At 37.4% G+C, this 72,089-nt stretch overlaps 1 protein-coding gene across 1 annotated transcript; it reads right to left on the minus strand.

The window, feature by feature from the left end:
• Positions 1–14,311: 14,311 nt before the first annotated feature.
• Positions 14,312–55,382, minus strand: COBLL1 (cordon-bleu WH2 repeat protein like 1). The gene is made up of 14 exons (XM_026091315.1): positions 55,305–55,382; positions 53,472–53,651; positions 46,379–46,580; positions 45,208–45,436; positions 43,355–43,393; positions 42,365–42,462; positions 42,007–42,246; positions 32,401–32,551; positions 31,721–31,795; positions 25,075–25,333; positions 22,454–22,539; positions 19,523–21,138; positions 17,995–18,177; positions 14,312–14,926 (listed from the first exon to the last, which is right to left on the minus strand). Exons 2-14 carry the CDS (start codon positions 53,561–53,563, stop codon positions 14,840–14,842), a joined length of 3,357 nt encoding a protein of 1,118 aa, XP_025947100.1. The 5' UTR covers positions 53,564–53,651; positions 55,305–55,382; the 3' UTR covers positions 14,312–14,839.
• Positions 55,383–72,089: the final 16,707 nt, after the last annotated feature.

The raw sequence follows: 72,089 nt of genomic DNA on the forward strand, positions 1-72,089 counted from the left end.
TCTTTGCAGACACCTTGGAACATCTCCAAGCCAGCTCAAGCATAGACCCACTGAACCAATGTGTCAGGAGCTTATCTGCTGGAAGTACCTGACAAATGTGAAAGCCAGCCAGACATGTGCTGTTGCTAGGGGATTTGAATTATATTTGTTTTATTTCTAATTTTCCTATACAAAGTGGATTTATTTGTATTATTTTTACTGTGATCAGATACTTGCATGTCTCCAGTCGTGATGTAGAGCCAGTCTGGAAAGATGCAGTCTCCCCTAACTTCCTTTGATAAGTCTATGCCCTGTTTCAGTCCAAATTCTGTTGCTGCAGCAATTACTGTGGAAGACTTCAGTGGCAGGCTTCAGCTAGAGATACTCCTCTTGCCACTGTTAGCCTTTCACAGAGCCTTCATCTCAGGGCGTAGGCAGACAACTGGCCATTTTCAGAGTATTCCAAGGCAGACCAGGAAATGAAGAGAGATAGCGGGCCCTCACACTTTCGTAGTGCTTTGGAAACAAGTGCCGGATGATCACCCCAAGGGGATAGTTGTTGGCTTCCTTGTCCAAAATGGGACATCAGATATAAGCTCAGACAGGTATCGGGAGAACAGTTTGAAGACCGAATGAAAAGATAGTTTTGCATTTGGGGTGTATTCCCTCCCCACCCTTTCAGCTACCCCTGTCAGACCAGTGGCGTGGTAAACCAGTGGCATGGTCACACTTCTGGAGCCCTTGGTCCACTTTACTGTGCTATATATGTGCTGCAGGTGAGTCACAGATGGGCTAAAACAGTCCCCCAAATATACGAGAGGTGGTGTGGCACCACGGTGAGGCAGGTGCTCTGGAGAGCTCTTCCGAGCCTGCTGTGTGTATATGGGCAAGGTGTTCTGACCTGAGGTGCTCTCACTGGAAGACTGCTTGGCAGCAATCATACAGAGCAGTTGAGGTATTGCCATTGTTTCCAGAGTTCAGGGAATTAATGCTTTTCCAATGTCCGGCTGCTGCATAACTAAGGGAACAGAAATAATTTAACAGGTCCTGTAATTTGTTTTCATACTAGGATTCYATTATTCAGGGAGTAATAGTGAAAATATATCAAATTGTTGACCCTTTGCAAACGGGTTTCAACATAAATTAATTGTTGTGTAAAAAAAATGAATTTAATGTTTACAGTGCAATTTGTCACAGAAATGGAGGCTCAATTAGAGTCTCAATGATTTACTAAAGACATTTTAAACATAATGTCCAAACAATGCTACATAAATTAAACATGATGTAATTGAGTGTAACACTAAGTGGCTCATCACTGTTGATTCATGTGGAAATCACAGAAATTTTACTGATCATTATGCATTCATTCAGTATTAATGTAGATACCATATGTGCTTCCATAGGGATTCTACTCTTACTCAGCGTTCATTAAGTTTTAATGTACCATTAAAAAGGCATCAAAAGATCCATCTAAAAATACCACCACAAAGGTAGTTCATTTAAAGACAGTTAAACATGTTTCACTTTAACATTGAAATACAAAGTAAGTTAATAATCAGCAGAAATAATTCAGGAGAAAACACCATTTAATTGCAAGTCAGACTACAAAGAATATTTGAACAAAAGGCAAATGGATTCTGCCTGTTCTAGATTTCTGGATAGTTGTATTTATAGGTAAAAGTGTTTGTCATGCAAATATATAGTTTTAATTTAAGCGATGCTTTACAGTAATCTTCAGTATAGTGATTCAGTGCAGTGAAAATATTATTACAGTCAGATTGCCTAATGCACTCTTTTCATTGAAGAGGGTTGAGAGAACCATAGCAGTATTAATAACTTGCCCACAGCTCCCTATTTTTCACTTTTTCTCTGCTAGGCCTCATGTGCAATGGCTAGCAACAGAGTTGTCCATCGATGAACTCTGACTTGTGTATCTCAATAACCACATTGCTCTGGCTAGTCATCTTCCACTTACAGGCATGCTTTCCATCAGAGYCTAGTGTCAGGGCCCTGAGCACTTCCCCCCTCCTCTGTGGATTTGGCTGCCTGGACTCAGGGCCAGGTTATTACAGTTGGTGGCCTTGGGACAAGCACTTCCAGACAGCTCTGCAGGGATGCCACAGCCCGGGCTGAGCCCCTGCTTCCCGGGCAGCTGCTGAGGAGCTGAGGCTCCAGTGCTTGGCCCTCGCCTGAGGTACAGCTCACGCTGAGTCGCAGCCATACCTGTGCCTGGCCAGGGACCCCACTGGTCCAGACCCAGAGCCGCAGACAGACTTCCCAGCTTGACCTCGGACCTGCCTCATCCCTATGGTGATCCAGATTCCTGGCTGAATGTGGCTGCTGTCTCCAGGCCTGCCCTGCTCCTCTCGCTCCAGTACTGTGGGACAGGGCCCTGCCTTGCTGGCCACATTAGCACACTGGGTCCTGGCTCACCATCCCCTAGGCAGCAGCCGGCCCTTGCTGCTCAGGTGGGAGGTAGCATGAATGTTTGCTTGGCACACTGTTTTTCGTTATTGTTAAGCTGCTTCATTTCTCATCTTGCACTGTTAGAAAACTTATATATTTATGCCTTGATGATTTCCTGGGAAAATTGCTAATGGATGAATAAGATTAGATGAGCTATTCTAATCAAACATTGTATGTTGGTAGTGGATTTCAAAAGGTAATTGCTGTCACTGAATGAAATAAGGTCCATAGAAATTTCCATCAGAAAAGTGGATTGAARTTTCACATGTAGAGTAAAGCTTGTGCATTTTAGCTGCCAAAGTATTATTATAAATTGAAACTAATGAACAACTATCACAGTAAATTGAGCAGCCTATGTAGCACAGCCTCAAGTTTTTAGACTCTGTTGCCTGACCAGTTCAAAAGATCAGCTGTGAATCAGATGTGATCATCTGATGAATAAATCGTCACATGATCATCTGTGAATAAATACAACTTAGCAAGGTTCTGTTTAGCTGGATATATGGCACTTTAGAACCATGACACACAAACTCCTCTCATAAACTGTTGATCTTGTACAGAAGATAGGTGTATCCTGCAGGTGGCTGACCATGACAAAAAGCCTTCTTTCATTATTTGCCCTGGAAAATGGGTTATCAGCCCTCATCAAACAAAGAAGAGCCTCATGTGAAGGCTGCGCTGCATGGGCTGACACCCATGCCAAAGTAGAAAACTTACAGAACATCCCAAAAGGAGAAACAATCTGGAGAGAAGCAAACAAATGAGGCAAATTTGAAAAAAAAATCTGGCTAAGAGAAAATACCCTCTTCCCAAGATGCTGAGAGAAACAAAGCATGGGACATGGTCAGACCTACATCTTTGTATTGATGAACCCTGATGACATCTAACAGATATAATGGCAAAAGCATACACATCTCAAATGCCTATGGTACAGCCACTCACTTTACACAAAGACATGAGTGGCACAAAGAGCATGAATGAGGATTGATAAGTTAATGTCTCTTTCTGTAAGAGAACTGGAGAGGATAAAATTAAGCTAGCAAGTAGAAGCTCACAACAAACAAAAAAGAGGCAGTTCTTCACACTGTGTGTCATTAAGCCAAGGAACTCCTTGCCACGCAGTACTATCACTGCTCAAAGTTTACAGAAGTTGAAAGAATCAGTAGACAAGTTCTTGAAAGACAGAAGCATTTAGGAGTATTAAATGCATAGACATCATCTTGGCTCAGAAATTTTCTGAGCTAAAATTTGTTGAAAATTGATCATGCCTGTGTTTCCCCAGGTATCAACTTTTGATCATTGACAGAAGTCAGATAATAGGCTAAATGGACCTTTAGTTTGACCCAGTACAGCCATTATTCCATTATGCTCTAAAGCTAGAACAAACATATGGACTATTGCTTCAAGATAGAACAATTAATCACTTTCCTTGGTGTRGCAACTTTTATGTGTTGAAAGATGGTTATGTTGTCCCAATCAGTCTTCTGTTTTTTTATACTAACCAAATCCCATTCCTTTAGGTCTTTCCTGACATGTCTTTAAAGGTCTTTTAATTCTTGTTTTATTCTCTCTCTCACCCAAATTGCCTTCCACGTTTAGATTATCAATCTAAAGAGTCATAACACAATCTAAGAAATAGCTGCTGCTTTTAACAGCTTTCTTCACTTTCTGAGATTAAGTTTTTCCTGCTAGGTTCCAGCTTGGTTTCTGCTATATTATTTTTGCCCAGTGATAATCAGGCAACTTATATTTCCCATTACCACCAGATTATGTTTTTGAATGAATGTAGTAGTTACATGAGAAAAGCTTCTCCTACTTCCTTTCCCTGAGAAGATGGTCTTGCAGACATTTAATTCTTTCCACCCTTTTTGAAATTTTCATTTTTCAAAGAAATGAGTAGCAGACAAAGTTAAAAAAAAAAAAATTAAACCCACCATTCTCAGGGATAGCCCTGAAGCCAACTTTCCCCAAACTTTCCTTTCTCAGGGTCTCTCACAAATTCTGATGGGACGGCACCAGGTGAACTCTGTGAATGCAGCTTGTGCTCGTCTCATGCTAGCTTCAGGTAGAGCTCTCTTAGACAGCCTGAATTAGCCATACAGTTACCAGCAGTTGCAGGAACTGTAATGCTCTCCTCTTCCCACCCTCTCGCTAGTCTTGGTATGGAGAGTCTCAGGCAAACGCTTTCTCTGTCAGATCTTTCCGTCCTCAGCGCTCCAGAGATGGTTGAAATGTGCCAACTGCAAGAGCTGGGGCCACCAGGGACTTGACAGACTGTTGGCTGTCTTCCTCCAGAACGCCTGACAATTCAAGTGCCATTATACTGCGGTTTTTAATGAGGATTAACAGTACATTAGTCCTTGGAAGTAAGGCACCTAATTATGCAGCTGCCTGTATTCTTGTGTTTCTCCCAGTCCTCTGCAATTTAAAAAAGAAATCATATGCGATCCACTTCTTTAGTCTTTGCCTCACCTCTTCATGTTACTGAGGTGCTTGAGTTCAGAACTGCAGCAGCTCGGCATACCATAGGGCCTTGCTTGGTACATGCACTTTGTAACTGCAGGCGTCCACTGATGTGATGCACGCTTGTGTGGCCAAATACACTTCATCTTGCAGAACACAAGTGTTTAATTGACGTTTAGCATTTGAAGAATGCAATAATTCTGTTGATGGGATCCATCATGCTCTTTAACCAAGGTGACCAATTGCAGCCCCCTCTGTTTCCATCCCCATTTCCCTGTTAGCTTCATTTAGAAAACTGCAATCAGCTTAACTATTTTAAGGAAGATCATTCATTGTGTTTATGTTAAATCAGAAATATTTAAACACTTAAGCAACTGCGAAATAAATTTGTTTGTGCTCATCTTGTCCATGCTTTACCAGTTCATATAAGTGTGACTATAACCAACCATCTCATCCTAGTTCTCGCTCAGGATCACAGAGAAAAAAAATGAGAGTAAACACACACAGGGAGAGACACACATATAACTGGGGGTATTATGAAATTCTAAGTCCTACAGTAGTTTATTTACTATAATAGATTTTGCAAATAGAAATACATTAACCACTAGTAAGTACATTAGTGGTTAAAGTACACTAGTACGAATATACTCAGTATGCTAGTACTTGCAAATAGCCACTGATTGGCCAGCTTTATTCCTCAACAACTGCTGCATCTGCAGGTTCTGTTGCACTGTGGACTTAGCTCTCCCTCTCCCTGAGCTGATTGTATTCATCTTGGCACATTTTTATGCCTAGGGATGTTCCCTATCAAGATTCCCGTTTTGTAACTATTTTGTCACTTGTGAAAACTATTTACTTGTATCTACCATACTTTAGTGTACTTACTATTTACTTTTATCCCATTTCCAGTAGTTTATATAAACACAAAGACAGTGGCATCAAAAGTCACATACTGAAAAACTGGAGAGGCATATGCACTTGTAGAGCTGTACACAGAATCACTCCCTAAGCACTTTTATAAGCAAGGACTAATAAAATGGCCTAGAAATAGTATACAATTCTGAAAAGATTCATCAATGTGAGATCATTATAGATGCTTTGATTATAAATACAAAATAAAAGGAGGCTATTGCCTGACTAAAAATTGACTTATTTTCAAATATATCTACAAATAGCAAGATGAGGAACACTGAAAGAACCCATAAAATAAGGTACATATCCATACTATGCCGATCTTTCTTTTTGTGTGTGTGTGTATGTATATATATATAAACTTATATATATACACATACACACACACACACATACATATACATAAAAACTTATAAATTTCTTTTTCTCTTCCCTAATACTATCTGTCTGCTAGAATTTCTCCCTATCATTGCTTTGGCTATTTGCTTCTCCCATTACTTTGGCTTAAAACTTGTGTTTGTTTTCTATGTTTATGTTAGGTTGTCTACTTTCTGAATTACTGATGTGTACTGCTCGCCTATTGCACGTACCTCAGGTACTTTACTGAGTGACCTGGGACAATAAGCACAGATGCTGAGCTATCAAAAATGTTTATGAAATTCTCACTCTTGACAATAGCTTTAAGTCTGTTAAGCGATTGGTTGCATTCATTGAGTTCCCCCTAGCTAGAGTTGTTCTGGCTATGATCCTATCAAATATAATAGGCTAAACAAGGTCAGTCCTGCTTAGTACTCCAAGGGAAGACTTGAAACTAAACAAGTATCACTACCTTCCCAGTGGTACAGGAGAGGGTGCTGGGTTATTTGTAGCTGGCATTTTGCTTTCTGACTTATTGTATACAGATTGGTAACAGTACTAGATAATCCAGCTGCATTAAAGGCTGACTTTTTTCTTTTTTTTTTTCCCCTTCCCTCTCTCTCCCCCCAGCCTCAGACAAAAAAGGAGGACTAAGAGCTCTGTTCAGTCACTAGACATGACAAATTATTCCTGTAGAGGAGAAAGTATCAGCTCTCCAGTCATACTGTATTCTAAGTGATTATATTCTCCAYTCCCAACTTTCCTTTGGCATTTGTAAAAGACTATTCTACAACACTTTTATGCATCTGAGTGAAATGTGCAAAGCAATTATGCACGAACACACTTCAGTTTCAGTACTTCAGATGATTTGAACCCTACTTGAACAAAAATTTGTCAGCCAGTAGACTTCTTCAAAGTATTCACATAAACTAAAAAGATGAAACATCAAGTTAAGTTCACTATTTATGATATATCACTAAGTTCTGTCCCCCCCTCCCCCCTGCTGCTTCTGTATCAGCTTACTTCAGAATTAACAAGTTTTCTGATGTAGGGAGTACACTATTTTTTTCTATTCTTTCTTGTAAAAATTTAGGTATCTGGTTCCCACATGAAAATAAAGTAACATTGTGACGATCCTGCACTATGCAATGGTAATAATATAAATACATACAGTTAGCTCTGTGTCAAACCTGTAATTTGTAATCAAGTTAAATCTCATTTCACATACAGAATTTAAATAATGACTAATGCTATGTCTTTATGCGGAGTTGCTTCAGTGGTTAAATTATCCTGTTTCATATTAGTAGTGTTGACTTCCACATGCAAGTTACAGAGTAGCACCAACTCTCCCATTAGTGTCCACAGCACACAATGTTCTCATTCATAAATCGGAGCTGGCTTAAATTTACATCTTAGAAATGACCAGAGACAGTTGTGAAGGAGCCATGACACTACTGATCAGAAACAGCTTAATATTTCAAGAATCACTGACACATTAGACGTCCTCAGGTGCTGGTTCTAGTCCATTTGGCAAGGGAATGTGTCTAATCAAAGCCACTGTATACCTTAAATGACAGTATTTTATTAATGAATAAAAGTGATTAGGTTCACCTAATTATGTGCTGTTAAACATCTGGGGATCTTTCACACTTAAACATGTTAAAACACCTTAACAATTACACATTTGTTCAATATTTAAGTTCAATATGAAATTCAGATATGAAAAAAAATCCAGATAGAGACTTAAATTATAAAAAGGGACAGYGCCCCATTGGTTTGACATTCTCTGATCATGGCAAAAGCAGCAGCAGAACCCTACACTGACAACTGCTCTCTGTTTTTCAAGTTTAATTCAAAACTTTTCTTTTTTTGAAGACTGAGGGAATATTTAATCAGCATTTCTGGGTATGCTACAGATTTTCTTTTCCACAGTAAATTGAGATTTAGGAGACTTACAGACTTATAGTTTGCATAACCTGATGCAACTAGTTACCACAGCTGCATAAAAATGCAGAAAAATTATAAGACTAAATGAGGGAGAGTTTAATACCTATGTAAATACTTCTGAATATTCCACATGGTGACTATCTCCATCTTTTGTCACCAAATAACTAAGGGAGTATGATCCTTAATTCATACGTAGCACCTTATTAGGTACAATATGAAGAATCCTGCCATTCCAGTCAATCAAAATAAAGATTAAGGCTCTCAATTTTAGACATTTAAGATTATTCTCTCAAAGGGAAGGAACGAGGAAATGGTCCATCAGCAAGCTGTTGTTTTTCCTGGAGGAGTTTAACTATATTGATCTTAAAAGCTTCCCCCCCACTCTGGCCTGCTGCTCTTGATACACATCTACCTTTTACTGAGAAAGTCAGTTGGGTCACTATTAGTAACAAAACAACCCCTTCTTACATTCCATAAGACTAGACTATATTCTTCAGAAACACCTAGTCTTCACTCTGACTAAATTTATTTCCGCTTCCTAGAAAGTGTATTTTATCAGTAGCGCTGGGGAGTGTTCTAAAAACTAAGGAGGAAACCAAAAATTATTTTACCACTGCAGCCCTAACCTCCTGTTTTAAGCACTGTTTGGGAATGCCCCTGCACTGAGCAGGAGACTAATGCATAGGAAATCACCAAACATCATTTGTTGAAAGGGAAGACGGTTGTTCTTCTCATGCAGCAGGTGGTATCAACAAAAGGGGTCCTAAAAATACATTCATTATACAATCACTAACTGGTAACTAGTAAATGTCACGGGTGTACATGTATAATCACACTGGCTGTTGTCTTGTGTTACTGGCACAAGACAGTTCACAGAATCTGGGAAGCTGACAAAGGAACTAGCAACTTGCATCCAAATCCAACTTTGATACAAGGAAGGGCGATTCCTTTGTCATTGGAGTTGTATCTACTTCTGTTAGAGATGACACAGTCCTTGTTATTTCCTGGCCCCAAGTTACACATACACAGTCACTCTGAAATAAGTTACCAAATAGATGCAGTTAAAATTTCCTCAGAGTTCCAGTGACCTCCTTCTTTTCAGGTATATTTTCTTCACCCTTTCCCAACAGATTCTCTTTCATTGCTCTAACATTAGCAAACAGAAAAATGCCTGTCCTGCACATGACTGTATTTTCATCATTGCACTGTTAACATGAATGGGGATCACAAGATACCAGGCTTTCAGAGTTAGGCTGTTAGCTTCTGGCTCATACCCGCACCTTCACAAACAGGACAGTATTTGTGTAACTCTGGAGTCAGAACAGAAAACATAAGATACAAAAGGGGGAAGGAGAGGGGAGCAGCACTGCCTGTCATAAGCAGCTGATAAAGAATGCCGAACTCATTATGAATCTTCCACGGGGAAGGAAATATTCCTCAACTGAGGCTTTTACTGTAGAAGATTCTTCCTTAATGCATTAAAATGGGGAGGAGAAGAACTATCCCTGCTTATCCCCACAGAAGCTGCGATTCCCCAGAAGATCAAAAAGACAGACTTCCTCTTTTTTTCTCCTCTACCTCACCCTCCACCCTTCCCCCTCCCCCTTAATTTCATTCTCTTAAATAGCCTGAATAACTTATGAATAACTCCATTAACAGTTCTAATGGTGTTTCCTGGGTGGTGGGAAGGAAGCGTTCATCTGCTCCAGTTGCGCTTGAACACTCTCTTGGCTCAACTCTACATCAATTAGTTCAGCCTGGTTCTCAATCTACTTTTCCCARTTCAGTGCAATATCACAGTTCTCCTGAGTGTTGAACACCGAATTCAATCTAGCATATCCAAAATTAGAGATTAAAATTGGACAACTGATCAATGGATCATCAAAGCCTGATTATTTTCAGTAACTTTGTATGGTGTATTACAGAGGTTCAAAAGCTGCTTTTAAATTCCAAATTTAGAGGTCATGTGAGAGTATTACTAGAATCAAAGTGACATTTCTGAAATTATATTTATATAATTAAAAAAAAAAAAAAAAAAGAGTATGGAAATCTACCTTAGCTGTTAAAACTGAAAGGGCCACTCTTGGGATGGCTCGACAAAAAGAAAAATCTCAGGGATTAGAACAAATCAGAACACAACAAAAAAGCAGATCAAAACTAAATAGCAAGGATGTTCAGCCTTGAGAAAGTAAGAACATGGTGATACTAGAAACAGACAGAAAAAAGATACTTCCAAAAAGACTGGATATAAAATACAAGGGAGCAAAAATAAAGCAAATTTATGTACAACACATTGTGGTAGATTCGTGACACACAGTTCACGCATTACATACAATGGCACATAGCTCTTGCAGGGAAGACAAAACAAAAAATAGTATTAAAAAAAAAAAAGTGTAGCATCTCCCATTACTTGCAAGTCTCATGTCATTTAACAGGGATACCTTCCCTCTCGCAAAACTACCTTATCACAGAATTTTAAAGAAAAAAAAAACTTACCTGCCATTTGCAATCAGATCATATAAAATAATTACATAAAATGCATTATTTTCTATTAAATGCTCAGAAAATTTCCACTGTTATTGTAACAGCTTTGTTTTGTCCTCAAAATAGATTTCATAAAAGAGATTCCATCTATAACAAGCAATCTTTCAACTCAGCTGCTGACAGTATGGATGACCCTGAACAGAAGAACATTGTAGCTTCAGAACTTCAGACCACTCACAGCACTCAAACAGTTACCATGTGCTGTGAAGATGGCAGCTCCAGTCCAAACACAATTTTGAGTTCAGCTTCACATTACATTAACACTGGCATAGACGATTAAGACACATTTTCCCTTCTGGAAAAAAAAAATTTTTTTTTTTGCTTTGCTACCATCCCATCAACTTAGTCATTTACAACCACTCTTCAATCTAGCTGTAGTTGTCCAACATCTGATAGATGCACTCTGACCAAGCAACATGTTCAAGGATGTCCACCCTACTGCTCAAAAGCATCCTTCCTTTATTTCTACATAACAGAACTCCTTTAACCTTCTCTGCAACTGTGCTTTGGCAGCACTGTGTGTTAAATATGAGTCTAAGCAGCTCCCACTGAAAACGTTTGCCTTGGCTGGTAACAAGTGCCTATACGAACTTAAAAGCAAGAGCACTAGCTGGTCTCGTTACATTCTCATTCTTTACCTATTACTTGTGATCCCATACCTCTTGGTCCATATCCCTCCTTTTCATGTCTGGTGATCTTCTTTGCTCTAACAGAGCTTGAACTATAGGGCACAAATCACAAGTAGCTGAGAAATTAAACTGAACATGACAGTGAAGAGACATGAGCAAACTCTGCAAGACTACAGACACCTGCAATCCAAAGTGCAGAAATATGAAGAAAAGGAGAAAACTGGCCCTGTTACTACAGGCCTGTGAAGAGGACTACTGAGGCCAGAGAGGGAGGACTTCAAAGCTAAAAAAAAGCAGCTCCTGGAGAAAATGCCCAAGTTCTATAACTACATTGTATCCCACATTGATTGGGAGCAATTGGGAAATTAAACTAGGGCACAGATTACTATATATATTTCTTAAAATTGAGACATCCAGTGGTTTAATATCTTTTAGCTTCAGGTATGAGAGTTCTTGCCTTGGCCTCAAAACCTATGATCATAACTGATTTTTCTGATATTCTCTGGTGATGAACAAAGTTCTCCCAGCAAAACTGCTTCCCTTCTCCAGATATATCTGTAATCCTTATTTTATTCTTCTACAGAATATGAATTAAAGGGATATCATCTGTAATTACTAAAGAGTTCATTTTTACATTTTTAGCATCCCAGATGTTTTCCCAACCATCCCTTACTTACAGGAGTCAGAAGTGGACCAAGATCCCACTGCACTACACAAGTATCTGCTGCTTCTTCAAAGAACTCATAATGRTCTGAGTCATAGTGCACCTATATTAGTGTCTGCTCAACGTCCTGACTTTCCTTCCCCAAACGTTTTGACTGTTGCTCCGAAGCAGCAAGAAGATTATATGTGGTGCAGCATAACTAGTGGCTTTCTGTTGGCATCTGTAGCACAGGTTGCCCAAACTGCAAGTATTCTTGGGCAAGAAAAGTCTATTTCCCCTGCACATAAGGCATCCACAACAAAAATTTACTGCTGTCTAGCTGGGGCTTGCAGGTACTAGAACAACTGATATATTTTACTTGAGCAAAAATGTTTTCTTGCTTAATGAATAAACATGCCAAGTTCATCACCAAGAGTTTTGCTGGTAGAATTTAATACAAGAATATAAGGAGAAATGAGTCATTAGATATATAATAGGAAGATATTTTAAAATGTCTTACACACACACATTGGAAGAGGGGGGAAAGTTTCACTAAACAATATTGCCAGCTAGTAACAAAAAATCCCAGTTAACAATTTCACAGTACAATTGTGTGTAGACATTTCAGTTAAGTATCAGCAAGTTCGATTACAAAGACAAGAGACCCTAAAATTAAAGCAAAATGTTTGTAGTTTGAATCTCTCTTATATAACATGCTATTTTGCCTTCAAGAGTTCACATAAAAGGGCAATGTACTTTTAACATATGGGACTAAGGAATATACAGTAGTTTACTTTTGTAGTCAAAGCCAAAGAAAACAACCACTAAGCAAGGTTATTTGATCTTTCCCCCAACCCAGAATAATCTGATTCCACAGGTCCAATTGAAATAGAAAATGTCATGTAATCTTGTATCACCATGAATGGAGATTAAATTACAGTCGTGTGAAATAACTTTAGTCATCTCTGGCAGAAAATAGAGGTCTGAAAATAAGCACGTAACCCCCTCCCACCCAAAGTACAAACGAGGAGATTCCTTCAGCAGTGCAACCTCTCTGTGACAGTCATAGATCAGTGTATTGTACAGTAATGTTTGAAATGTGGAATTCCAATATCACAATGATCACTGACATTTTTATTCATTAAATTCCTGGGAGAGAGTTATAATTTTCAAGTGTGTTCCTCAAGACACAGTGAAATCTAGAAAAACTAAGCCCCAGTGGGGGGGGGGGGGAAGTATCTACCTCTTCTACCTCACCATTTTCAAGTGATGGATGAAGCATTCTTTTGCAATCAGACCCTGAAACAGACCTTTTGAAATACCACGCGGGTTTTTTTATTCTTTTTTGGAATTAGCCCTTGATTGGAGGAAAGAACTGGGAGGAGAAGGAAGCAGTAATATACATTTATAGGGGACTAAGCTATAGAAGACAAAATGTGAGAGAACAGCAATGTGTGAACAAATGTTCATCAGCTGTATTTATGAATTTTTATTTTCTAGGACATTCTTGGAAGGGTTTCATCATTACGTTAACACTGTTTTACTTGTAATCAATAATCCACTCTGTATTAGAAAAGTAATATAGGCTTTTTCAGATTATTGCACAAAAAACAGGCAGCAAACCATTAATAACCCTTTGAAATGCACAATTATAAATCAGTTTCTGAAACTGAGTTACAGAATGTCTCTATAGTACAAAATAAATATAGTGTTAAGGAATAAAAACTAATACAATTACTTTTATTTAAATCAAGTCCAGCAAGAAAATATTTTAATTTGGCAAAACCCCCCGCACTTGCTGCCTGTATCCACAATCTAGCTATTTCATCATGACTGTGATCACATTTCCACCCCTCTCCCCAAAATGTATTATCTTGACAAGAAATGCAAAACAGATAAAATGTAATGCAAAGCATTTTCTTTTTATGTATGCTCCCATTTTTGTATCTAACGATTAATTTATAAATAGAGGCTCTCAGACACAAGTATGCATTGTAATTCTCTTATTGTGCTGTTTAAAGATTAAAATACTTTACACGAAAAGTCCAAAGCAGTTCATTCTTTAGTCATACTTCCAGTGAAAACTATTTCATTAAGTTATCAAAACTGGAATTTGCATTTTATCAGTAACTGACTATATGCTGATGACTATTTTAAAATATATCTAGTTCATGAAAGATATTGCTTATCTGAATACTAGGTTAATACTATATACAGGTACTCAAAGAGCAGATGAGAAAAGTCATGTAGTGCTACTGTTAAGAAAAGTTTTTAAGTAGTACAAAAATTTCCAATAATTTATGTCCTGATTTTTTTTGTGCTATCAGGAAAAAAATAAGATTAAAAATCAAAATACTTATCCCAACTACTTCAGCTGAAGGAACAAAAACAAATATCCATTTTCTAAGAGAAACAAAAGTATTGAATATAATTAAGATTTTCTACTAATTACAGATTTAACAAAATAATAYGGAGGCAACATTTGGTAGATTTAAATTCATACAATCTGTTAAGGTATTACACAATTACAAAATTACTGGTCTAAAATTCTTACATTTAGAGAAATCTGTATTTTCAGCATACTGCTACATATTGTTCAGTCTTGAAGGCTGAAATCAACAATTTTTGATTCTCATTCCAACACAAGTGAAGCTCATCTGCACCTTCTCTTAAACCTTTTTAGCAGCATTGTCAGCTTTATAAAGAGAAAAAGGCAAAATATTACCATTATTTATATAGTCTAATAATCTTTCCTGGGCAAAAGACCCAGCGTGAAATTCCTATACCGATTGACAAAAATATATTAACATCTACTTGCATTTACAATTTCAATAATTTGTAGTTAGTATTGAGTTGGCCTATGAAGCAGTAGTAAAGTGCAAAACATTTGGTATAATGTCTAGTGATTAGCTTTTGCTTCCGTAGAATACAAATGAGTAAGCCTGGCTCTTCCATTGACAGATATAGTGTTTGATGGAGGACCAACCTGGAGGCAGGGGAAAAAGAAGAAAAAAAAATTACAGGAAATAATATTAACATAACTTTTAAGATTCTTCTCTCTGTAGTATGTTATACAATATTAGTTCATGAAAATATAAATACTATTACTTCAGTTAGCATGTTCTTCTCATCCCAAAGAGCTCTGAGATAATTTCTGAACAAAGTACATATGTTAGGAAGTAGAAACATACAGAATTATTTAAACACATTTATCCTATCTAAAAATTCAACGCATAACTATTCAATAAATGCATAATTTTTCAAGCAGGTCTGGAGATGGACTCAACTAAAAGAAATACTTGAAAAGCTATCACTCTAAACAAACTCTTTTTATTAAGCACTGACTAGAACTGATTTCTAACATAAAATCTTCTAACATTCCTTTATGACATGGAAATGTCTCTTTTACCAAGAGATAACTGTAACTTTTACGACAGATATAAGAACCTGATTTTCAAGAGGGCTGCATAAACCAACAAATCCAAACAGAGTCAGTGGGAGCTGTGGATGTTCTATGGCCATGAGAACCACATAGAACAGCACAGTTTGCTAAGTACAATGAAAATATTCTGAAGAGAAAAATGGTCAAAAAGAAACCTCACTTGACCCGTTTTAGGTTAGTAATTATTGAAGGCCCTATTCAACAAAAAAGATTCCCAACACAAAAGACCACAGATCTTGGCACTGCATACTGACAACTTATTAAGTAAAACAAGGGGAGAAAATAAGGGATTTGGCTAGTGATGCTAGCATTTTTGTCTTTTGTTTTGAATGCTTCCCTCACAGAGGTGAAAGAATGGAGAATACAGTGAGAGGTAAAAAGAGAAGAGACAAGCAAGCACCTGACAGACCTCTTGCACAATTCAAATGGATCAGTTTATTACTCCTTTTGCTGATAGCAGTATGATAGTGAAAGCTATGAGGTGAACACATTTAGAAATCCCTTCCAATACTGGAAATCACTTTTGGGTGCTCACATCCTGTTAACACAAAATGCTTCATTTTTCTGTTTGTTCTAGTACTGTTAGTTCTCAGTGTTAAACACAAAATCAGACAATGTTTTTATTAAATCTGCCACAGGCCAAACCAYTTTTTCCCCAATCACAAACACATGTACTATAGCATATGTGCTTAGGGTAAGAGTGAAAACAGCAGTGTGAAGAATTTTACGTTGGGCAAAACTGCAATGGTATCTTCATTGCATTTGGTTGGTTGGTTGGTTTTTTTAAGCCTGTTTCAAGTTTCAGTGCTGCACAATGCTTTTGTTTATGCTTATGGCATCTTCATTCTAATCAGTTCTCACTAAAATTACAGTCCCCCTCCACCACAGCCTCTGCAAATATTATACTGAGAAAGAAGACCTACCCACAAAGAAGGGAGGGAGAAGGGAGGGGAAAGGGATTTCAGTAATTCTCTTCTTCCCAGTACATTCTTGTACCTAGACTGATAAAAGACTATATAGGTCAAATAAACCTGCTCTGAGATCATCTCTATTAGAAAGTAACAAATAACCACAGACTGAAGTTTTTCCTTCCTTTGTCTAATAGACTTCTTGAATTCTGAAGAGCACTTTGTAAACTTTATTTTTTAAAATAAAATTATAGGCTACTATGACAATAGCCATGCTCATGCATATTTCCCATAGAATCATAAAATAACCAAAGTTCACACATTATGCAAAATAAAGTTCAATATTTTTTGCAGTGCAGTTATGCATTGGGAAAAAACTTTAATAAAAATACATGCAAACAAAAGCCCAGCCAGTATTTCTGATGCAACAGACAGATTTGACCTCTCAGTGACTCTGAACAATACAGCATTTGCTTAATCTTATCCTGTTTTAAAGTTACTTTTGGCTAGTGACAGATAGTTAGAAGCAATACTGCAGTGTATTATGTGTCACTCTTGCTGACTACAGGTCAACAACTCCTTGAGCATGCTTATAACCTCTCTGGGGGGTGGTATCTTCCGGTTCAGTACAGGAAGGATGGCAGGGCTAGATCTCAGAGAGGCTGTTGCACTGCTGCACTGAAACAAAACCTTACACATGTGAAACAGACTGACTAATACCAAAACATACTAAGATCTGAAAGTCCACTGAGAGAGATTTTGACCCAAAAGAATCAAAGGCTTCTGTAAAAAAAACCAAAACCCCCAACAAAACAAAACACACACACACACACACACACACACACACACACACACACACACACGATCACACAGCATTTGTTTTTTCAAGCTGCAGGTGGGAAAGGGAAGAGAAACAAAAAATACTGGATTTCTTTAACTTTCTACAATAAGAATTTTTTCTTCGCTACAGAATGTAAAATACTAATGCTGGGGTTGAGAAAGCTGTGTGAGAGACTATCATTCAACTGCCTGGTTATAAATTTAAAGTAATACAAATTTTTTAAAGTGTGCAATATTCTACCCAATGAAAGTAGTACAGGTGAATTTTAGGAGAAAGGAAAAAGAATTCAAGCAATACTTTTTTACCTAAGGGGGTGGGGGAAGAAAGTATACAAAACCACCTAACCAAACCTGTTGACAAAACATTGAGAAATCTCCTACTAAAGATACCACACAGCAGCAGGAGGCTTCAAATATGTTTAAGAAGAATTAAGGACTTGATACAGTCTAGTAACTAGAAAAAATTCTACCTTCAAAACTTACATTATCTGCCAGCAAAAGGCTGCAGCTGATTCAGGGCTTACTATGATGAAGCTGTTCAGCATGAGGCTAAAACCACACCACTTCAAATCGTATAAGGATGGAAGAGATATTTAATTGATGACTTACAGGTATCAAACACATTTCAGGAAGATTTCCTATTTGATTTGTGTTTGAAAATACAGACATGTGAATCTTTTCATGTGCATTTACTGGGTTACTTTGCAAAATTAAACTCTCTCCCCCACGTCCCTTCCCATTGTTAAGATGCCTCCTTATAGTGCTTTATGCAAAGGCTGACTGCTTTTAATGTCAGGCATTAATCTGGTAAGTTTGAAGGAAGGACTGAGAGTTCATTGTTATGGTGCAATGATGAAAACTCACCCTTTTCAATTTGGCAGCAGCTTCTCCAGAGCGAATTGCAGCCAGCAAGCTCTGGTGGATCTGTTCGGGGTCAGAGCGCTGGAACATCATCGCAGTTTGTCTCTTGGTGACAGAGGGTGGGTGGTCAGTTGAAGCACCTGACTGCACCTGGCTCAACTGCTCACTATTCACACAGCTGCTTTTCTATTAAGAGAGGGAGGGAAGAAAAAAGAAAAAAAAAAGAAGAAAAACCCTTTAATTTGAATTAGCCACAAATGGAAAACTAAATCAACCTGGCAAGAAGTTGCATATCAAACTGTGTTACCATTCTAGTGTTTGCTTCATTCAAGATTTCAGAGATCAGCCACATTTCTACTATAGCTCTGGAAACTGTATATTCCCTACAACACTTAAGATAAACAGATAAACAAATAGGTCAAATATAAGCACATTAGACACCATGCTATAGCATATTTAAATATTCTTTGAGCACTGAAGTAGCCAAACAATTAATTATAACATATTCCCAGACAGAACTACTCATAGCCCCAACATGAGCTAGAATTTTTTTCTACCATTTCTTTCACTATGCTTTCCTCTTAGAATCTAAATTTGACATCCAAACCTTATGCAGGAAAAGCCACCCTGAGAAGTTCAGCAGTGCATCTGAGCCACAAGCAGAGGGAGCACCAAGCATTATAGTATTCTGAATCTACTGAACTGAGATTAGCATCTAACTTCCTTGCCTAAAGAAAGCGAACATTATAAAAATTATGCAATTTGGGACAGTACTGCCTCTTGCCTTCTAAGCTCAGAATCCCATAATACTGCTGATTTGTACAGAACATAAAAGGCAGCCAGCAGACTTAGGCTCATCTATACTTCACAGAATTTGTGGATATGCCAATTTTTCATTGTGAACATACTGTTTATACCAGTTAGAAAGCAACTCTGCCAGAATACCTTAGAACAGTTCTCTGAATGAGAACACTAAATATCTTTTGTTGGTATATCTGCATCTGCACATTTGCAACACTGATACACTAGCTGATTATTACGATTTTTTTTAAAGCTTCTCACTTAGATAATTATGCCAGCAAAATCTTAATACACCCGGTTTAAACTTCCTTATGCCATGATCACTTTGAAGCCAAACTGTTCACATTACTCACAGAATTAAATTTGAGATACAACCAATACACAGAACCATAAAGAACAAATCTTGAGCACTCTGAACATAAAAATAGGTATAAACAATGTTAAATGATTCCATTTAATTTGCTGCTCTTCAAATTATAAGGTTTTAATTATGGCAAGAAATAATTATTTCTAATGTTCTGAATGAGATTGTTTTCACTGTAGTATTTCCTTTTTTATTTTATTTCATTAAGACGTTTTACTACTGCTCAGTACCACAAGATTTTTATGGTATCATACAGCACCTTCTGATAAACAAGCAGTTCAAAGACTCGTCAGAGTAAATCTCTCCTCTGTTGTAAATGAGATCACAGGGGATCAGTGATCAACAAATATTAGAAATAAGGTTTACCTTATCTGTTAGACTAGTTTGTGACCCTCCTGTTATGCTCTGTAAGGAAGGGTTTTTCACTTGAGGCACAGAGGTAGCTGAGGAGAATTCAGCCACAGAAGTTGCAGAGGACAGTTCAACAGGAAATTCCTCTCTCGCTGCCTGGCTAGTGACTGCACGCGTTTTATTGAATGATTGTGACCTTTTGACTGCCGACGAGACAGCAAGAGCAAAAGGGGATGGTCTCGAACTGGAATATGGTTTTGGAACTGCAAAAGTTCTTAGAGTTTTTAAGTTCAACGGTGCTGGTTGACAGGAGGGAAAACTCAAAGGTTTGCTTTTAACAGGAGAGGTGTCGGATTCAGTTTTTTTTTCATGATCATCTTTTTGTTCATCTGCTGGAGGAGAGAAACTACTTGCTTTATGTAAAGGAAAAGYAGTTTGATCTGGTGACAAAATTTTTTTTTCTACGTCTGTATTCTTAGCTTCATTTTGAGTAGAATTGGGAACAGAAATGGTACTTCTGGCAATTGCAGATGTCACATAATGAGCTGAAGCTCTTCGCTGCATTTGCAGAAAAAAAGAACTAGGTTTTGTTGCAGGACTTAATGCAGTTGATTTGTCTTGAGTCTCAGAAGAAGTGTTTGTATTATCCAAGCTTAGCATCAGTGGGATATGCTGTTTGGAAAACTCTGTTTCTGTTTGATTGCTCTCAGGAGTAATCGCAACTTGAGAAGTCACAGCGTGCTCAGAAATGCTGTTCACTCTGTGCAGTGGATCATTTGCTGCTACAGGTTCATTTTGTGAACCAAACTGAAAATGATCCACACTTTTTGGAAGATGAGGCATTTCAGTTTGCATTATGAATTCTTTGGAGTCTTCGTGCTTCAGAGAGTTTTCCAGAGCAGATACCTGTTGATCCTTATAATCTGATGGAATTTCTGATTCCAAGCTTTTCATTATGTCTAAGGATTTTGGAGGCACTATTTTATAAGTAGTCATTCCAATTTTTGGTATGTAATCTCTTGTAATTTCATTAGAGGGCTTAGGTTTAGGTTTTGTGTCCTGTCTATAAAGAGGGTAACCTTTTAAAGGAGAGCCATCTGGAATTTTTGCAGTTGTTTCTGGTGAAGCAACATCATCGCCATTTGTAGAGCTGTGACTTTGATCTTTTATGGGATTTACTTTTTCATGGATAACTTCCCTCCTCTGAAGGTTTAATTCTGTTGAAATTTCTTCATCCTCTCGTACTCCATGCTTCAGTTGGAGACAGGTGTTGTTTTTATCTGTATTGTGTTGATGGGCCAGTCCCCTGAATGACTCACAGTCTTGAGGAACAATCATTTCCTTTAGTGTAGTTCTTCCCAAATTGCTCTCTGATGGAGCTGTCTGAATTGCAACATCCTGAGTTTTTACTGTGTCCAGGCTGTTTTGATTTGACTTCTGATCCTGCATTCCTGGAATCACTTGAGGATAATTCCTATGACTTACATAGATGTCATTTTTACATGCCTGGCAGTTTGATAGTCTGTCAACTTCAAGCTTGTTATTTTCTCTAAAATCTACTGTAGTAATTTCTGTTGTCTGAAGTTCTTTTCCTTCTTCTGTTGTTGCAAGGAGTTTTGTATCATTGTGATCTTCAAGTTAAAGAGAGATTCTGAAATTAGTATGAATACTGAAAAGATTTAACCTTCCCACTTATATCACAAAGCCCAAAATCCAACATATTTAACCACAAGGACTGGTTTCTCACTAGTATTAAATTTTTCTTAACACTTACTTTTAAAATCTATTTAAAGATATACTTTGAATAATATTGCCAAATAATAGTATTCTTACTCAGGTATTCTGCATTAATTAACAGGCTCCTGGTGTCATGCATCTACTTAACAGAAAAACCTGTTCTAGAATCATTTAAAAAGTACTGATGAATTTCAGTTTATTATATTGGCATCAATGACTCAAGCTCAAGGACTATTCAATGCTAAGTAAGCTGTAATTTTTATCTAGTTTCACGCCATTGTGGCTTTTGTTTATAGTTTTAACATAAAATATGTTATTTGTCAGCTATACCTAGCTTATATGCATAACAGAACAACTGGAGAACATACGGACACAAGCAATGTGTCCTACCTCGTGGACTAAACACATGCGATCTTCTCCAAAACACAGGAATATTTGGGTCTCAAATTGTTTGAAATACAGTATTTTTAAAAAATGAACTCTTCAGGAATAATCATGTGGAGTGGCATTTTGCAAAAAATGTCTCTCCCCATTTTAATTATGTTATAAAAATGGCAGTTAAAACCTATTTTAAACGTAAGTTGGACTCATGCAGTATGTTCTTATGATTTACAAACAGAGATATACTGAATACAGAAGATAGACTATGGAAAACTGAATATGAATCTGAAAAATCAATGTCAAAAAAGGAGAAAATAAATCAGTAAGGTCACTAAATTCATGGAAAATTTACGAACCATTGTATCAATAGGATGCTGCTGTTTTCTTCCAAATAAACATGTCACTATTTGTGTTTAAAAATCATGTTTTTCACACAGAAAACTCGTAGCAATTTCATAAGAACATCAGAAGGCCTCTCCCTCTCCGCTGTGGCACGGTGCCCATGTCACACCCCATGGCAGGAGAACCTCCGCATCCAACCACCTTCCCTGTCCTCATCACAGCTCCACCCAGACCTGTCCCCATACTGCCTTAAAACACTGCAATGCAGCTTTGACTACTGCTATAGGAGATAAGGGGGCGGGGGGAGAAGAAAAAGTCAGTTCTTGTTACCCTATCCCACAGGATACATCAGAGCTAGAGAAAATAAAAAGAAAGTAATTTGCTTGTAACGATTCAAGCTGACTGTATTAAACTGTCATTGTTTTCAAAGGAATAGTTCTCTTCAAACGTGTTTTGAAGTATTAAAAATGAGTGGGAACTACTCACCATCATTTTTATTTTGATCCAAAATTCTGAGCTTCCTGTCTTTTTCAAATGCAGCTTGCTCACTGCTTATCTTCGTCTGTAGTCCTCTACAAAGCACAACAGTACATTAAATATGCTGGTATCACTCATTTCAATAAACACAAGAAAAGATGCAAGAGAACTGGCAATATTCTCCAAACACAGATGGACAAAATAGAATCATTCTGCCAAACACTGGAATACTCAGTAGAATAGGGGGGTTATTTATTTATTTATTTAGTGACAGGAAATGCTGCTATGATATTTTATATACCAAAATGACATGCAGCTTCACTCTCTTCTGTATAAGAACATGTTCAGTTTTCCTTTCCCTTCTTTCCCTCCTTTTGTTTACTCATGCACTTTGAACAACCCCCTTGCCAGTAACAGCTCAGTTTCAGTAAAGCCACTAAAGTGATGGTTTATCATTCATATAAGTGTTCTTAGTGTGAAGTCTTCTGACAGCTCTAACATTAAAAATGCATCCTTGATTTTGTCCCTTATACAGAACACAGGAAGTTATCTGAGGCACTGACTGCATATGAAAAAGTGCAATGCAGACTTTTCCAAGTAGTGGAATGAAAAGTTTTCTGTCCATTTCAAGAGAAATCTCGAGAACAACAAAGAAATATGCATAAAATGTTACTTGCATGCTAAATATTTTGCAAATGCATATAATTCCTGTCCTCAAATCATAAGCGACAAAGGAACGGTACTGTTTTTATATATGTATGTATGTATGTATGTATGTATGTAGCTTTTGGGGAAAGATTAAGTACTTGACTTAAAAAAGTAAATGAAAAAGGCCAAAATACTTCAAATGCTTTTTAAAAAAGAATATTAGAACTTCAAACTTAGATCTCCATTTAAGATACTTTTATTTTCTCTAGTTACAAATACCAGCATTATGAAGATTCTAATTTATTTTCCACTCTGAATGTATTAGTTATCAGGAACCAGTGCCTTGAGTTGAAACATCTGCTTGAATCAGCTTAAAATGATAAATCCTTCAACAACATTCCTCTTCATCTTCTTGCAGAGTCTAAAGTGTCCAGTAAACCATTAAACAGGACCATAAGCTCTCACAGCTCTTGTTGAAAAAAAGTTAAAGCTCCATACACTCCATACAGTTGAGAGACTGAACTGTAAGTATTCACAAGCCAAAATGTTTTTAAAATAAAGAAATAAAGTCCAAACCAAACTAAAACCCAAAAGTCACAAAACATAGCATATTATAGAAATCATCATTTTTATTTGAATACTACACATATCCCATGAGCTTGATTAAAAGAAAAATTTCTACAAAGTCACTAGATCTTGTATAGAACAGTCGACTTAGCAAAAGGTTTCCAGAAATAATACGTCAGAGAACTGCGAGTCCTCTTTCTAGAATCACTCTGATATTCCAGGAAAGAAAGGATTTCCCAACTATACGGTTACAGTGCAGTGCATACTACATGATGCTTGGTAGTATTATAAGCCACGAGAGGCTATTACAAGTTAGTGGAGAAAAAAGAAAGAGCTTCTGGGCAATTGGCCAAACTGGCCCAGTAATACAACAGGTCTGATAATTTGAAAGTTCAAGACAAAAATAATATTTGCCTGATCCTCCTCCTCACTCATAGAGCAGACAGACCCAAACAACTGGCACAGTATTTGTCAGGACAGAACACCAAAGATTTCTGCAAAGTGCCAGGTGATCCCAGACTAACTAAAAAGACCCTTGAAATACAAGTCAAAACTCTCTGTACTACCTTGAAAGTTCCTGGCTAATACAGCATTCACAGATTTTTGGCTTCAGTACAATAATTGAAGTAGTTCTTTCAGTTTAAATTGGGAACAGTTGCCAGTTTACTTGCCCCAGGGAACACAGAAATAGTGAATTAGATTAACACAATGGAACTTCTCTGGACAATCAACATCCATTTCAAGCAGGCACTAACTCATGTTGGAGGCCTGCTGAGTCAGGTAGTTTAACAAACATGCTGAAGGGCAAAGGTACAGCATCACCAGAAAGGAAAAAGAGTGGTTAAGGAAACCTATGTGTTTATCCTTTAAAAGGAAGAATTAACTTGATTTCCTGAGAGCAGATGGACAAAGCAGGTCAAGATAACTGGCTAAGATACAGGAAAAAAAAACACAAAACAAAAATTAAAAAACTAGATATGCAAGCAATAGATAACTGTGCCCAGAAGAACTGAGATGGCCCATCTACCTGTTCCCTGCCCACCCCCCCAGTCTAAGAATGAAATTTTAAATTCTCATTTAACTAGTCAGTCCACAGTTTTTCACAGCACATTGCTCTAGTAAATATGCTGGATATTCTAGAGCCAGGTTCAGCTTTCCTGGGGTCAGGCTGTTTTGGTAATAAGGAAAGGGAGACTCAAACCAAATAGCCTGCAGAACACACTGTCATTTTTGTTGAAAAGCTGCATGAATTACTGTGTACAGAAGAGTGCTACAATTGAAACCTTAGCTTATTAAGCTCATTCCTCTCTCACAATTCTCTGTTCTGTGCTCCACAATGAAACAGCACTCTACGTTTTATTTGCCTCCCCCATTCCCTCCCCAATGCTCCTTTCTTTGTCACAAAGCGTACTTACTTGCCATCTGTGCTAATATTTTCTTGTTTTTCTTCCTTGAGGTTTTGTGAGTTGTCTACAGAAACACTGCCAGGAACTGGAGCTGATGAAGCAGGATCATTTTTCTCAGTTTCCAAAGGTACCTCAGTAGAGCTTAGGGCTGCAGTAACCTCTCCTGTCCTGAGAGAGGTTTCTCTACTTCCAGTTTCTGCTCTCTGCTGCACACTCATCTCTTCGTTTTCATCAATTTCTTCCAGACTGTATTCAGAGCTCCTTCCAGCTACACTCACAGAATGCAAGAAAGAAAAAAAACAAAAAACAAAAAAACCACAAATACCAGTTCAGGGTGTAGATACAAAGAGACTGCAAAATCGGCCTAAATAGTTTAAAGAAGGAAAAATAAATAGAGTTCTCTTCATAATTCAGGCAAAAAAAGGACTCGTTCAGAGTTCTTTATTTTCTAGTCCTTTCCATTTCTTTCTCTTTACACAAGAGAATATGCTCATCCCCATGCTACTGTCCATCTGTTTCTGTATCTGTAACTACTGGAAACATTTTTCCTTTGCTTATCCAAGTACTGGATTAATATAGATTAAAATATATTTAATAATATCAGAATCCCAAATTTCACAGCAGTAGGCAGAATTTATTTTACCCAGATTTCTTGCTACTTTCATTAAATCTCCAATCAGGTTTAAAATATATGGTTCATTTAGATCAGAATTAATATGTTAAAGAACTAAAGAATAAATTAAATCTCAGCTTTGCCAGTGTTTTGAATAAGTATGCTCACCACTACCAAAATTTTGCCTTAATTATCTTGACTGTATTAAAAGATGGTTAGAAGTGTCTTGTCCACTGCTCTGTGTTACAGTAGAATTCCACAAAAAAGCATGGAACAGCATTAATCCATGACAATAACAAACTTTGCAGCTAAAGCATAGTTAAACTAAAAGATTTAGTTACTAGTTTAGGATATACATAAGTCAGCATACCTAAAGTTAGACTAATCAATCTACTTATTTTGATTTCCAGAGGGACTAACTGTCCCTGGCTTTACTTTCCTGCCAGGCATCTTCCTACAACAAGATGTTGATTCACATTTTTCAAATATTAATAAGTAGGCCGCACAATTAACCTCTTGGCTTTGCAACTTGTGTTCTATAACACAAGGAAAATAACACTATACATCTCTACAGTGCAATATGGTACCATGTAAAGCTACTGGAAGCAACGTTAGCCTTATAAGCAGTGTACTCTGCCTGACTTGAACAAGGTATTCCTGTGCAGCTTTGCATGCACCAGCCCTGCACGAGGCAGTTAGGTTTCAGACTCTTGTGGAAAAGTTGCATCAGTAAACTTCTAGGTGTAAACCTACCCTAAATAAAAGCTAAGGATGATAACAAAATACTGGCTTGAAGTAAACAATGCTAGAAAGTAGCAGACTGCAGAGTATGTGTTTCTTTCAAGAAAAGCCTTAAATAGACTTTTTCTACAAACTGGTATCCTACAGTGCATCCASTACTTTTAGGGAAGCACACAGTGTTATAGAAACATAAGATGGAACTGTATAAGACCTGGAGGAAATCTATATTCAGAACAGAAACTTTGCTCTTTCTAATAAGGTCATTAGCTAAGACTTCAGTAATATCAAAGTTACTCATTCACAGTAACAGAGCAATTATGAAAGCCAGAGTCAATAGTTCTATGTAATTTTTTGTCTTGCCCTCTTGTAATAATGCTTTGCAGCTGTGCATTAAGCAATGTGGTCAACACCTGTCATAGGTCTGAATGCAGAGGTGATTTGGATCCCCTGTGGTGCAGATTAGCTTCTGCCACGTGACCTAAGCACATGTGTGCACACACATGCCATGCTGGTATTAAAGGGACTCCCTAGGCCCTTACTGACAGTAACTTTTTTCTTTCTTTCTTTTCTTAACTCTTTCATCTCCATCTATGCTAAATTCATGTATGCAGCCTACTATTTTGGGAGACAATTTTAGTGGTAGCAGTATGCTTTTATGTGTACATAAATATATATGTCACAAGACGAAAAACAAAGTGTGACAGAACATGGGCAAATATCAGATCTGCTGAGACTGTTCCACAACCTATAACCAGCTCACAAGCACACTGTCTCCTGCACAGGTGAGAAACACTATGCTTGAAAAAGCCGACTCGCAGAATCTTCATCCCAGAGCTTGAGGTTAGCTCCTAGATGCTATGGGCCCGAGCCACTGACAGCCATGGGAACAAAGACCGAGACCTTCAGTTTAACTTAGTATGCTATGGAAACCTGAATTACACAACAAAACACAGCCAGTATTTCTAACAAGACAAATGGAAACATTCTGGAGTTGCTATGGCTTTGTGCCCAGGCACTGCTGTCGTCTCTGCTGCTTTTCCTCTGGAGAAGTATAACAAAGGCTAAGTTATATCTATATTGATGGGATGGAAACAGTCAGCCTGGTTTGGTAAAAAGACATTGATGACATTGTCACTACATGAAAGTCTCTCCTTCACTGTGCTAGGAACAGTTCCAAGCTTTGGACTGGACTAATCTGAACCGCAAATATATGATTCCAACCAAAAAGAAACTCACACTGTCTACAAAGCGCTATCTGTTAGCGTATTGGACTTGCCTGAGGTTAGTTTCAGCTGGTGGTTTTTTATCTGTTACTGGACTGCCATGGCTGCAGCAGCATAAAGCCTGAATTTGATCCAAAACAAAGCAAAACAACAACAGCTACAAAAAAACCAACCATTCTTCATTTACACCATGCAGTTAACTTGCCAGAGGAATGGTTCAAATTTTATGACTTGTTTCCGGACCCTCACTTTAGAAGTTTTATACACAACATACCACTAGGAAGTATTTATGGCAACACTGGCTATGTACTGTACCCATACTGCTTCCTTACTTTGTGTTTAAGTACATATACATACATGCACCATACATATGAAACTATTTTTTTTTCTAGTCAGGTGATCAGTCTCAGATAACCAACAAAGCATATATTTTGCATTTTTGTCTGCATTTAATTTAATGCCTGATCTTCTCAGGGAATAAGGTTTAAATAGCCCTAAAAGAGTAGTGTTAAAATCTATTACCTGATATACCAACTAAAAGTCTCACTTGAGTCAATAAGAATACTCTTTACCCAACAGATAATAGGCTCATCCTGCTTTGTGAGCCATTATGCTTGTAAATACTGAAACCAGAAAGACTGACTACATCATGTAAATCTCTCAGTGCCTTTGCTCTTGACTCCTTCAAAAAGTTCTTAAGAGATACTGTAACTAAGATTATAGCAAGAGATTTATTTAACAGAAAACTATTTAAAAATCTGTAGGTTTTTTTTTTTTTTTTTTAACCATTTCACCCTCTCCCACAGAAAAAAGACTAAGCATTAATTCAGCTTAGGGAAGGGGAACACAAATCATAATTGAGAAAAAAATGTTGTTTACGATCCAAAATGTTCAAATTAGTTCTCTTTTAAGAGTTTATTCTAGTAAATGTATGCCTTCAAACCACTTCTGTCACAGTCTGTCTTACAGCATGGAAAAACAGTTGAAAACGCCATTTTACAACAGAAGCGTTGCCTATCGCAAATTATATAGCATAATTCTACTAAATGTGGATGCGTCTATTAGCAATGCACTACTCAGATACTAAATAAAATTTCTTGAACATCTGTAATGGTTCATTATAGGGCAGAAGAAAATACTATATTTTGCAACTTGATATTATTTACTTATTTAATAAAGTAGCAATGCCTAGAAGAACTACTTTGTGAATGCCAGTCACAACGGAACAAAAATTCACAAGACTTCCACAAGAGTGATACTCAAAGCAGTATTAAACCAAATAGAAGGAAATACTGAGTTTATGTAAAGATAAAATTATGTCCAATTTAGCAATTAAAGAGAGTGCAAACTATTCCATGTTATATATTTAAAAAAATGCCCAAATTTGATGCATAATTTTCAGAATAGGGATAGGACAAGAGTAGTACAACTGATTTTGCTGCAGGTGAATAGTGTGTCTCACAGCACGATGGGCTTTCCTAAAAAGACCTTTTATAAAAAGGCCACAGAACAGCCACCAGAGAGCAGTAGCAGCCCATGAGAAAAAAAAATGGCAATGAAGCTGTGCTGTGACTTTGTCTTTACATTTAGAAAAATGCATTGCAATGAATCTTCAGCAAAGGATATGGCATGAAGACATCACAAGCAGGACTAGAGAATAAATACTGCCACTGACTGAGAAAGTAAATCCCAGGGCTCAACACAGGCTGTTCTAATTTCAGTAAAGATGATTCCATTTCTTTCCATTACAGCTTAAATTAAAATATTTAACTACAAAAATCAAGTACCTCAAGCAGAGCTTCCTAAACCTATGTAAAGAACAAACAAGCCATTCTATGAAGTTCATGGCTGTTTATCTGTGCAGCACTCGGACACAACAGTGATAGCATTCACACACTACAGCAATGGGAAATGCAGAAATTGTAACACAGATCTACAATCTTAACATGAAAACAAAGTTCAAGAAAACAAAAAAAGCTTGATATTAAATCACAGCATGATAAATTTGCTCATCTTAGACCCATCACCTGTAGATAAAAACATTTTTAATGCAGAAAATTAAATACTAATAAACATTCTTAAGAATGATTCACTTAGAACAGTATTAGAAGTGACTACCCTCCTTCATCTGCTACAACAACTAGGAAAAGAAAAGGTTATGTGTTTACTTTTAACTATCAAGCCAAAACATTATAAAGAAATATACTACAACCAATATTTAGATCATATTTCAGGTGCATCAAGATGTTAGCGTTACAAGTAAAGATAGTTTCATCACTCCGTTGCTGGAGAGAATTTTGGTCATGGCTGGCAAACTCAAAGCTATGATAGGCACATGCTGGAACTGTGGCTTTGATAATATCAAAGTAGTACTTCAGGAATAAGGTTTGTTAGTTGCCATGATTTGCAGATTAAAGAATATAAACATTAGAATGACAACAAAGGAATAGCCAAGATTTTCAAAACAGATCAGTTATTTCCAAAGGGAATTCAAAGAGTTTGGTAAACTGAGTCTCCATTATCACTACATGACATTCATGTTTTTAACTACAGCTTACAATTTCTTTACAATCTCTCTCATAGGATACTTTAAGTGTGCCTTCAAGACTAACTCAGATTTTTGTACACAGATTTTGAACATGGCCCTCGCCTGTTTACCGCATCTCTTGCCAGAGGCTCTGAACCCAAACAGGAGACAGAGGAAGAGAATGCACATTTGAACATCAGCCACTACTCTCTAGCAAGGTAATTCAAACCTCCAATGAAACTGAGTCCATGTTAATATGTTAGATACTGCATCTGTGGTTATTTGTCTGCACAGTCTAGCATATGTTTTACAAGGTTCTAAATATATTTTCATTGTGTATATTACTGGTTCCAACATAAGTTAAAGGAACATACATATATGTAACAGGTCTGCAACCATACTTCCTTACATTTTCAACCTCAACTACATAGTATTTGTACTTTGTATTTATTAAGTTAGATATTTTTATTCTTCCAGAGACTTTTCCTGCTAAAATTTCTATCAAAGATCTTCTCTGACAATTTATATAAACAGCCCTAAACACAAACTGCACCCAAATGCAGTGATTACTGATCTTTTTTTTCCCCCCTTTACCAGAGACCTAAGATGGCAGATGACTCTTGCTACTCTTGTTGTGTTTTGTGTTTTACCACTCCAACCAGTTTGACTGGCACCCCCAAGAAACTAGCTGGAAAACTACTCAAGAGTTCCTGTCAACTAGTGAGAAACTTGAGTGCTTAGCCTCACATACTGCTTGTGGCACTCCACATGCTTAGTGTTTATATACTTCATCCTTGCCAAAATACTTAGAGGAGTGGTTTTTCCAGACTGCGCTGACACTGATTATTCTAAAAGCATTTGCAAATTTTAGAAGGCTCTTAGAAGCTTTGACTTGATTCTTGTATCTGAACCGTACCGTAAGATGCTTACAAACAGCCATATAGAACTTAAAAAAAAAAAAAAAAAAAAAAAAAAAAAAAAAAAAAAAAAAAAAAAAAGTTATTCAGCAGCTAAGTAACTGTATTTTATTTTAAACAGCTATACTTTTATATATCACAATTTATTTCTTTAGCACCCAACAAAAGTACAACTATTTATGGGTACAGTTTATATTTACAACTCATGTTTTCAAAGGCTGTTCAAGATGGAAATGCAGGTCAGGGGCTGACAAGGGGGGGTTCTGAAAACAAGCCTGGACTTCAGCTTTTGAATGGCTTGTTAGGGGGTATACAAAAATCACTGAAGTAGAATTCTAGCCTGTTCATGACTAGTTTGTGGGGGAAGAGGGAAAACAGGAATAATGTTTAGTTTCCTAAAATGTAAAGCAGAGAAACCAATACAAAATATATGTACATCTTCCTGAATATGGTAATGGTAAAATATCTTTATTTTAAAGAGCCATATTCTGTACTTGAATGGGAAAATTAATAGATCTGAGGCCTTGTAATAATCCTGTACTTAAGACACATGTGTAGTATAGAAATTTATTGCTATGAATTATAATAGCTTACTGTAAAATAGATTTGACCAATGCATTTGGAAAAAACTAACCTGTTTCAGACTGTATTTCAGTGGCTTTTTCTTCCACAGTACCCTTAGCAGGGGTTAATTCTGTTGACGCTGTTACTGCAACAAGTCAAATAAACCTTTTTATTAAAAGTATTGCCTCTCAATTTTTGCACCAACAAAAGCTCTAGACAAAATGTTAAATTGTGATCTTAAAGACTGGTGAGTTCTTCAAGAAATGCACCTTCTCTTAAGCAATCAATTGTCACAATTCCCAAATATTTTTAATCTCAACTCTTAGGTACTTTTGAACCTAAGAAAATTGAATTTTTAGAACAAACAGAAGAATTATAAAACAACAATACAAACCTCTTTCCCTAAAATTCTTCTTCTCAATCCATTTTCTATTAATTCCTCCCTGTTCCAGAGAAGCTAATCTTCTCCTCTGTCCACCCCCAACTTGTCCATTTGATTAATACAGACACAATTGCTATAGGTAATCTAACTATAATTAATTTGAAGTTTTCTGCTCAGTGTGCCCTAAAGCTTGCCTTCACACTACATCAGCCAATCTAATAAAATAATATTATTGCTCCTTACAATATGAAGATGTTTGGCACTCATATTTTTTAAGTTTTTATCTCATAAGGTGGTATTTCTTTAATGTTTAGCCAAATTACCATACTTTTCGTTTGCCTTGTAATTAAGCAGTATAAAAAGATTACCAGTCTCATTAATGCTTTCACTTTGATCTTCTGGCATTTTCGAGGGTGGTGAGGGTGCTTTGCGCTTCATCCTTCGTAAAGAGGAGTTCACAGAAGCTGTGTCACTGAGCGGCAGAGAGCCCTTTCTTACTACTCCTAGTCCTGGAGGGGCCTAAGAAGGCAGATGGGGAGGGAGAAGATTATTAGCAATCAAAGAAAAACAGCAAAATAACTCCAGTAATTACTCTCCAAAAGTATTTGTAATATACATTTGGGAAAATGAAAATCTATGCCTATTACCAAAATTACTATGTTACTGATCTTAAATTCTAAGTTTTCTCAAAAAAGATTTTTTAGAGTAATAGACTATATTCACAGAAGTACAGGATACAGCAGGAAAAGAGAATTAATTGTCACTATATAGTATAAAAAGAGAATTTGAATTCTTTTGTGCCTTAAGGCCATTTCAAAAAACCCAAATACCAGCTAGTCCAAAAACTAGCTAAAATCGCTGTGGAAAGAAGCTCCAGCTGCACCTGACTGATATGACATGACACACACTTCCTTTTCCATTCCCCCAAAAGCAGTCCTAACCAGGCTGTACATGTAATTATTAGGAATTTATTTCTCTACCTGAAATACTAGGCCTTTTATAGCAATTTTTCTAATGCCATCTTTCAAAACTTCTTTTGGAAAGTACAACTGTCTTATAATTTACTAAAGTTTCTGATCTTAAAACTGTAATAATGACCTCATTATTGTATCAAAAGAGAGAAATGTTTTTTTCGTAATGCACAGATAATCAAAAGCATTAAAAAAGGGACATAGTCTTCCTTATAGGACCTCTGATAAGGACTTCTTAGTTCATATGATACAGCAGTCCAATTGCATTTTAAATTGTTTGAATTTAAAGAATATGTTCTGTGTCTCAAAAAGACAGTGGCTGTAAATTTGCCTGCCATTCTTACAGCAGTTTGCCTCATGCTGAAGAAACCTCTTATTTTCACATCTATTAAATGATTACTTTCAGGATCCAGCAATAGAGAAATATGTTTCAGCACTGGTCACAGCTGCCTATTTCTGTAGTAATTTTGATCCCTATCACTTGTCTACTCAACAGTATAATAAAATCCAGGAGTGACATTCGTTTCTTGCAAGAAGAACCCACACAGCAACTGCATGTGGGGAACATCCTCAAAGAACTTCTCTTCATGCTTTAATTAACAAGCCCGCTTCACAAAGCGGAATATGGAGGAGCAAAGATGGCATAAATACACTTAAAAATCTTTCTTTCTTTCAAAAACCGCCCTGAGGACAGATTTCCTGACCTTGGCAATATCCATGGAAGAGACACTTTTTATTTATCAAGCTACCACTCAACAACAAATATACATCTTACAGTAAGGGGACATTTTAAAAAAAGGCTAGAGTATTTGGTTCTACATAATCAAAATTATAAAGAAAATTACAAGAGAAAAAGATATTGGCACAAGTTGTCTGTGAAGCAGTCTGACAGCTCCTGTTACGTCTCAACAGAGTATCTGAATGAATGAACTGCAGCAGTGAAAACTACCCTCTGAGCTACCCTGGGGATAGTCAGTCATCTGCTTTGTTATATCCCACCTGGGCGTCAGTCAGGGCTGACAGATCCCTTCGGTACTTTCCTGCACTGTAAGGAGCAGCACTGTCCAAACATGTTCACAGAATTCCTCTACCAATGACTTTAATGCCAAAGCAAGCAACTCAAACCCTTTAAAGCAAAGCAAGGCTCTGAATAACAGGACGAAAGACTAAGTCTAGGTGAAATATTCTTTCAAGAAAAGTAGACGATATAAACCTAGCACTCCACTCCTAATTAAAAATACTTGCAAGTTCTAATAGTTCTTAACAAGTCAGATTCTAGATTAAAACTTCACACAAGAAAATCACTTTACACTTTTTTATAGTTTCTCATTCACAGTTCCTAAGAAGTTCTACAAAAAAAAAAAAAATTTAACAATATTCAGCATCCGAGTTTGCAGGGGAAGGGGTGTCAAAGATGATATTATTTCCCCAAATCAGGCATTTTTTTGACTGTTAAATCATTTTCCTTCTTGATATTGGGCAGTTGTATTTCTCTCCTTTTGGGTAGCTGCTGTACAGGCTGTAGCCCCTCCACTCTTCACAGAGACACTGCTGCGCCGTTCAGAGGTCTGCACCCTCATCTGCTTTGCACAGATTCCCCAAGCTGACTTGCCTGGCACAGAGTTCTGCACATACTCGCTCGGCTAAACAGATGACACCAGAGTTCCCTTCATGCACAGAAAAAAAGTATGTGTGGGGGGGAAATAATGTTCTCAGCATAAGAGCACAAATGCTACTACAAGATTTTAATAAGCCTTTCTACTGCCCTTTGCATCCAAAGAAACAAACGATTTGCAAAAAGAGATTTCAAGCAAGTACTAAATGTTCCAGTTAAGGTTCAAGTGTTGAACAGATTTTCTCAGGAATTATTCAGCATATGAATATTAAGAGCTTTCAAATCTTAACAAAGGTTGTAATATGAAAATAGTACTTTAAACAGATGGAAAAAAATAATATTATTAACACGTATCTGACAAAGTTTTGGAATATACCTCTGGGTGTTCATGTGTCACACCAACTGCCAATGATACCAGTGCTTTATCAGTTGCACTTAAATTAAAGTTCATGTTAGAATCGCTGAAGTAATTAACTGTGCTTGTGCAGAAACACCAGTGAACACTTGTCCAAACTTCCCTAATGTATACAGGAGCTCCATTTTTAACACTGCACACCTTCCTCATCCTGGAACAAACAAGAGTGGATTATGAGGCTTTTTAGCCTCAAACATGTACAGACAAATTTGGCACCGAATCCCACACCATTCCAAGCAGACACCAACAGAGGCCAGCGCTTCCCAACTTCCAGCCTCTCTGAGCAATGGCAGACATGGTGCCTGACCCCCTTCTCATCTCAAAAAGCAGAGAAAGGTAATTAAGACACTGTAATTTTGCAGCTGGAACGGAAGAGAAAACCATGAGTGTTTGGGAAGGAGCATAGTAGAGCATTTCACTGTGMTGGAAAGCATGCCTCACACCAAGTGTCATTATATACACATTTTCATATCAAGAGTACCTCTTTTCCTCCACAGATATCCTGGCTTAACAAAAGCTACACAGGGGAACAGGATAACAAAGCATATTGCTAACCATACTGCTAGTATTTTTTTTCTTCCCTTTACACCATACAGGGAAAGAAGCATGCAGACAAATGTATACCCAAGGAATAACAGGAAAAAAAATACAGTGCTTAATGAACTAAATTTTTATTACATGACTTAAGCTTCTTACCTAAACTACTAGGAAGAAAGCAATATAGCTTTGACCTATCGGAAAGAAAGGACATACAGAATACATTTGGAGAACCTCAACAGGTAGTCTTCTGTCCAAACACCTGATACTAGTATAATCTTCAATGATTTCTGTACATAAACCATGGTACAGAAGTAAATACAAAAAAAGGGGGCAAGGCTATGCATTTGGTATATATGAAAAGTGGATACATGCTATGTCCACAAGCCAATTTTGAATCATATCAGAAACATATCAGAGTATCTTCATGAAAGCTTCAGCAAGAGAAAACAAATAGTCCTGAGCATTGTTTTCTCACAAATGACCCTGGTTCTATTCAAGATCTCCCTGAGATTCATCACAGGGCCTGCTGCGACATTGCTCAACTTCTCCTTTAAAGGCCTAACCATCACATTTCAGGCAACTGAGCTTCTGGTGTAACCTCTGAAGTATGGAATTCATCCCTCCCAGAAATCTTAATGAAGCTATTCCATGACTGTGGCTAATAAATCTTTTCAGAACCACTTAATGGCCCAGTTGCTTCCTACCCCTCCCCCATTTCTCATCTGCTCCTTCCCTTTCTTTTCTGAGGAACAGACTGGAGATTTCAATTTCTTTAAGAGATAGGCTTGAGTAAATAAAAGTGAACTATATTTCTACAGTTGAGAAGTCCTATCCATCATTTTGAACAGTAAATGTTTTGGCTAAAAATCTCCATTTAATTGTTCCTACCCAAGCATAGTTTATGTATGCTCCTTCACAGTAACTGAAAACAGTGCAAGGAAACAGACATTCATTAAAAAGAAATAAAGATATCACAGTCTAGTTTTTATAAATAAAGCATTAGGAAGAAAACTAGCAACTGCATTTGGGGCATAATCAAAGGCTTTTCATTTAAAGAAATGTTATTACTAGAAAACTGCATCCACTTTTATGAAAACTGAAGATACACACACTACATTATACAACGGCACTTTCCATAAACCCTTGAGAGCCCTCTTTATTTGCAAGTGTATTTAAACTTGCTAGGTCTAAACATACTTCTGGCAAGAGCCATCTCACTCAAAATTAGAACTGACACAAGCAGTGAGGGATTTCAGTATTAGACTAACATGCTTGTTTCCAGCCTAATGTAACACAGAAATTTGCTGTGCTTAAATTAAATATTTAAGAAGTACTAGTCATCCTGTCTTATAAAGGATGGACAAATCATGCTACATAATAACTTGTAAGAGATAACCTTTCATCCCTCACACTAATTTCTTACCTAAAAATAACATATCATCTTCAAAAACTAATTCTATAATTGCTCTGAAATTCAGGGGAAAAAAAATTCAGCCTTCATACCAGAATGTAATTGTTCAGATACAGAAAAAAATGTTTCTTTTTCAAGGGAAAAGAAGAGGGGAAGCTGTAGGAGGTAAACATTAAAACCCTTTTTATACTGTGAGAAACTGGAACTACAATACACTGTGAATGTAAAGAAAAGCAACACAGAACACTGTTCCCTTAAAGTTGGCTCATTTCACTGTTGTCTGTTGTTACTACTTTGGCATGGCCAAATGCCTGTTGCTATCTAAACCAGGAAAACAGTTTATCTAGGCAAAACTGACATTTCACTTTGTCTTCCTTGTGGATGCTACGAAAAAGATTTGTCCGTAATAAGGCACACGCAGAAGGTCACCCTGGTCCATAAAAGAAATTCAGCATGCAGCCAGTTTGCCAATAAACTGAAGGGCAAGCAGCTTCTGAACTTCAGCGTTCTTAAAAGCAGTATGATTTGCAAGGAAATGTCTTCAGTAAAACAGAAGCAGATAAAAAGTAACTCTTAATAAAATAATTATATCCTAGTTTTGTAAGTTAACATGATGGGACCTGACAATAAGAATGAAACTACCAGACATGCTAAACAGCCTAGCAAACACACTGATCAGCCCAGTGAGTAATCTAAATCAGACTTTAAATCGTAGAAACAGGAGGCACATTTTCARCAGTGGGGAATATAAGAGGCCAAATTCTTGTCTCAACTGCAGTGAAATAATTATAGTGTAGAATGATCATGGGACTTGCTGTATTACTGAGAACTGACTCAGAATAGAAGAGCATAATTTGGTCACTTAGAGTTGATGAAACACTGATGCATACGATACAGATGAAGAAATGCTGTGCAGCCATCAGAAATGCTATGCAATCATCACAACTGACTTTATTCTTAGATGCTTGTATGTCTCATTTCAAATTCTGCACTTAGGATTTTAGTTCTTAGGATAAAGACTGATTCTTACAGTCTATATTAAATAGCRCCCCAATATAAAGTTGAAAATCCTCTACATGCTATTTTTATTTGAATAAAATTATTTTACATTGTCTCTCACCTAACACCTTATGTTTTTAAAGGAACTGTTCTTTATTTTAGAGTTAAGTGAAACCAGAACTCTCACTAGTTAGAGGTACCTTTTTGTTTATTTTAGAGTGGAAGCTGCAAGAAACAAGCTTCCAGTCTTCCCCTTGCCAGCATTACTCAAAGTAGTGCTCAATCTCACAACAAAAACAACTATCTGTTGATGATGAAGTCTTGTTATATTTTTTGTGTTCTCCTAATTATGCACATAGTTTTGAACACCAAGAGTTTGGTTCACCCATGTGAAATAAAAAAGTCTAGGTTGGATGGGATCTCTGGAGATAATTTGGTCCAACCTTCTGTTGAAAGTAAGGCCTTAGACTGGGTTATTCCAGGAGCCTGTCAAGGCACATCTTAAGTATTTCCAGCGAGGACRCTTCCACACTTCTCTGGGCAACCTATTCCAATGTTCTGCTGTTCTCACAGTGATGGTTTTTCTTCTTATATCTAAATGGAATTTCCCCTGAAACAACTAGTGCCTGTTGGCCCTTGTCCTGTCACCATGCATCCTTGTGAAGAGAGTACCACCACCTTCCCTATAATACTTTTAGCTATTAGAAGACTGATTAGATCCCATTTGAGCCTTCTGGTCAGTAGGCCAAAAAAAAGCCGATTCCTTCAACCTTTCTTCATACGTCAAGTCCTCCAACCTTGTAAACATCATAGCGGCCCTCCACCAGAACCCTGCCAGTTTTTCAATGTCCTTCAACTGCAGTGACCAAAACCGGACACAGTAATCCAAAGGAGGCCTAAAAATGTATTGAGTACAGTGAAATCAAGGTGGATCAAATTGATCTGCTCTTGCTGACGCAGCCTAGGACACTATTCGCTTTCTGCTGCCAGGGCATGCTGCTGGCTCACATTCAGCTTGCTGCCCACCAGGATCCCCCAAGCACTTCTCAGCAGAGTTGCACCCCAGTCAGTCAGACCCATCCTGCACTGCTACTTGGGATTACTCCATCCCAGCTGCAGATCTTTACATTTACCTTTGTTAAACCTCACGCAATTCTAGCCTGTCAGGGTCTCTCTGAATGGTTACTCTTCTGGCATACCTACTTCTCCTCCCAGTTTGGTGTCATCTGCAAACTTGCTGAAGGTGCATTCAATTCCATAAGCTATGCTGTTTATAAAGATATTGAATAGTATCAAACCTATTACCAGCTCCTCAGGAACTCCACTCAACAGCCAGTCTGACTGAAGCCATTAGCTACCACCATCTGAGCTTGGCAGTTTAGCCAGTTTTCTTCCTATCTCGTGGTACATCTATCGAGTCCATATCTTATTAGCTTGTCARAAAAAATGTTGTGGAAGACTCTGTCAAACACCTCGCTAAAATCAAGGCAGATGACTGCGCAAGTTGTTTCATCATAGAATGCAATCAGGTTGGTCAAGCATGACTTACTCTACCTAAATTCACATTGGCTTTTCTCAGACACCTCCTTGTCCTTCATTTGCCTGGAAATAGCTTCCCTGAGGACCTGGTCCATAATTTTCCCAGGGACTGAAGTAAGGCCGACTGTTCTGTAGTTTCCCCGATCTTTCTTTTTGCCCTTTTATTTGGTAGATGGGCATAATATTTGCCCTTCTGCAGTCATCCGGGACTTCCCCTAATCTCCATGATCTTTCAAAGATGATAGACAGTGGCTCTACAGTGATGTCAGCCAACTTGCTCAGCACACTCGGATGTATCCCCTCAGGTCCCACAGACTTGCTTATGTCCAATTTGTACACATGGTCCCTAACTCAGCCCTCCGCTGCTATTGGAGCTTTGCTATTTGCTTCATCGTTGCTTCTTAGCATAGAGAGTCAGGGGCTAACTTTATCCATGAAGACTGAGACGAAGAAGGTACTGAGAAACTGAGAAGGCACCTCAGATTTTGTGTCACTTGTAACTAACTTGCCAGTCCCATTCACCAGCAAATCTGTATCTTCCCCGTACTTCTGCTTGCTACTAACCTATAGAAGCCTTTCTTACTATTCTTGATATCTCTTACCAGTTTGAGCTCCAGCCTTGCTTTTTCCTTCCTAGCAGCATCTCTGCATGTCTGAGAAGTGTTTCTGTATTTCTTTTGGGGAATTACACTGTCCTCTTTTCCGTTTCTCATATACTTCTTTTTTGCCCTTGAGCTTTCTCAGCAGCTCAGCATTTAACCAGGCTGGTTTMCTTTTATGCCTGCCCCTTCTCCCACTTCAGGGGATGGGCTGCTTTTATGCTTCAAGAACGCTGTCTCTGAAAATCTCCCAGCACTCCTGAGCTCCTTAGCTCTCCAGTGGAAACTCCAGCAGGATCCCCTCTACCAGTTCCCTGACCAAGTTGAGCCATTTGTACTATTCCAGTCTAAATTCATTCATCAGATGATATTTGTTGGAAAACAGATACTAAAGAGACAAATTATTTTACATAAATTAATAAAATCTGAAGAGCAAATATTCACCCATGTTTAAATGCCAAGCTCTGCAGTATCCTATAAATCACTGTGCAATTAAACCAGAATGAAACAGGACTCTTCTTAAAACAAAACAAAACAAAAAAACCACACATGCCAAAGGCTTCTAAGTTCTGAGGGAGCTGGACAATGTAGTACAAACTAGAAAACACACACACAAAAAAAAGATAACTTAATCTGGACTTCTGTCCTTTCTTCATGAGTTAGTCAACTTCAGTCTAATCACTTTAGATGAATAAGAAATGACAGTACAAAATAATAAATCTAAGCAATTTTGTTGAGTGACAGAGCCTAGCCCAGCAGTCATACATTACTGTTAGACATAATGGGATATTAATCATTTAAAGCATGTTGACATTATAAATTATTTTTTAAAAATTGAAATTCAATTAAAAGGCAAACATGATGAGGTAAAAAAAGATTATGATGTTTTTTTCAACGTTCCTTTTATTAAAATAAAGGAAAAAATCCTTTGTCTTTAATGATAAAGCTTTTCAGCAGGACACAATACACAAATTCAGAACTTCTGTTAAACAGTGCTCTCTTGTGGTTCTCTGCATTAATGAAAGAGTAAATCATTGTATAAAGATAAAGCAAGTCACAGTTTGAATTTTCTTGTCTCTGGGTCTAACAAAATTTCTCTCGCAGATTTGTATTTCATTTTGTTCTACTTTTCATCTTTCTAGCATGCCAATAGCCTCATTTATTAAAGACCACCTTTAGATTCTGGATTCAAAGCAAAGTATTAAGTACAAAGTAAAGTGTTTTGATTTATAATGTGAGCTTTAGCCTTGAACTTTAATTGGAATTCACAATTGACCATATGGGCTTTATCAAAATATTACCTGATGCATCAATTTCTCCCAAATTTTGCTGGCAAAATTTCTACATTGCATTGGATATATAGGTAACTGATATGTAGCCCACATCTCATAGCTTCAATTAAATATGTCACTATACAATTGTTTGATTAAAATAAAACCTTAGTTTAACATTCTTGTGCTTCCAACAAGTTAAGACTATTTCCTAAGATTTCTACCTTTTTCTAGTAATACTAAAGAACTAAATATTGTTAATCTTTTATAATTAAAACATTAAAAAGGACAGGAAATACCAAAACATATAATTAGTAGACACGCTAAAGTAAGRCTACATTCTCACATTTAAATATGTAAACTATTCATCCAAAAGAACAAAAAGGTGCTCGCAAGAGCAATTTAAAAGGAAAAAACAGCTCCTTATGTAAAAGTACAGCAGCTACTCTGAATACAGGACATGAAGATTAAAAAAATGCATCCGCCAATATCTATAGCTATTGTCAGACTAAATTTTTTAGAAGTAAACACTGCATTTTATTCCCCTCAGCAGATATATAACATATTCCCTTAAATCAAGAAGTTTAGAGATATATGAAGCAAACGTAACTAACCTCTTCATTCCCATCAAGACTGTTAGATTTCACAATTTCAGATGCCGTTTTGACCTGGGCATGGGCAAGTTCCTGGGGGGCGCTCTGAGAAGTTGGCATAGGTGGTAAAGGAGCTCTGCGTTTCTTTGGCATTTCAGATGGCAAAGTGCTTGAATCATACTGCTTGCTAACAGTGTTACATCTTGTGATAAAAGTTGGCCTTGGCTTGCTCATCAGTGGAGTTGCTGGGGCACTGGCAGCCTTGGAAGGGAGGGAAAAAAAATCCAAATCCTTTATACTTTCTGTAAAACAATCAGCAGTGTTGATTGGTCTAAGAATATGTTTATAGAAGTTTTGCTCACACAAAGTTATATCTTACTTGTTCTCGTTTCTTCTTACTTCGTTGAAAAAAGCTGAAAAATCCTCTGTTTTCTTTCTCCTTCAAAACATCTAAGTTTTCAGACATTTGGTAGGAGTCTAAAATGGAAAACATAGTTCTAGATGTTATTTATTGCATAGATTACTTCTCCTGCATTCTTACTATTTCACTGTCTGTCATCAGCCTTCTGGAAGGATATACCAAGCACTCCATAAATCATCTATATTAATAGCTTTTCCAAAAGCTACACAATGACCAGGTTTCCTGACATCAGTGTTCTTCCCCTCTTTCTCAGAACTCAGAGCAGATGAGTTTCAGTTATGCTTAATACCCTCAGCTCTCGACCTAACCCACCCCACTTGTCATAAATTATGGTTCATATCACAAAGTCTAGAGAAGGGAAAAGGAGCATCAGCCTCTCCAGTTCATAATCCCTAACAGTTTAAACTCATGGCAAAGGGTGAAGTGGGACAGGTCAGGTACAAGCCTGCCAATGGTATGACTATGGAGAAACATCACTGAAACCCTGACACGTGCTGACCTTCATGTAACTGCATGGCAGTCATGGTAAAGATAATCAAATCTATACTGGTATCTTGCAGAATTTATCCTCCTTACATAGTCCTATTCATGCAGAGGATTTGTAAATTTAAAGGTTGTCCTTCTCCAATTTTTACTGGATTTGAATTTGTTAAAGAAATGAATGCAAATGCAACAACCGACAGGAGACATCAGCAAGACCACTGCGGGACTCTTAATACAAGCATTAGTATAAGCCTAACTGTAAACTTAATAAATTGACTTACATAAAAAGATACAGAAATACTTAGTACAGAAGTGGATATACCAGATATGTATAAAGTTTTTTCTTATGCATCTTTGACAGGACAGAGATATTGTTTAATATACAGGTAAGTGATGTTATAATGGGATTGGATGGTAATGCCACATAAGTGGCACAGTTTCACAACCTATTTCACTGAAGCGTACCTTGTAAAGATGGTAAATTTAAATCAGCTGGTGATGTGGCTACAGAAAGACAAGAAGAGAATTTCAGTGTGAATCAAGGATGCAGCTGTAAGTTACACAAACACAGAACCCCAAGCTGAATCTTCAACATTAGGAAAAATAACTGGGTACCTTCCTCAAATAAAAGGATGCTTATCTTTAAACTCTACCTAATGCTGTATGCCACTTAAGAACTTGAGTTCATAAAATGAGAACTACACACACACACACACACACACACACAGAGTGCACGCGAGAGCGAGCACACGCAAGAAAACAGTGGAACATCTGACGGCCCCTGAACTACTTAACCTAACAGGTATTTGGGGGATTCTGACTGAAGATGTGTAACACAAGTTGGAATCTCTTAAATGTGGAGAGAGGCTTCATTTATATTTTTTGAAGGAAAGAGGAAAAACAGCATGTAAAAATAGTTTGCTGTACAAGTTTTGGATTGTCAGGCAGTCCAAATTTGGAACACAGAGGACTCTATAATTAAAATATAATCTGAATAAAGATTTGAATTTAAATTCTATGAAAAAGGTGCATCTCACCATTTATTTTCAAAAAGAAAGCTGAAAATTCAAAGTTTTAAAGTTTTCTGCGAAATGGAAATGCAGAACTACTTCAAATTGAGAGAAGTGAAGTTATCTACTAAATTTCCTAGTGGGACACTGCTTCATACAAACTGTATAATCCCTTATATTGTCTCTTAAGGATTTCTGGCTGTTTGATTCAAATGATGCAGGCTTCAGGTTGGGCAGAAGACAGTTCTGCCAGTCTGCAGGATGAAGTGGTGGCCAGACAACTAACCAGACAATGCACTATTGGCATATTTAGTCCAAACAACATATTCAAGCAAGTATTTTTTTTTTTCCAGTGATGGAAAGAAAGAAACTTTGTTTTTGTTTTCACCATGGCAGAAAGGACGCTTTTTTTCCAAATCTGACATTTCATACTGTTTGAGATAACTGGTCTTTAGAAAGTAATTGAGAGAATTCTTTCGAAACTGTAGATACCTAATTACAAAGTTACTGTATTCAGGAAGGAGGGAAGGGGAACAGTTTTAAAGCAAGAAAGGAAAACAACAAAAACGTAGAACAGTGATCCTGAAAAGAAGCGAGTCAATATTAAAACATTCTATATTGAAGTAAAATTTCTGTGAGAAATGCCTCAAACAGAACAAAACGCACTTTAATAGGATTTTAAATCAGAGTACAATAAGCCTATCTTTAAAAAGGTAGGCTTACAGCTAAAGCTAAAGTTGGGAATAGGAAGGTCTGTGCAAATACAGCCAAGCTAGTCTCAGTGCCCCTGCTAGACCACCACCAAAGTGAGAATTATTATTCCTTCACAATCCATTTATGAAATTGTCAAACAACACTCATAAAAAGCACCTAGGTACTGCATCAATAAGCACTATCAGAATGTTCTAACATTCTGGAATTTTAAAACATAAAACGAAATAATTTCTCTGATGTTTCTGTTCTTTTCTTCTCATCATGTTCCCATGTCTTCTCTATGAGCTAAGCGAAATACAGTGTTGTTTGGGGCAGGGGGAAGGGAGAAGGAAGGGGTTGTTTTTAAATGATGCTATGTATTAGCCACCTTTGCTGGTGTCTAACACTTTGGTAAAAAAGAAAACTTTTATATCACACTTTTCAACCATAAGTACACATAAACTTGTCCCATTTTCAATTTTGTGGAAGATTAGTGAAACACATTTCTCAAATTTCTAGAAACTAATTTCTTCTGAAGTAAAAATTCAGTATTTTCATAATGTATACTTTCTAAGTAATCATCTTGCTATAAAAAATTTACAAAAGTTGTCTTACCTCGACTGATATCCATGGCATATAATTCTCTCAGCCCAAGATCATTAAGAGATTTTGTCACATCCAGGGGTTCTTGAGACCGGTAATTCTTCAACAGTATAGTGTGCGAAGGATCAAACTCACATTTACTACAGATAACCGGTATGAGTTCCTGAAGGGGTGCGTGCGGACTAACTCTTACTACTGTCTTCTGTGTCTTCTTGTAGTTTATGACTACTCTTACTGTTTGCTAAAGAGAAAAGAACTCCAGTAAACCCCCAGCACATGTATTCTGAAACAACTGGCGTTTTTATAACAGATTTACAGTAATCACAGGAATTCCCCTTAGAGTCAACTTCATCAATGTTTTAGTAACCAATGTATTAGTATCATTAGAAGGGAAACTAAGAATTTGTTTGTGACTCCCTTCTGCTCAAGAAAAATGCTCAAACTGTCCGCTTCTTTAAAAACTGTCACTTCTCTTTCCAGAAGGGTATATGCCAGGATCCAATGCCACAGGATACCCTACTACGTTAAATTAGGTAGCAGTATCAGTCAGCCAATAAGCCATGTSCATGTGTGTAGAAGGAAGGTAAAATGGCAGCATAAGAGCTCCCATGATTATATGCTAGTGCTTTAGATAAATAAAAAAAATGTTATTCTTCTATATGGCAGAATGACAAACAAGGGAGGAAAGATTTATACAACTCCCGGAGGGAGTTGCTTTAGTAATTCTAAAAGCTCCTGTCTTCTTAAGGAGGGTATACAAAGAAAAGCAGAGTAACATCCAAAAAGTACAATACGCATTAAAGAAAAATGAACATACAATCAGAAGGACACATATATCACAGCACGAGAGACGCTACAGGTTCTTGATTTTCAGTTAGTGGAAGATTTGCTGTATTCAATTCATCTTCAAAATTTGCAAAAAGGATACTAAGGCATGGGATCTTAAATAACATTTTAACATTTCTTTCTTGCAGCAGCAAAGATGTTGGATGCAATGAATTGGGATATATTTTACCTAAGAGGAGGTTACCAAGAAGATGGAGCCCACCTTTTCACAGTGGTGCATGGTGAGAGGAAGAGATACAACAGGCATAAATTGAAACAAGACACCGAGCTACCAGCTCACCTTGTTGACTATGATACTGTTTCTAATTACTCAATAGGCTATAATTTTAGTTCTCACCTCTGGTATCACCGGAGCAGGTTTCTTCTTATCCATTTGTTTTGGCTTTATAATCACCTTTTCCACTTCAAGCATTCCAATTGGTGTGTTGGGTTTGAATTTAATCTGGCTATTTTCTGCTGACATTAACTCTATAGTATAACTTGATGGATTTAAACGATACTGCGCACAGAGAAAGATCAGCAAGTCCATCATGGGTTTCCTGTAAAAGACAAACAAAATGGTCACAACAGAAGATAATTAAGCAGGCTATAAAACAAAATTTGTTGTTAAATGTTTACCCAAGTCATTCTTTCCCTTCCATGACTGAATAATTACTGTCAGGCACAAATTTTAAATATCTTCAACATCAAAAATCACTACAAAGAAAATGAATCCAGCTTGCACCGAAGTATGCTTAGTGCTCGAGCAACGTGGGAAATTTTTGCTTGCATGAAGTGATGCTTTTCCTGAAGCCAGCAGGGAAATTTGGATTAGCCACCTGTAGTGAGAACACCTGCGGAAGATCTGGCAAGGAGTCAGTGACTTGCAGAGTACATGGTAGCAGGCCCAGCATGTGAAACTACACCCTGACCAAATTCCCATCAGGGCCAGGCATGCATATTCCGTTCTGTCAACAATGTCTAGCTGCTTCCCAGGCAGTAGCTACTCAAGGTCGGCACAGCTGAGATAAGGAAATGGTTCTAGTACATTTAAGGGGCCCTTACGAACAACGAGTTGAGTCCCGCCTGGGCGTCTGACCCGTGTGTCCGACTCGCGCCTCCAGCAGCCTCCCATCRGCGACCCCTCCTCGCAGTTCCCAGGGCTCCCCGTGCAGTCTGTAGTGTAAGTCCTTTATTAAATCTATCCCGTTTAACCCCTTATGAACCTTGAGTGTGTCTCTCTGCCGGCATCCAACCCTCTCTTGCCCGCCTTGCGGTCACACCGCCTAACTTAACATTTAATGGGAACTGTAGCGGTTATTATCATAAATGCTCTGCTATTCATTAAGAACAGTTTCCTTCCAAAGCTTGAAATTTTGGTATCATCATGAGGTTATAAGGGACTCCATTTGCAGAAATTCTAAGCATGAGCCTTTTGGAGGAAAGAGAAAAGAAGCTCAAGGAAGTTACTGTTTAAGGTGGTCTTGCATTAGGGATCCCAAAATGAAAGCCACGTTTAAGAGATTAAAAGCAGCAGCTAAATCACAATATAGTAGTTGAATGTGATTCCTTGAGAAGCTCAGTGTGATGGGATAGACGTGCTTTTCACAAAAAAGAAGGCAACCCTTTTTTTTCCTCAGTGCTCAAGGAGAAACAAGATTTCAAGATCAGCTGAACATTCCCTATTGGTAATGGAATGAAATTAAAGCTGTACTATAAACAGTAGGAGCACCACAGAAACGTTAAATAGACTGAAGGGAAGGAAAATACATGAACTTTGCATTTTAGTGCAACAGAATTATGAACAAGGTTATCATACTATCAAATCATTGGACTCATCATTTCTCAATAATTTTTTAGAGTTGGGTAAGAAACATTGCATTGTAACGTCCTCTGCATCTCTCAGTTACAGCTAAAAATAGGAAAAGCTATCACCTACTCAGTCTCACAAGGATATTATGAAAATAAATTAAAAGTTTGTGAAGCAATCAAATGCTATGTTGAGAAGAACACTAACATGTCTAAAAGGAAATTAATACTGGGTTTGGACAGAATGGCTTTATCAGAAATCTTAAATTCTAGATGTAATCTCTTCACAGATGCTACTATTCTGGTAGCATACCAAAATGGGGAGATAGATAGCTTCCACAAAGAGCTATCAGGCTAAACAGAATTCTAGATAATATCATAAAGACTATGAATATATTTATTATGTAGGAAGTTAAAACAGACTTTTATGATATGGTTGTGTAAAAGTTAATAACGACTAAATGTTTAGAAATTGCTGTGAATACTGTTTGGGGTTTTTTGTTTGTTTGAACTAACCCTGAAGTAAAATTCCCTTTTCACTTGTTCTTAAAGACAGGTTGCTGATTCCTTGAGCAAACCTTCTTCTATTTTTTAGAATCTGGGCTGGAATCTCTCTAACACGTGCTGCACTTCCAGAAGGTGGAAACATTCTGAAAACTGGCAGTTCTAGTTGTGGCAGACGGACTATTAGGTATTTTCCAGAGGAATGTTTCCACCTGCTTGAATAGCAGAAGAGAATACTCTCAGGAGAAGGCAGCAGGAGGAACAATAAAGGCAAAAATCTACAGGAAGGATGCTCCAGAAAGTATCAAAAGGCAGCTACCGAATGGTCTGAAGAGGTATAGATACGAAAATGGAAAAAACTCCCACGCTTTCACTGAGGCGATAGCTACTGGCCTGAGGAATACCATGAGTAATGCATTGAGCGCTGCAAAAAAATAACTGTTGCTCCCTTTACACATAGCTATATCAGAGCACTTACTTCAATTCTTCTCTCACACATTATCACAACCTGCTCTGATTAGAAGAAGGAACTGCTCTTTTTCTTGTACTTCTAAACCACAATGGAGGATTTGCATACCTCTCACCCCAGTAAGAAAATAAAGGGAGCTGTGAAGGCAGCTCATTGCATTCCCATGTTTCTTTGGGGCCAAGGCAGGGGGGGAGAGGAGGGAGCCAGAGAAGAAGGCAGACAACACTTTCGGTGACCTTGCTGGTTATCAGCTTATCCAATAAGTTACCCATTAGCTTTTTCTGGTGCATTTTTATACACAGACTAGCTTTAAAGGCTGCCATCCCTCTGGCCTTCAGCTACAGGTGGAGGGTAAGAAAACAGAAGATTACCAGGATGAGAGTCCACAAGGAAAGGCCTTAGAAAGCTGTTCTATAGAAATGTTAGCGTGGGGGCTTGCCCCTCTAAACACCCCACTGCAGGAGTCACAAGAAGTGCCAGAATGATAAGCAAGAAGCATAGCTGCTCACGAACAACAGACCAGTACATGCAAATTAGTGCATGAAAGCAGGTACTGATTTAGTACAAATTTGCTTTCCATAGGTACTTCCAAAAATGACCTGCCTGACTGGATGATGCCAGAGTTTAAGTCTCCCTCTAGGGCCTAGAGGCCTTTGACAACTACTTTAAACAGAAACATTTTAAAATATTCTTACAAAGATACAAAAAACACCCTAGATCCTTTTTTTAATAATCACATTCTCCAAAAYTGTAAAGTATTTTTTTCTGAGGCCTTCAAAGATTGCAGGTAGAGGAATGCATAGATCACAGTAAATTCAACAGCTTCCATCATTAACATTTAGTAAAACTCCAAAAAGTCTCCATCAGTGGTCTCACAGAATAATATCTGCATATCTTCCTTCATCTAATTTCAAAAAAATGTTTATTTGCTACAACTTTAGCTTCTTTACATTTTCCAGTTTTCTGGAAATCCCTGATTGTAAATTTGTTTAAGCACTCCTGCACCYCTCATCTGGTTTCCTCTGATTATTCCTACCTGGCCAAATAACAATAAAAAGTAGCTAGCAGATGCCTCTCGTTACACAGCATAACTGATAGTTAAACGATGAACTCCATCTAGAACATATCAAACCATGCTGGGTCTGTAACCAAGTTAAATTTGAAACCAACAGTGAAGGGCCAGGAGCAGGGAGCATAGAAAATACTTCTATATTTGCAAGTATTTAAAGTGCCRTTTTAGTATCATTTTTACAATATCATTTTGATGAAACAAAACTTGAACACAAAATGTTTTACTATAGCCATCTGGTAAGAAATAAAACTGGATACAGCTATATAGTAGTACCTTACAATAATCTGACTAATTTGAGCAAACTCCTAAATGTATTTTACAATTAATCACTTCTAATCAAAATCCTTCAAAATGACAAACACTGAAGAAATTACTCTACTCTGTCTCCAATGTTGTTAAATCCTTTAATTTTTCTTCTTTGAACAATATTTATGATTTCTTACTTATCACAAGAAGATACATATTAAAAAAATTTTCCTCAATTTGTTTGTCAATAAATAGCAGTATAATATGCAAGATTTATAAAATGATATCAGATAAAATTTCTGCAAGGCAAGTCACATATCCTTTTGTTCTTCTTTCTTAACAGCTTAGTATATCCATCAAAACAACTACTCTGCTATTCCAGGTCTCCTTATCTTTTATCTTGAGTGAAATGTTGAAGAAAAATCCCACCAACTCAACTGAAAAGACCTGAATCACTTATTACAATCTCAGGATTATTCCAAACTATTAACTTTCCATTTGTCATAGAGACACTCARTCTCCAAATACCTACTGTTGCAGAACTTTTGCTCCATGTGACAGCGATTAACATTAGAAAACTGTAAAAATTATCTGCAGACAGATTTTGTTTGAAAGAAACAATGCACAGTATTTTGTATTCACACCAGCATTGCTTTTATCACCCAGTGATTCGCAGATTTTTGAAGTCTAACAGACTTGTATTTTGGGGGCAGAGGGAACTTTGTTAGCAACCACACTGCCTTCAAAATTACAAGTCAAATTGTCTTCCCTTGTACCCCAAAATTATTAGGGTGGTAATAGCCGTAACAAATATTTGTTTCATTTTACTTGCTTTCTGGATCCAGTGTTTAAGGGAAGAATACATCATGTTTCCAAATTCCTCTCCAATCATGAGAACTAGAAACCTACTACTTAAAAAAAGCAGAGATTTTTACATGATCAAACATCAGGAACAAGGTCTTACTGTCATGAAACTCATGGCAAGCACCACTGAACAGACAAAATTCTGTTAGTAGCCACAAAAAGTATTCCTAATGGGAGGTGGAAGAAAACAAGCCAAAACCTTCACACAGTTTAGCTTCCTATAAATCTCTGATTACTTAAGGCTATAGCTGCATGGCCTTCCTTACAAAAGTATTCATTAATGCTCTTCTCAAAAAAGGCATATTGTTATGATAGAGAACAAAAACAAAAAAAATCAACCCCCCCAGAATTTGTTAATAACAAATGTAAGTACAATAGATTTTGAAAAGTAGGGCGATACCACAAAGCTTGTTATTCACTAGCTAGCTATACAGAGTAAACCAACAGTTTATTAAGAATATCCTAATGACCAAAAGTACTCAAGAACGGATCAAATGGAAATTCACAAAGGGCTCTAAGAAAACAGATTCAGCAAAGCTAAGTACTCTCTGAAAGGCATCTGAAACCGCARAAGTCCTAAAACTGCTACCCTGCATTGCTTTGCTCGACAGTTAGTGCTACCCGCAGTTCCAAACCAGAGAGTAAACCCAGCCAACTCCACCTGCCAACAGCACAGCAGCTTCTTCTAGTGCAGTACGACATCTGAGCACATGGTTTTACAAAACTTTAGCTTTCCTGTTCCTAGTAAAATAATGAGAAGTAAAATAATATTTTCACCTTGGAAGCTTTAAAACTGCTCATCTTTGATTGTGAACGAGAAAGACTAATTAGTAGCTTATCCGTTCATGTCATTTTGAGAGGGATGTTGCCTATTGGTCCACAAAAAACAACCACCAAGGCAGACTACAACTAGAAAAGATGGTCTGAGGCATTCTGAATGAGCCTAGCAATGCTAATACAGGTTCTTATTTGTAAGAGAGCCCTTTAAGAAATCAATCACACTATTTCAATCACACTATTTCTTCAATCGAGAGACTCTTACCTGTGGGATAATAAAACTGCTTGGGAAATGTGTGTGCTTCCTGATAAGCCTGTGAACCCCTTCTTGAACACTGAATAATTATATACAGCGTAATTCGACTGAGTGAAGGTATATGCAAAATTCCTTACTGCTGCTGAGCAGCACAGAAAGGCACAGGGCTCATGGCACTCGTAAGGGTCGGGTAAGGGAGCGAAAAGGAGATGGGGAGAAGTGCCTGACAGAATACATATGGGGTTTCACCATCTGAGAAATTGTAAAACTAGAGCAAGGCACCATATTTACAGACAGCAACATTCTTTGCTGAAAATATGCTAGCAAGAACACTGTAATGCATCTTAGCAGTCACAAATTATTTCAGAAAATATGTTGCAAGTAAAAAGTACATCCTCAGATTTCAGTTATCCTGAAAATCAGATGGAGGCTGAAAAAAAACAACAGCCACAAAAGTTTATTCGCTGCAGCTCTGGTGAACAAGCTGCTATTGATATCTAAGCAAAGACCTCATCAATTCTAGTGAATGACAACGCATGGATACAGACCTGAGCTACAAAACCGTCTTTCTCTCATTAAGAAGTGAGATTGGTATAACTACATATTTACATTACTCAGAGCAAAAAATCAGACTGCTTGCTTTCAGTAACAGAGACACTGGCAATACACAAATACAAGTGAAATAAAAGTATGGTTGCTTTATTTCAGCTTAGGAAAGCAACAAACTGGCATCCTAACTGCTCTGATCCATAAAAGGGCTTGCATAGAAGCCTTCATAGGAGACCTGCTACGCTGATTAACATACCACTAAGTCCCAGGATTTCAGATTTCAACTCACAAGTCCATTTCCCAGTCTTTCTAAACTAAAGGTGATTTTGGACTCACATGCACAATCCATACCATCAATTATAAGACCGAAATATGCATTTCAAATTAAAACCAGCTTAAGCAAAATATGATCGATTCAGAACAAAGCTATCCAAAGCTGTGGCTAGAAACTGTTTCTTTGAAGCATTACAGTTTTTGTCTGAAGTGATGACAGCATTTTTAGGACTCAGTAGTCTACAGGTAGTAGTGCTGAGCAAGTGCTGAATATATATCACTTTGAACCCAAGTGGGAAGCAGGAACTCATCTTTAGGTCTAATAAGGAAAATATGTGCAAGAAGATTCAGCAACTGATATCAGTGTTTTTCTAGAGATTTGGGGTGACTAGAAAAAAACATCAGGCATGGCTTCCCATCTTGGTAGGCACCATACAGAACTTCTGAATGTCAAGAAGTGGTCTTTCCAAAAGACAGGTACATCTATAAGTGCATGTTTCCACACCTATCCAAAAACGTTCAGGCTTACATAACTCATGTATTTTACCAATTGGTTTAAATGTGAATGAAAGCTGAAGCACGCTAGAGTGAGGAAGCAAGACTCAACAAAAATGTCATTCTGTATAACATACCTGCCATTAACTGTAGTATATTTGATCACATCTCCTGGCAGGACCACTGACAGTTCAATGTCTTTATCAATTACATTCTCTTTCTGCTCCATGGTGAAGATGGCTGATTCTGTGTCATCAAAAGGAGAAACATCAACGTTTTTTGTTTCAGATGGAGGAAGAGGTGCTTTAGCTTTCCTTCTGAAATAAATTAACAAAAATTAAAAGTTGAGTATTTTTGTGTGTATTTGATTCGATATTGTCAAAATTCTCAACACAGACTTTAGAAATTAACAAGACTCAGAAGAGGAACGAACCACACTATTCTTTTTCACTCATACTGTATAGCTGATGTGGGCAACTAATGGACATAAGAATATTTTAAACATATGATCAGTGGTGACAACACAAAAGACATGCACAACATATCGAAATATCTTATCAAAGAAAATAAAAATTGCTTGATTTGTGGAGTTAAATGTTTAAATGTAAAAGCTCAATAAACACCAAACAACACAAATTTTTAACATATATTTAAAAAGTGAATAAATTTTATTTTTTCATTTGGTACTGCAAAATCAAGACTTTATTTGAGTGCTCCCCAAACATGTTTACTGAATCAGTATAAACAGAAATACTGTACAACACAGTACAAAGTGAAACTGCACTAACAAATGTTTAATCTATAGTTTAGATAGGCATGGGTATAGTCACAATTTTCCTCCCCAAAGTTTTCTTTTGATTATTAAAATTCTTAAAAAAAAAAAAAAAATCCTACCACCTCTATTTATTTCTATATATTCATAGAATAGCACTTTAACCAGTACTACTGCGCTGTAATATTTTTTGACATTTCAATCACAACATAAGTCTTCATATCTTCCCCTCACCTCTGATTTCCTAGCTATTTTTATTTTCTCACTATCCTTTCCCTTCTCAGTGACAATTTGGTGTACTCTTGAATGCAAAGACTGATCATTAAATCAGTTTTATTTATTTCTCTCTTTTTTTTTTTCCTTTGCCAACCTGAAATTAAGAACAAACAAACAAAACCTAAGCTGTATAAAAGGAAAACTCTCTTGGAAATCACTTCATGCTATAGTAAATCCTGAGGACAGAACTTTCATTCCCTACAACACATAATTCAGCATCCCCTTTTATTCAAATCACTTATCAGGAAATTATTATTATCATTAATTAGATATAAGCTTCATGGAAAGAGTCATAAACACAGGCCACAAAAACAAAGTGAATGAACCAAAAATAGTGCTCTGGTTACTTGAAGTAGTACCTTGATACAAAGAGGGGAAAAAAAGATTCCAAAAAGATTTCTGTATTCAGTGGCAAATGTCTAAGCATCTTAAAACAATTCAGCAGATATGCAGTATACATGCCTTCCTTTTTAGTATAGAAATGAACCTGATTTTTATATTAGAATTTTGTAATTAAACAAAAAATGTGAAAGAACTCCCATGATCATAAATACGAAAACAAACAAGATGGAGGTATCTGATATATTCATGAGGAAAAAAGACTACCATTAAGTTCACCATTAAAAAAAAAAAATGGGCATGTATTTTTCATTTCTTATAAATAATCTTTTAAAAAGCTAGAATGGAACTACATTCACTAAAAGTTAAAAAGATACATATATATAAAAAACATAACACACAAAAGCTCCAAAAATATGTTGGCAATTTAGATACTGGGGTTGTACCAAAGTTTGTTTACTGTCAGTGCAATCAAAGAAATTAACTTCTACAATTATCCTACAGAATTAAAACAAAAGATCTAGTATACAGAGAATTAGAAACACACATCTTCCTTTCGAAAACAAAGTTTAAAGTCACTTACAGTGAAGAACAAACAAGGTCCAGAGCACCACTGCAAAAGACGACTGTAATGAGATTTCACATGACCCATCTGTTTCCGAAAGTACTTAAGGAGTTTTGAACTTCAGAACTCCAGGCTGAATAATTAACTGTTCACAGCCTCTCAGAAGTCGTCAGGAACACTCACAGGTTTTCAGACATGCAGAATGAAGATTCATCATTAAATTTGTGTCCTCTCTGCTGATGTTTTAAACTAGTTTTGGTGTACAACTCTTCCGTGCACGATTCAATACGCATGGTGTTAGCTGCGAATTTAACTTTGGTCTCTAGAGCAGTGTGCCAGGGTTATTTGAGGGTTTTGTGAATGTTGCAAAATATATGAATCAAACTATTTTTTGCTCCTCCCCCACTTGTTTTTTCAGTAGGAATTTTACACTGTCAAACAGAAAGCATTAGCTCATAGAGAACCCAACTTTAAAAAAGGGAGAGTGGGGAGTATGAGATGTTACTAATAGAAAAAAAAAATTGCTTTTCCCCTTTTACACCCATTCTTATGCCATGAGGTAACTTCAGATGACTGTTAAACAGTGTTTATCAGAAATGCACTCAGAATTTAATCCTTGAAGACCACACGCCACAATACGATTTGTTCGCAAATACTAGAGGAGTGTAGTTTCCTCTAAGCGGACAAATGCAATTTCGTTGCTGGAACTCTACTAGAGATAGTAATTAATCCAAAATTAACACATCAATAAAAGCATGGTCCGTATCAGTAAAATGCAGCCTCATTTATACAGTGTCCAACCTACACTGCAGAGAGCTAGAACTGATAAAACACACTTGTCAAAACTCACATGCAGCAGGTAGAAAGGTGAAGTTACCTATCTGTATAAGCACCACATAGGCACGCATGGAGCTAAGGCAGTCGGAAGGCCAGCTGACTGCCCGCTTACACCAGTGAAGCGCAGTTTACCCTAACCGTCTCTAGTAAGTCTTCAGGCTGTCCATGGGTAGCGATGCTTACGCTCCCTGGCCCCCCCAGCCCTAAACAAAGGGGGGGAAAAATCTCTACATAGACTTTCTCACAAGTCATGCTGACTTTTTGGCAATCTCTTGTTAAGCAATAGAGCTCTGCATACTCTCATTTTCTGTTTCAGATGCTGTATCTCTGTTTTCTTCAGTTTCCACCAATTCTCTCATTGCTCATTCATACCCCAGAGCATGTTTGTTTGGTCTCACAACTTTGTCTTTTCACGTGCTAGGCTGGAAAAGACAGCGCTCTTTTCCCCAGAAAGGCTGCCTGGCTGGTGAACGCAGCCCTGCACGCCCGGAGCCACAGGGCTGGCCCTGCGGAGCTAACAGCACTTACAGACACAGGACTTACTAGGTAGGTGCTAAGGAAAAGCAGCACGTGACGGGATGGTGGAAACGCACTTACACTGGAAGTTTTAATCTACAGTCCCTCCCCATTAGCACTACGGAGCCTCCGAGAAGCTGCCAGCCGTGATTCTCTCACAAAGGCATCCTGCACACTCCACTTTATTCAATCCCCCCAAAATAAAAACAGCATTATCCAAGTAACTCCAAGTCCCTGTCATCATTTCAAGCTCTTATCCACCATAAAGAACAACAACAAAACYAATACTAAAGCCCAGTACTCTCTCGCCTCCTCACTCCCTACCAGATACTCAGTAAACTGGGTGAGCTACCAGTTTTTTAATGAATTTGTTTAAAAGATCGAGAGAGTGGTCAGGGTAGTTTCTTTTCTCAATAGGGAGAAAACCCCTAATTTTAAGTAAGAAAAAAAACATAATTAAAAAACCAGAATAAATTCCAATCACACAAAAATATTACTTAGAGTTCAGAAAAAGGTGTCCAGTAAATGATCTCATTCACAATGTCCTTCTTTTTCAGACAGCTTCCAGATGTGCTAAGAATTGAGCAGATCTATTCTAATTTTCAAAGTAAACATCAGAAGGAGGTAGAACAACTAAAAAACATGTTCTTTATCTCCTTGGCTACTACAGAACTAAAGGAAAAGTTGAGGGAAGAATCAAAGTACAGCTTATTTAGCTAGGGCATACAGAAAGGGAGTTACAACATAAATTTTAACCAAATAAGGCCACAACTTGTAGTAAAAAAAATCCTCTGGAAATTGTGAAGTACCCTGTACAATGTAGGCCCTCAATCCTTCCTTGTTTCCATAGGTTCCAGCCCTCTCAACCGACTGACTTCTCTCTACCCCCACACTGAAACAGCCAATCTCAACTCACCTGAAGCGATACACTCCCTGTGTATCATCAGGGGACCAGATCTCAACCCCAGCTACCTACCATGCTGCAACAACTTGAATGTCATCTTCTGTCTACTCAACTGCTTAAGACAAAGTGGAAAATATAATATTGCYCTTCTCTGATTCTTATCATAAGGGAGAAGAAAAATCCTAGCCCTGAGAAATTCCTAGCCCCATAAATTCAAGATTTTATGTGCTCCAGATTCCACTTGTACAGAATAAAGTATCATTGCAATATCTCAACGTATTTCCTCCTTACAAAAATAAATAGTGTCAATGTTCTGAATGCATGGAAGCCCTTTGTACGATAAAGGTCTGGACACAGCAAATAATTAATTTCATGTTAATTAAAAAAAAAAAAAAAAAAAAAGCTTCAGCAAATGCATGTTACAAAGCTTCAAGTAGAACATTTTTAGCTATCAGTGACCACAGAAGAGAACTTTAAAATAATGAGAAATACTTGAACTTATAATGTCCTGGATATTCCAGTTATCACCAGTACTTCCTCTCGGTAAGGATCACTTTCCCCCAAAGACTGGAGAAAAAGAGGAAATCTATTTGCAAATAAAAACCTTCTCTGCTAGATGTGTACACAACCAAAGGCTATAGTATAAACAAACCACCTCTTCAGATCTTGATATCAAAGAAAATCTCAACCTTTACAGCACTTAACTTCCAATCTAGAACACAATTACATGAGATATTATACAAAGACAGCTTGCACGGGAATTATTTTGGATCTAACTTCCAACATCAGAACCATCGCTCAAATTTCCTGAAAGAATCACCTGGAGAGGTGATAAGGAACCTTACCTTCAATTCACTCATCTCCAGATCTTGAAGAAGTTTATTAAACAAAAAGCTTTCTACTGCATAACAGATAGAGTTGTTTGTTAATTTGACTTCTAGCATCACTAAGCACAGATTTATATGAAGGGCAACTACAGATTTTTTCTTTTTTCGTATCAACCTCGACTAAATTTAGTATGTCAGAAGTAAAAGTAGCACTTTCTTATTTTCCAAGTCAAAACAGCACCTAGCTCATGCTTAGATCACCTAAGTAGAAAGGTCACTGCAATGCAGCTCCCTCCAGAGCTTTTCTGGCCTTTTGACTTCTTACCCCAAGCAATTATTATAATGCTTTTTTATTACAATAATGTTCCTTCACTACTTAGCAGCAGATGGCCAAAGCCTCACACACATCATCTGCAACCAAAGAACAGTTGAGCAAGAGTTCAGCTCTACTTAAGTACAATTTGTTTTGTTTACAATGTTGTATCAATTCTGGGCAACAGATATAAAAAAATATTTAAACCACTCATTTCCCCCACAACCATTCTCAGCCCAATCCTAATCTTTAAAATTTACAGAGGAAATTTGTCTCGTACACTAAGCAAAGACTATGAAAGCACCAACTTTCCTGCTGTTTCTTCAGTTCCCTCTTCAGAGATTATGGTTTCACAGCATCACTGCAGCACATATTCAAGAAGAAATACTAAGAAAAAGGTTTAGGAGCAGTGCGAGATTACTACCTAATTGTGCTTCCTATAGGTTAGCAAATGACTAAAGTTACAAGGGCAAGTCACTCAAAAAACAAGACCTTTACAACTTTTATAAAAATTACAGCTATATATTTCAGGGTGCAAGTATAGTTTTTTTTGTTTTTTTTTTTAAGAATGGGATATGGAAATGAGATGTCAGCTTCACCTTCCGTATAAGTACAGATTTTTTTTTGTTTTCTTTTAGTGAAGTGTAGCTCAATTTTCATTTTTATTGTTCTTAATCTGAATACTAACAATAGCATCCAACACATCTATTCCATATGAAATATTTTTCTTTTAGACTGAAAACTCTGGAATTCATGGCTTTTCTTGTTATAGTAGCTACACGTATGTCAGTTCTGGATGTTCAGTGCTGTTTTGCCCTAAAGCTGCTCCAAAACACAATTCATACAATGACCATCCTCATAGCAGGAAATGCACACTAAGTAATAGAGGAACAACAAAGACATTTCCTTGAACCTTGATGCCTTGCTGTACATACAAGGCTATGAGGGCTAACTCCCAGACCTAAAAGTCAGTAGATAGACTTTGTTCCTCAGGAACAGCCAGAGTTCCCACCTTGAGGTGGGCATGAAGATAGAGTGAGACAACTCTTGAAAACTACCTGTAGGGGAGCCTAGGGTTTATAGCAGAAGCCCATGCACTGGATCGAGGTAAACAGCTGCAATTTGAGAAGGCACGCRTGTCCTTTCTTCAGGTAAAGTTACTGCCCACTGGCAGAGCCAATTGTGTGTCTATCTGGAATTGAGTGATGAAGACAAATGAACAGCTGAACACGGGAACAGGATCAGATAAACTGGGAACGCAAACCACAACAATCTGCAAGGCAATCAAGGACAAAGCTTGAAATAAACCATAGACTTAAAAAACAAAGCAAAACCAAAAAGCTCCAGAACACTGAAAGCATACTGGAAGAAACAGAAACAGCCTTTTCCTTGTTATTGTACATCTGCCATAAAGAGGATCCAACTGAACAGCCCAGACATTTCACCTCGTATCACAGAATGGCAGACACTAAAAACATCACTCCCACTCCCAGCTTTAACATACTTGTTTATATGACATAAAATACATATCTGCAAACTTCCCTCATTAGACTCAGCATGAATCTTACCTGCATTTAAGATCTACAGCTGTATGTATATATAATCATACTTCTTTGCTCATCCCTTCTCAGACAAGAGTATCTCCCAATTTGCATTATGCAATGGAATTAAAGTTAAACACAGAAGGTAGTCTTCAATGGCTCGTTCAACATTTGCTTTCAGTTCTAGCACTGCTTGTCAAGAATCTCAGTAAGAGAAGTGCCCTAATAGCTGTAACACTGTCTTTTGTTGGCAGACTTTCTGGGAATATCTCTCAAATCAGTACCTCTCCAAAGGAAGAGGTTTGAAGGCATGAACTTTCCATTTCCAAAGCTCAAAACCTATGAGAACTAGACGCAGAATTACTAGTTATTAAGTATTAATGTAGTTCATGGCTGATACAAGCCTGATAATTCATTGCCATATGAATACCATATAGCCATATGGAACCATTAAGTTACTTGCTTCTGAAAAAGACAAAGTAAAACAGAAGAAGGGGTAGTTTAWACAATCTACATGGTTAAAGAATATATTGTACAACTGTCTAAACACAGAAGCTAAAGAGACTCCCCAGCAATAAGATGCTTTCTTCTCTAATACTGTAAAACATTGTTCATATTCATCTTAAAACACTACAGTTTTCTTAATCACAAACCTAAAGACAGACAATTTCTGGTATATTATAAAAAAGATACTTAAAAACACTAAAATTCATTCTGTATGTATGAAGACCTTATGGTCTTTGCATTAGAAGACTTTCAGTTTTGTTTTTTAAATAATCAACAGACCATAAWCAGCAGTTTCAAAAGTAGAAACACTTCCTCCCACCCTCTAACTCAAAGTCTGAACTTCCTATCTATGTCTGTGGCTGATGCTTTGTAAGAGTAGACACACACACAGGACTGTAAACAAAAGATTCACATAAGAACTATTCTCATTCCATTCCTCACGGAGCTTTTTTCCACCATGACTGGCATTCTCACACCAAGATTAAACACAAAATATTTAATGTTTATTTGAAGACTTTCACAAAGTCTCTAACTTGTCATCATCTCTGCTTCTACTTAGTTTATTATGGGTTAGTAGGCCTACTGATTTGCAATACTTACGCCATAGATCAGAATTTAGAAAAAATTTATTTCCATATAGTTCCTGAAAATTGCTAGGTCTTATTTTAGAGCTCTTTTAGTATTTTAGAAAGTGACAAGGTCATGCTTAAAGAAAAAAAAAAATACTCTTAAAAAGCAATTTGCTGATGCTCATGAAAAGCCTTCTTTTCAGTAGAACTTAAAATAATCATTTTTAACTGAAGTTTGGCTAGTTGAAATGGCACGTTTTATTCATCTTCAGTCTATTATTACTAGTCACACAGGTTTCTACACAAAATTTGGGTTGTCAGAAGTGCTGTGGAAAAGGCTACTTTTAAATTCATTTTAATGTTCAATAGTACTGTAGTATTTATGCTTAAAAATAAGCACCTCCAGTATTTGCTCTACCAATCYGATAGCATCTGTATTAAGCACCTATCAGCCTTGATACTAGGCTTTCAACTCTAGATTAATAAATCACTGTTTGATACACAGTCTCTATCTAATTACTTCCACTGTAAAAGCACCAACTGAATGTTAAGACCAAGGTCTGGAGCAAGGAGAGTCAAGTACTGTCCATCCTTAGGAGGTTATCCCTTCAAGCCAGGTTCAGGATAGCTGTGTAGGACAATATGAAGGAAACATATTTGCTATGTCTCCTCCATAGATAAATATGAGCACTCAGATTACTAAAAACTTATCAGCTTACTTATTTGGGGAAAATTCTGAAGTTACATTGTATAGATACAGTATCTAGTAGGTGGCTCAACAGTTACCAAAAAACAGTATAGAAACATACTTCTAATTCCAATTTCCAAGTGGAGGGAGAAACATGACAACAATCTCTAAGTCTCCTGTAACAGCAAGGTATTTTATTTTGTATTTCTCTACAGATTCCCAAGCTGGAGGGAGACCAATACTGCAAATTAACACTGCTATTTTTTAAATACAATATACTATATAATAATAAGATGGTACTAGAAATGAGGGACTGTGGTAAATGATTCTCCTGAAACAAAAACATGTTGGGCAGCTGATACTCCAGGAATAATGCTATAGGTTATATGATTAATGAATTGATCTTTGAAGATTATCTCTATAGGTTTACTCAACAAGGTTCCAGCAAAAACAGACCCTCTGCAAATGTTCTCCCATCTGTGCCTATATGCAGATGACTGCTACAATGAAAGCAAAAAATTGAAATTATCTGTTTACCACTCTCCTTCTATAAATAAATTAGATCAAAAAAAAGGAGGCATCCCTGGAATCAAGACATGTTTGCAAAGCTCTTGCTACAGAAATTTTTTTTCTAATCAATTGAATGTGTGGAATCCCTCCCCAGCTAGCCTCATAGTCCTGAGAAAAGAAGGAAAAAAAAAAAGTTTTATCCTAGAGAGAAATAAATCACAGAACTGGGACCGTAACCATGACAGTAAGGTGAAAGCTCAATGGAATCTTCGGAGGCCTGGTTCACACTGAAAGCAAAAAAGCAACAAATGAATCCCTTAGTTTCCTCCAGACCATTTGGAACAGACACTTGCCTGTCTGATTGTCTGCCCCCAAGGCAGTGTCAGTCTTGGAAACAGAAGAGACTGTACTCCAACCATAATTAATGCTATGTTTTTCTTCTATTACAAGGAAAAAGAGGAGATACAGAGACAAAGTAACTGCAAATCTATACGTACAGTCATGTTTTCAATTGTGGCTCTCTTAGCATTAAAGGGCAGCAAGTCCAGTATAAGTTTATATAGCATAAGTTCAAGACAAATTTAAACTTCTTCTAGAAAAATGAAAGTCAATCATTCCCCTTAAAAGCCAAATCACACTTGCAAGTTACAATGACCTTTTCAAGTTCACTTAAAACACGTGAATGACTATTCAACTCTTGAGCACAAATAGCTACTGACTTAGCGTTGCCTTACACCATTCAGCAAAACACAGTTAGCTCCACTCTAAGCATAAGAATTGCCTTGCTGTTAGGAAGTTAGCCAAGAGCTCAGAATCCTAGCATGCAACAGAGAATAAAAAAGACTTTATGCTATGAATTAGCATAAAGTTTATTATTACCATTGTTAAGGGATTACAGAAACATGTTCTGATACAAACATTCCTTTCTACCACATTCTGCTGTGCCAAAATAACTATTTCTTTCTCATCTTTTTTAAAGAAAAAAGAGAGAAGAGTGGAGGAAAATTAGTTTCAACAACCTTACTTCTAGGAGGCTAAAAACTCTGACTTCTGAAGTAAATAGGTATAACACAAAACTACAAACTTGGCATGTCATGTGCAACATACCTTTGTAATACTTGCATCTGTTAGTTATCCTTTCACAAGGTATCAAGTGCGGAAAATAACCTAAATTTACTAACAAGAGAAATTACAAAGAACTTGAATGACATTCAAAACTATTAAAACTTTGTATGACTCACTTAGCCTTTATTGTATCTACAGTCACGACAACAGCCTGACAGAAAGGAGGGGAGTAGGGAAGAGAAAACAGTAAATCTGTAACAGTGATTGAGCAATATATAACTGGCTGAATAAACAGGAAAAGAAAACAAAGAGCAGCTTGAACTGAAAGGCGGAGCTTAACCTTTGATACACTAATAAATCTAATAAATGCTTAAAACTCAAGCAGACCTATGTTACCTCCACTAGAAACAAACCCTCAAATCTTTTTTCAAGAACTTCTATAAAAGCATGCTCATACAGATATTTTTCTCCCATGACCAGTGAGGAAAGTTCAATTAAGGGCTCTCATACAGAGCAAAACCTAAATCTGCCCTTCTGGCTATTATCTCCCAGTCATGAAAGCAGGTGTAATACCACTGTCTTTTCAAAGCCAGCAGATGAAACACCTAGCTCTACTCATGGCTTTTACAGCTGGTACTCTGAACATCAATACAGCTAAGAATTGTCAGCTTATCTTAGCTTTTCTTCTGCTGCTTTTCTCTTCTGTTTAAAATCATGTTTTAGAAGTAACACTGGAGGCAGGCACTGGATGGATTTGGAGGTTGGGAAAGGCAAGGAAAAGAAAAGCAGAGCCTCTCAGTATTACAGCAACCAGAAGAGAAGAGAGAACGTGTGCCCCTCCCTTTTTCTCACATACCTACACTTGAGGCATGTGCGTATGGGGGCGGAGGTGTGGGTGGGYAATACACACAAAACAATGCAGGACAGTAATTAGGGAGCTCTGCAGTAACAACAGGCAAGATAAATTTTACTCCCTATAGAAGATTGGGTCCAGCACCCCAGTTTCCCAGCTGAAGATTCAGATATAGGAAGGATAATTGAGCCAAGCACAGTGATATTGCCTAATTTCAAATTTTTAGGAAAGTGTTTGGAAAAGAAAGGGCTTTTGCCCTTGCAGAATACTCTGCAACCACTGTGAGCCTTCCCTCRTTCCCCCATTCTGTACTGTTTTTAGTTGTTACATCTTTTAGCTATGTACAGTTTGGTAAAACTTCAAAATCTTTTTGTACATTTGCATGACCAAGAAACAGGAGGGTTTGATAAACTGAAGAGGAGACATGGGGATGGGAAGGGACTGGGAAGCAGAGGAAGTTTTCTACTCCGAGCAAGAAACTTAAAAAAATTATAAAAATTATACATCTGATAAGTGACATAAGAGGAACTGACAGAAGAGGAGAAGACAGACAGGCACTATACAGACAGCCATGCCAGCAAACAAGGAAGCCTAATTCATTACAGGAAAGAAAATGAAGGAAAAAGAAGTTAAGTGCAGGCCAAGGAATTGTACCAAAGCTAGCTTTTTTTCCTTAAGCCAAATTGCAGAAGCATCTTAGCAGTTTCACTTTTCAACTTAGTTAATATTCCCAAAGCTAGAATATTTCTCCCTGAGTCTAACCACATGGCTTTAGTTCTACAAGCAGAAGCACCGAGCATCTTGGGCTAAAATCCTTTGCAAAACAAAGAACAAACACTTTGAGCCCCAACCTTCCACCAGATTCCCCTGTTCATCTTTCACAGCTTTTTCCTTAGCACTCAAGCCTCTCCCTGCATCTTCCTCGGAAAGCAAAGCAGGAAACCCTCTTACCTTACGGAACACGGTAACATTTACCATCCCCTCAGACATCACAGCTGCTACTGGCGCCCAAGCCTGTCTTTGATCTCTTATTAATGGTGGGGGGGAAACACACCGTTGACACGTGTACGAAGCACAGGCAGAAGTGGCTGCCCAGCTCTCCCGCAGCAGCAGGCCGCCTGGCAGCTTGTGGATGCACCTTTGGCACCGCTGACAGCGGAAGCCTCCCTCCCCTTTGTCCTACTTCAACGTGAACTCGCTCACTGGCTGCGGGGCAGGGCCCCAGTGATGCTGCTGCTCCCTCCCCAAACCCAGCCCCGGCTGCGCACAGGAGTTGTCACCAGCTACCTCTCTGCTCTCTTCTGCGCACTGGAAATCCCCCACATCCCTTTCCGACTGGGTTCTTGCAACAGGCAAGGAAGAGGATTTCGCTTCAAAGGAAGTGGGCTCCCTGTATCACGGTGGGATGACAGCAAAGCTATTTTGGATTTCCCATATCTTCCACTAGAAAGCCTCTCTGCTTTCCAAAAAAGGGAATGGGACTTCAGCCTTAACTATAAAATAGGAAAAAAATTCTTTAGGAAAGGAAGGGGAGAAACATATCTCCTTTTAACCTTCTATAAGGATTATAATCAGCAGCAGCAGTCAGCTCTGTGAAATGTAGAGAAACTTTCCTATACAACCATGCTGGTGAATAACTCGCTCTGTTATGCTAGACTACTGGAATGGATGAGAAGGCATGACTATAGATGATCCCTTTACGATCGATCACAAGTTTACACCCAGTATTTTTCACTGCTGTTTTTTTAAACATTATGATTCAATGAAAGAAGTATACAGACTTTTACAAAAAGTTTAACTGAACAAGATTTCTTACATTCTTTCAATTTTGCTGTAAACAAAGTACATCTTTTTATATATAAAAAATAAATAAATCTATTTAGAAATTATCAATGTTTTAATGTATTCCATGATAAATAAAAATGCTTTATATTATAAAGCAATGAATACACAGCAAGGACTCTACTATATTAAAACACTAAAGGTATTGAATTTTACAAATTATTACATCAAACAAGTGCTTTTCTTCCAAACATAATTTTAGATCAAAATCAGATGAATGACAATCAGTCAGAAAAGCTTTACAGTCTCCATGAAATACATATTCTTCCTTTAAACTAATCTCACTTGAATGTCTAGGCTACAATCTGTAACTTAAAAAAGTGGTGCAGCCTCTATACTTGGAAGTATGCCACTGAAATTCCAGCAGTCCATCTACACAGATAAAATTACAGGTCTGTATTCACACTCATCTTTTGTGGCTCAAAGGGAGTTAAAAAAGCTTTTGTACCTTGACTGAATTATTTGTTTTCTCTGAAAATAAGACTAGAGACTAATTCTTTTTCCTTTTATGGGCCTATGTTTAAGTTCTAGCAACTTATGTACTGTCCCACCCCTGAATTCTGCCTTCCCTAAAAGAGCAAAGACTTAAGTGCTGCTGAAGGTATATAATTACAGCTAAATCTTTTTCCTCACAACAGGAGTTATGACAATTTCAACCCAAATAAGCAAGGAAACACTGTGTAAATACCAAGACATGTATCTGCAGTCTTGCAAAATATTTGCCATTTTATCTCAACCAGTGTTTCCAGAATTCCCATTTACCTCAATCAGAACAGTTCTGTGGGTCAATGTTTTATCGGTATATATTAAATGAAGTTATTGCTAGTACAATATTCCCAAGATAACATAAGCATTACTTGGAAGCCATTCTGCTGATCATCCAAACAAGGAGAGAGGGAAGAGAAAAAGCTAGAATTGAATAAACTACTTTTCAGCTTACCTCCAAGATAAAAAAAGGTTTCTCTTCTCCATTAAAATCAAGTGAATTTCTTTTGATAGCATATGTAGGTAGAGGGGATGGAGTAAGTGTATGCATGGCGAGTTCACTGTTGCTCCTTTCCTTTACTGGTGACATCAGTAAGCCTGCCTATTTATAATCCCACCACCTGACCAAACAACCTACACAGTACATCTAGAGATTTGTATAGTCATTAATCCTGACATATCTACTTCAGCCAATTCAAAAGAGACYATTAAGGAGCTTTGTTATGTCTTCTGTGGCTTTATACCATAAAGAGAACCCAGTCCTGTTTTCCATGCCCCCTTTAATTTTGCAAAACGACTTTAATGGGACGTTTTAGAATTAGGACTCTTCCTTCCTCCATGCTTTTCAGCCTCCCCTACTTCTTTGTCTGTAAGATATCCCACTGAACAGTTCAAGTAAACAAATTTTAGCAATCAGTTGAATACTGATTCAAGGCAGCAAAGACAAATACACATTTACATCCATTCAATTTGGACATCAGTACTACCTACAAATTTATTGATGCTTCAGATCTTGATTAATCATTTTCAGAAACAAAAGCATTTATGTTATCTGGAAAGAAGAACAACTTTACAGTGTTTGAAGTAGGTTAACTTACAGAAACTTAGGCCCGTTGTCAAGAAAAAGTAACTCAAATGTGAGCTGCAAATGACTGTCTGCAAAAAGAAAATCAATTCTCAGCTCCGTTACCTTTTCTCAAAGTTAAACCTAACTTATACAGCAATGTGAGGAGCGCTACATGCAAGTCTGCCCAGGTACTGGGCGGGAATGCAGTCAGCAAACTCTTTGGGGCAAGCACTAACAGCAGCTGCAGCACCTTCTGGGAGGTTCTTGTCATTAGCAGATGCTGCTTCTTGATCTCTATCAGGCCACGTGATGTTCTGAAGTGGCTCCTGTGCCACTTCAGCCAGAGGATAACATCGTGGGCAAGTGTGTGCACACAGAGTGAACAACATTACTGACAGCTCCTTATCTAACCTGTTGCCTGACAAATCCTATCACAGGCATCCACCACCAATACGCCAGGCAAAAACAGATTAAGTCAGTTTCATCTAATACACTTAAGGTTAACTGAAACAATTTCCCAGTCTCCCTCAGATCAACGTTTGGTTGTGTTCCAAATCAAGAACAGTCTGCACCCAAACTCAAGAGTTAACAGTGCTTAGACTGAACAAAAATTCCTCGAAAATTTAATTACTTGAAAGGCTGGGGACAGTGGTAGGCAGACCCAGCCAGACTTGCAGCCTGAGACCACCAGTCATGCAAATTTCAAGGCAAACAGGGTATTGATGTGGTCTTTAGAATGCCAAAATATTCCCTATGGCCAGTATGTCAAAAGATTCATGAATTCCACTTGGAAGCAATAATTACCATCCTGGTCTAAAGGCTGTAGCTAGGTATATTCAATTACTATGCAAATAAAATGTCTAATTTTCTTTTTAGTCCTACTGGTATCTTGTGGCAGTAATTAGCATTTCCTTCCTTAAAGCTTTTGCATATAAAGCAGTAAAATTATCACTATTGAAAACCACATGGTTTTCACTCAGGGAGTAGCCAACATAATTTAAGACTATTGACTAGGTCATTAGAAGATCAGCATCTGTTTTATTTATAGTGCTAAGTCAGAACACCTAATATAAAAATCCTGCATACATATATTCTCATTTATATTGTTAATAACTAAACTATCAAGCATGTTTCATACAGTTGTGCTTTGGGTTTTTTAAATGCCTGTGCTAGTCATGCTTAAGATGAGCAAGTGTCAGACACTTCAGATAATCTGAAAGGGAAGAAAGAAAAAGGCTTTCCATTTCTCTAAGTATGCACTTGGCTATTCCAGTACATCTTAAAGAGGTTATTTTTCCCCCACCAGTATCACCCAGCATAGGTTTTTTTTTGTTGTTGTTGTTGTTGTTGTTGCTTACACAAAACTTTTGAAATGACAAACCAATATGAAAATACTACTAATATTTTTTCAGAAGCTCCTAGAACACTTGTGAAAGCCAAAATATTAAGACTTTCAAAAGACCTGGAGAAAAAAAGAACAGACCTTATAAAGGGCATTAAGATAAAATCTAAAGGGGAGGATTACAATAGCTTTGTTTGAGTTTCTTTAGGATTAGAACTTTGAAATGCTTCTCCTTTCCATAAAACATTCTACTCAAACTACTCATCTTGGCACCTCTGTATGAGCAATCTTTCCCTAAAAAGGGAACATCAACTGACTAGTACCAGCAGCAGCAAGGGGGAATGCACATGAAAGATTCACAAATGTGTCGTCTATTTTATTTCTYGTGTATGTTTCCTTTAAATGAAATAATCTAGTTTTGCTAAATACAATTGCACTACATTACTAAATACAAAACATTTTCTGAAGAGGTCACATTTGTACACATCACATTTCTAGTACAGACATTTCATGCTTTTTAATCTGCAGAACTGTTTCTGAGACCAAAAGGATATGAAGACTTGCATATCCTAATGAGAACAGTAAACAAAAGCTTCCCAATATTCATTTTTATATCTCTAATACCTTCAGATTCACTCCACTATGATGAGCAAAAGTTGACTATTAAGTATTTCTGTATTGGGAGAAAAGACAAATGAATAAAACCCCCCAGAAGCCTAATAGGCTGTCAGAACTCAACTGCTATAATTATCTGCATATGGAAAAGTTCATCAGAATTATTTTATCTTCCTTTTTCCCCTCCCCACCCAAACCCCAATAGGGATGTATCTGTGCAGTTGGAAGCTCTTTGAACCATGGTCTCTATTGTTACAACCAGAAGAATCTTTGTTTAAAATATATGATATTTCATCTAACCCTGAAATAGTTATGATTTTTTTTTTTAATAATATCCATGAGAAACTGAAGTCTGAAAAGAGCAAGAATAGCAGGAAACCTGGATTACTTAGGGTAAGAATAGGCATTCTTCCAGATTAAATTCCTGCTTTATTAAATAATTTATTTCTTCAGTTGCTTTGTACCTATTGAAATGACATCTTGTCTGTGATGGATCAACATAGTCAAGTCTCCAGGGAAAGGCAAACACTTTTGTTCCATCAAAAAAAAATGGAAAAGAGGGAATAGACAGAGGCTTCCAAATGGCTTGGAAGCAGACCAATAACTTGTTTTTCTTAGGCAAGTCACACATCAACAAGGAAAGTTGATTATAAATTGTACAATCACTCAACATTAATGGGTGCTTAATTATTTTTCCATTACGTAACATTTGGTTTAAGGATTTTACACAGCATCAATTTATTAGACAATTCTGTTGCATGTTCTCCTTTCAGTTACTTGGAATAGTTAGAAGGCAACAAATTGCAGAACTGTGGCGTATTTAAGAACACATGAGCAGAGTCCAAAGGTCAATCTAACCCAGTATTATCAAAGAACAGCTAAAAATGGATGCCTAGGGAAGGAATCAGGACACACATTTGGTACTTTCTCCAATACTTTCCAGGATCCAGCATTTGCTGAGTGGGGACTTTCTGAGCCAGACTGTTTTTTGGGTCTTTAATAAAACTTTTTGAAAAAAGAAATCCATTATACGGCCTGTCTCCCCTTGAACCCTCAAACTTTTAGCATCCACATCATCTAACGTTCAGTTTCACAGCACTAGTTGAAAACACACTTCCTCTTGTTCTGAGCTTGCTACAGTTTATTAGACGTTCTCTAGCTCTTTATTGGAAAGGACTGACAGACTGCTACGTTTCCGTTCCTTCACACTGCTCAAGACTGCTTAAAACCATTGTATCATACATGCAGGCTAGAAGAATGCTARCTTACATAGTTGTCCCTTTTATGAAAGATGTATCAGACTCTGACCACCTCTACTGATCCTCCCTGAACCTTCTCCAGTTCTACTATATCCTTTTGGAGATGACAAGGACCAGAACTGCGCACAGTACTGACATTATAGATTTACACAGTGGCATAATCATGTTTTCTCTTTTCATCTCTATTCCTTTCCTAGGAAATAGAAAACTGATTCCTATTAAATTTATCTGAAGTGAATTTCATCTCATTTTATTAACCAGTCACTTACTTTTGTAAAATCCTTCGGCAAGTCTTCACCGTCAAGCCTCCTCTAATTACCATAAATAACTCAGTATTGTCACCAAACTGCCACCTCACTGTTCACCCTCTTTTCTCGATTATTAGGTTGAACTAAGAGAGTCCCAGCACAGATCCCTGTGGAACCCCAAGGTGGCCTCCCTTCCCCTTGATAGTTGACCATTGCTCAAAAATAGGAACAGAGATCTGAGAAATTTATTTAGCCCGTAAGGCCTACCCACGGTTACTTAGTTTTCTTAAAAGGCTTTAAGTCAGGGACTGGCAGAAGCCCTTTGAAAATTCAAAACAGACTGTGTCAGCTGGCTTTCTCTCATTCATTTAGTCAGCACAGCACTTATTTAATGCTATAAAAATATAAAAATAACATAAAGCATTTACATTGTAGATATACTATACTGAAGAGTTCCTCATTTTAGTCCAGCTGTGCTCATTCCATCACAGTCTACAGAGAAAGATTTTGTTATATTTAGCCACCATATTTATAGTTTATCCTTAATAATAAGGTAGCACTTAAGAGCTACCTTCACCAAAGCTGTGTTAGGCACTGTGAAGATTCAGGACAGAAGGAGTGACTGCTCAGAAAACTTCTTTCAAGGACTAAAGGACAAACTCGCATTTTATAATGCTGTCCACTGTGTCTTCCCTTAAACTGCTGCATGACTCTTCTATCTCTCCCTCTCTATCATAACCTTTTATCCTCATTTTCACAACACAGATCACTCCTCTGTACCCAGCACAAAAGGTAGCATGCAAACATTGGCAGCA

The sequence above is a fragment of the Apteryx rowi genome, unplaced genomic scaffold (assembly GCF_003343035.1).
Source record: "Apteryx rowi isolate R43461 unplaced genomic scaffold, aptRow1 scaffold_121, whole genome shotgun sequence".
Lineage (NCBI taxonomy): Eukaryota > Metazoa > Chordata > Aves > Apterygiformes > Apterygidae > Apteryx > Apteryx rowi.